Source organism: Oratosquilla oratoria, chromosome 38 (genome assembly GCF_046742065.1).
Source record: "Oratosquilla oratoria isolate Oo_2021 chromosome 38, ASM4674206v1, whole genome shotgun sequence".
Lineage (NCBI taxonomy): Eukaryota > Metazoa > Arthropoda > Malacostraca > Stomatopoda > Squillidae > Oratosquilla > Oratosquilla oratoria.
In genome coordinates, this window is record NC_134814.1 from 16,809,781 (window position 1) to 16,874,737 (window position 64,957).

At 41.2% G+C, this 64,957-nt stretch overlaps 1 protein-coding gene across 7 annotated transcripts; it reads right to left on the minus strand.

The window, feature by feature from the left end:
* Positions 1-8,896: 8,896 nt before the first annotated feature.
* Positions 8,897-59,645, minus strand: stas (Transmembrane protein stas). 7 transcript variants are annotated; one of them, XM_076176064.1, is made up of 9 exons: positions 59,493-59,645; positions 56,095-57,132; positions 35,193-35,346; positions 34,337-34,465; positions 34,002-34,051; positions 29,596-29,744; positions 19,037-19,175; positions 15,761-15,852; positions 8,897-10,458 (listed from the first exon to the last, which is right to left on the minus strand). In XM_076176064.1, the coding sequence occupies exons 2-9, from the start codon at positions 56,321-56,323 to the stop codon at positions 10,381-10,383; spliced, it is 1,020 nt and encodes a 339-aa protein (XP_076032179.1). In that variant the 5' UTR covers positions 56,324-57,132; positions 59,493-59,645; the 3' UTR covers positions 8,897-10,380. The 7 variants fall into 7 exon arrangements, with proteins under 7 accessions (XP_076032179.1, XP_076032185.1, XP_076032186.1 ...); XM_076176070.1 differs by lacking the exon at positions 56,095-57,132 and having other exon boundaries at positions 59,493-59,637; XM_076176071.1 differs by lacking the exons at positions 56,095-57,132; positions 59,493-59,645 and adding an exon at positions 38,525-38,647.
* Positions 59,646-64,957: the final 5,312 nt, after the last annotated feature.

Sequence of the window (64,957 nt, forward strand, 5' to 3'; positions counted from 1 at the left end):
TCCTAATCTCAGTGAGACACACCACAACACCCTTCAAATCATACAAAACAAAGCCCTAAAAACAATTACAGGCTGCACAAATACATCACCTACAGACCATTTACACCATGAAACAAAAGTCCTCAAAGTCAAGGACCACCACGACATGAGAGGCACACAAACACTTGCTGCAGCCACCACAAACACATCACACCCGCTACACTACATAGCAGAACACCCACACACACCAAGAAACATTAAAACTACACCCAAAGACCTTTATTACGCACAGATACTCTCTTCTCTTCCTCCACAACCACCAAATACCAGCCTCCGGAAACATATTCATAATCATATCACTCACCGCTCCATTAACACACTGAAAGACAACACACTGCTGCATGCCAGACCCCCTGATATCCACCCTTCTGAATCCTCTCTCCCACGAAAGGACAGAGTCCACTTGGCCAGACTGCGATGCGGTCACCACCCAGCACTTCTAAGCTACCAGAAGAGGCTGGACGACCGTGTTGTGAACAGCTGCCCAGGATGTAACACTTCACCCCATACCATACAACACATAATGGAAGACTGCATTATACACAATCATGCACGCAAACAACACAACATACACTCTATAAAGGATTTGTGGGAAAACCCAGTTTCGGCTGTGGCCTTCCTTGGGGAGACGGGACTGCTCGGACAGACAGTCTAGGGAACGACAACAACAACAACAACTGGCTCATCTCCCACTTTTCTCCATTTTCTTTAATCATCTCCAACCCCTGGCCCACTACCCTTGCATTCACCTCTCGCACCACCCCATCCATGTAAAGATTGAACAGCCAGGGCGACATAACACATCCCTGACGAAGCACCACCTTTACCTCAAACCATTCACTCTCTCCATTTCTAATCCTAACACAAGCTCTACTACTCTCGTAAAAACTCTTGACTGCTCTTAACAGTTATGAAAGTAATTAAAGAAAAAGAAAATTGGGTGAGAGATACAGTTGACAAAGGTAAGTGCATTGTGGTCCATGGTATCCAGGAAAAACATATGTATAGATACCAAAGAGAAAAGGAGAAGGAAATAGCTAAGGATTTTTTGAAAGAAATACAGGATGAAGGGCAAAATTTTGATAAATTGATGAAATCCACAGGATAGGCAAATATTCAAAAGAAAAACAACATAGACCTCTGAAAATAAAACTAAGAACTCAAATGATAGACATGGAGGTATTATCGAAAGCAGTAAAATTGGCAAACGGCTAGAAATTCAAACATATGGATACAAAAGAAAAAAGAGAAAGCTCTCAGAATTGAAGCCAATGATAGAAATGAGAAAAGAACAGAGACGGAAAAAAACGAGGTTTTTTGTAGAGTGCTGGACTCGAGACAAAAAATGGTATAAAAAAATGGAAACTTGAACAAAAAAATAAAAGATAAACTAAAAGTGGCATACACAAATATCAATGGCATGATCTCTGGAATCGATGAATTAAATTACTAGAAATAGAAAAACCTGACATTATGACAATTGTAGAGACAAAACTGAAAGGACCTCTATGAACAAGCATAGTGGGACAAGGTCTATACAACCACTGGGTGAAAAATAGAACAGACAAGCAGGGAGGAGGTGTCATGATATTGACCAGAAAGGGTCCAAATGTGACAAAGATTAATGAAGGCCAAGGCAATGTAGAATTAATTATGATCAAAATTGTAAAAAAGATGAAAAGCAGAAAATTTGTAGCAGTGTATGTACCACCAAAAACACAGGCTTGGTCGGATAGCAAACATTCTAAATTACTGGAAGACACAATGAATGCGCTAAACGAGTTACTGAAAGAGGGTGGAAACAGTAATCATGGGCAATTTTAATGCAAAGGATATAATCTGGGAAGAAATGGTAGTAAAAAGGAGAGAAGAACTTTGGAGCAACATTCTACTGGATATGACCATCGAATACACCCTAACACGAGTTCAAGAATAAACTGGATGTGGAGAGATACGAAAACAAGTCACAACGAGCATAGCTCCCGTCCCGTAAAATACAATGGATTAAGGGAAATACTAGATATAGAAACAATGAGGAACCATCGAAACTGGACTTAATATTAACTTCTGAACCAGATATTGTGAACAAAATGGAGTGTAAGACACCAATTGGAAAGAGTGACCATATACTAATTGAGTTTGAATTAAAAGAACTGAACAATATAGGTAGGAATGATAAACATAGAGAAGGAAGATTAATATACAACAAAACAGATTTTGAAAAACTAGGAAAAAAATTCAAAACACAAACTGGGATAAATTCTCCAAAGAGGAAACAAAGATGGAAGACAAATGGAACATATTCAAAGAAAAGTACAAGGAAGGAATTGACAAATATGTACCAAAAAAGAAACAAAAAGAGATTTATATAAAGTGTTGGTATAACAAAAGGTGAATGGAGAATGGTTGTATATGGAAAATGTTGTGATGCATGAGGTGGATTGGACGGGGGAATGGGGGTGAGGTAGTGTGTGTGAGCAAAAATTTTTTATGCAGCCCGAAGGGATTTCTCCCCGTCCTCTCCTTTATATGGGGGGACGGAGAGGGGGGGTCGCCGATTTAATGAAGCGGCCTTGCTGTGGATGTGCTGTGTCCTGCGACACTGCTTCTGACCCAGGGCAGTGGACAGGGTGCAGGGATGACCCGTCATCTAGGAGGTGCTAAGATGGGAGGGAGGGTGGAGGGGTGTGGAGTGTTTTTGGGGATGAAATGGGTGGGAATGTTTTTGTGCCTTGTCCTTTTTGGCTACCCCACCTGGTAAGGGGGAAAAAAGCCTTGGTATATGTATGTATGTATAACAAAAGGTGTAGTGAGGCTAAAGACAGAAGAGACGAAGCCTGGAAAAAATGGAAAAAAGATAAAAAAAAAAACATCCAAATGGCAAACGTATATAAATCTTAGGAACAAATATGTGAATATATGCAGAAAGGAAAAAATTATGAAAAAGAATTATAGACAAATGTAAGGGTCAACCTAAACTCTTACAGATATATAAATGAAAAACTAAAGGATAAACATGAAATAGTGAAATTGCGTGAAGAAAATAAAGAATATATAGGTGACAGAAATGGCGGAAGTTATGATCAGACATTTCAGGTCTGTTTTTACACTTATGAACTCACAATTTTGGGAAGATGGACAACAAGAAAGACCACCCAAAAGAAAGAAATGAAGGTAACTCAAAAAGAAATAAGAGACCAAGATGTCAGGAAATCGCAAATTGGATACTGAAAGAGTGTATAGACGAACTGACAGACAAATTATACAAGATAATAAACTTCTCATTCAAAGAGGGAAAGGTACCACAAGATTGGAAAGATGCAAACATAGTACAGTGAGCCCTCCTTATACGGTAATTCTTTATCCAGTAAATTCACATTTACGGTATTTGGTAATTACTACCCCCAATTCTATTTACGGTAAGAAAAATTCACAGATACGGTATCCGCTAGATATTTTGAAGAGGAAAGAGCAGGGAGAAGGTACGTCTGCCATATCCTAATATTACATGTTATAATGGGTTCGGTATACGGTAATTTCAATTTGTGGTAAGGTTTTCAGGAACGCATATTTACCGTATAACGAGGACTTACTGTACCAATATATAAAGGAGGAAATAGGGAAGATCCTACAAACTTCAGATCGGTAGCCCTTACAAGCACAGTAGCAAAAATATGCGGAAAATCATCAGAAACAAATGGACCAAATACTTGGAAGAAAATAAAATAGTAAACCCTAAACAATTTGGCTTTAGAAGTGGAAGATCGTGTACCACAAACCTGATTTGCTTTTACTCGAGATTAATTGAGATAATACAAGAAAGAGATGGCTGGGTAGATTGCACCTTCTTGGACTTGCAGAAGGCATTTGACAAAGTACCACATAAAAATTAATAAGAAAAATTGAAACAATAGGAGGAATATAAGGTAAACTGCTGGAATGGATGAAGGATTTCTTAATTGGGAGAAAAATTAGAGTGGTACTTGAAGACAAAAATTCGAAATGGGAAGATATGAAGAGTGGCGTCCCGCATTCCTTCAATGTTTGCCATATATATAAATGATATGGATGAGGGAGTAAATTGTTACATGAACTTCTTTGCTGAGGATGCCAAATTACTCAAGAGAGAACAGAAGAAGATTGCAGATCTCTACAAGAAGACCTAGACAAAATATGGGAATGGAGTCAGAGATGTGAGATTTAACTTCAGCATTAAGAAATGTAGCATAATGGGATTTGGAAAAAAGCAAAAATAGAGTATCGGGTCAATGTAAAATTGGAAACGAGGAAGTCGATTCAGAAAGGGACCTGGGAGTAATCATCTAAAGTGACTTGACACCTGATAAACATGTCAATAAATTATTTGGAGAGACTTCTAACTTATTAAGATCAATGAAAGTGGCCTTCGACTACATGGATGAGGAGATGGCTAAAAAAATAGTGATTACACTGATAAGACCTAAACTAGAATACGTTGCAACACTGTGGGCACCTAGCACAAAGAAGAACATGAGAAAATTAGAGAGAATCCAAAGAGCAGTGACAAAAATGGCACCTACACTGTCAAATCTGACATACGAACAAAGATTGGAGAAATTACATCTGTCAACACTGGAACAGAGAAGAGAAAGAGGTGATTTGTTGACCATTTACAGAATTATGAAAGGGATGGAAATTCTCAATAGAGACGACTTATTAAAGCGGGACAGAAGAGAAACAAGAGGACACGAAAAGAAACTAAAGGACAGTTACAGAAGAGACCTGAAAAAGAATAGCTTTGCATACAGAGTGATTGATGTCTGGAACAAACTAAACTGAGAAACAGTGAGTGCCAAAACTATACATGATTTTAAGGATAAACTGGATGCAGAGAGATACAAAAACGGGTCACTACAAGCATAGCTCTTGTCCTGTAAAATACAACTAGGTAAATACAATCTCCTCTTAGCATCCATTCTCAATTGTCTATATCTCATTACACTTTTTAATCCCCCAAGGCAGTTACTTGCTTCTCTCAATCTACGGTACATTCTACCTCCACTTCCAATCCTCCCTTTCCCACCACATTTGCACCCAAGTATCTAAAGCTATCCATTTCCTCCAGTCTGTGTCCCTTAATACTCCCAATTTGCTGCCATATTCTCCCCATGTACATCTCATCACCTTACTTTTACCCACATTTTTCTTCAACTTCCTTCTTTTGCACACCTTCCCAAACTTTGTCACTGACTTCTTGATCCTTCCTCTGATCCTGCTACGAGCACAATATCATCAGCAGACAACAGCTGACTTATCTCCCATTTTTCTCCTTTAATTTAGTCATCTCCAATCCCTGTCCCACTACCCTTGCATTTACCTCTCACACCACCCCATTCATGTATAAATTGAACTACCACTCTAATAAAAATTCTTGACTGCTCTTAACAGCTTTCATCCTATCCCATATATCAGCAATACCTCCCACAGTACCTTCCTGTATATCCTGTCATAAGCCTTTTCCAAATCCATAAAGGCCCAAAAAACATCCTTACCTTTTCCTAAAGCATTCTCACATATCAGCCTTAGCACAAAATCTGATCCACACAACCCCTACCTGTCCTAAACCCACATTATTCCTGCCCAATTACTCTCCCTGTTCCTCTCCTAATCCTCTCAATCAAAACTCTCCCATAAGCCTTCCCAATTACACTAAAAAAACTGATCCATTTGAAAATACTACACTTTCACTTGTTCCCCTTTTCCCATGTAAAGTGGAATTTTAGAGGCACTCTACCCTCTTTTAGACAAACATTAAATGATCTCAAAAGCCAGTCCAGCATCACTATACCTCCCCCCATTACACACTCCATATGACACCCACCTAACCTAGGTGCCTTACTTGCTCTCATCATTTTAATTACTGCTTTCACCTCATCTTTTATTTCTCCTCCATTTTCCTCATTTATCACTCATTTTCTGAGCACTTCCCACCACAACTACTTTGGATGTATATGTTCTTAGGGGAGAGAGTAGGGGGAATATCAGATAATTTTTTGGTGGAAGGTAAGTTGAGAGTGGAGGATAGATGGAGAAAAAGGAAAAGGACAGAAGGTAGAGAGGTGCTTAGACTAAACTCCTTAAATGAGAATGAAAAGGATTACAAGAAGCTGAGAGAAGAGTTGGAGGGAGTGAAGGATAGAGTAGAACCAAGAGTGGAGGAGGAATGGGATATTTCAAGGAGGGAGTCATAAGTTGTGCAAAGATAGTGTGTTGAACAGGGAGGATGGGAGTAATTAAAAGGAAGGGTAGTGAATGGTGAGATGATGAAGCAAAGAAGATTGTAGAAGAGAAGAAACAAGCATTCACAGATTGGTTGCAAAGTAGGACAAGAGAATCATATGAGAGGTACAAAGAAAAGAGGAAGTAAAGCATAAGATAAAGGAGAGCAGATGTGAAAGAAGGTACGAGTACAACAGAAAATTTTGAAAGTAATAAAAATATGTTTTAGAGGGTAGTTAAGAGACAAATGGGAGGTGAGTCAAGTAGAGAAGAAAAGATGAAAGGTGCAGATGTAGAGATGATAATGGAAGAGACAGCAGTAAGAGGAAGATGGGTAGAGTATTGTAGGGAGTTACTAAATGTGAAGGATAGGTAGGGAAAAAAATACAAAAACAAATAAAATGCCCACAGGAGAGTGTAGGACAACAAAGCAAGAAATTTTAAGTCAAGTGCAATTGCAGGGGCAGTGTTATATTGTTCCCTTTTTTTATGAAAGTGTATCATGGACTGCCATTTTCATTAGGTAAGTATAGATTACCCATGTATTTCTTGAATTTTTTCAACACATACATCAGAATAGCAATAATGTAAATAAAATAAACCCACAGAGGGCTCCTCAAGAAAGAACAAGGTCAAGATGCCAATTGGAAGTCCAGCACTAGTACAGAAATTTTGAAATTCCTTTATGAAAGTGAAATTGTAGGCAAATGTAAAAATATCAAGTGTTTTAGAGCCTCCCAGTGTAAGGAAAGAAAGGATAAGTTGTACTAGTTGAGATCTGTAGCTTACTGATCCTTTCCTACCCCATCCTGTAGTGGTGATAGTGGGTGGTATGAATTGTCATGTTCTCAGAAATGTCATAAAATGCAGCTGATTGGGATGGAGTGAGGGGACTAGGGAGGCATATGAGTCTAGAATGACTCCAACCAGAGGCATTAATTGTGCATGGATATGGTACAGATGAGAGTTAAAAAGAAGAGATTGGCATCTTGTTTGTGAAAAGAAAAATGGATGTGTTACCACCTAGTGAAACTAAGTTGAAAAGGAGGGGTGTCAGGAGTGGCAAGGAGGGTGAGTGTAGGGAATGGCACTGCTGTATTAAATGTGCATGGATGTGGTACAGATGAGAGTTAAAAAGAAGAAATTAGCATCATATTTGTGAGAAGAAAAATGGATGTGTTACCACCTAGTGAAACTAAGTTGAATTGGGGGGTTGTCAGGAGTAGCAAGGAGGGTGAGTGAGGGAAGGAATGGCACTGCTGGCAAGTGATGATTTAGTGTGGTGTGGAGGGAAGTGTCTTTAAGAAGATAATTTGGGAAAATATGAAATTAAGATGGTGTCCTGATAGTGAGAAAAGCAATCCTACTTAAAAGCTTTTCACTTTCTCCAGCCTTTCAAGTAAATGTGGGAAAATTGTCAAAAGAATGTGTATGGGGATGAACGCAAAACAAGACTATGAAGGGATGGGATAGACTTGGAATCTAAAAGAACCTAAATGTGTTTAAGATGAACTAGTTACAGTCTATTGTGGCCAGTTCAGATTCCAATTAGAAGGGAATGATTTTCCACTTGCCATGATTCAAAATAATGATTTTTTCGAAGAGCTTGCACAGGAAGTGTTATTGGGCAGTAGTTGTTTGAAGAGGTTTTGGCCTTAACTGGTTTAGGGATGGGGAAGATGATGGCTTCTCTCCAGGTGGTCAGGAGTGCCCATAATTTTGTTGAAAAGATTTAATGTAAAGGATGTCATAGTTGGGTGTAGGTGATGGTAATGTTATGGTGCTTATTATCTGGGCTTAGGGTAGTTTTCTTAGTTGGAGAGGGAGGTTTGGTATTCTAATCTGGTGAATGGATAGTTGGAGTCTTGGAGAGAGTGAGGTAGCCTAGTAATGTACTGTGATCTAAGGGTAGTCTTGTGGGATATTAATTTGGGTGTGGTTTGTCTGGCTGGATGGAAAGGAGTGTCTTTGCCATTGTTTGGGACTATATATTAACACTGATGGCTTAGTGGATTGAAGTGCATCATCTGGATGCAAGAAGTGGGTGGCAGTGAGTATACAAGGCATTGCATTATTTACCAAATTTACCTCATTGTAGTACACAGGAAAGGAGCAAACCTCATTAGGTCCTGTCTCCTATTCTCTAATTTTCTAACATTCCTAAATTCAGATTCATGTACAGTTCCAACTTATATATATCCTTGATTTCCAATTATCACATTTAGATTTGAACTTGTGTATTGTTTGAGCTTGGGTTATATCACCTAAGTTATTCCACATATCTGTATCTGTATTTATTCACAACCTTTTGACATGTGGTCTCTCTTTACTCCCATGACATCTTAAATCCCACCCATCTTTAATCAGGAGATCTGTCATTGCAACCTCCTTTAGTGACCTGAATACTGTAATCACATCACCTCTCTCTGATCTTTAAAAAGTTGGTAGATCCAGTACTTTTAGTCTTTCCTCATATGGTGTGTCAGCCAGGCTGGGTATCAGTAATCATGGCATGCAGTCCTAAATCCCTGAGCTTTAACAGAATAATATTTATACTAAAAACATGAACTTATCAAGGTTGGTTTTGAAATACACAGGAGAAATGGATTCATTTTATTGTCTAATAAAGTATTTCACATTAACAGCCAGTTCTCAGGCTAGAAAAGAAACAAGACTTTCAAGTCCTTGTTGGTAACTGACTGTGTTTGTATGGTCTTCTTGGACTAAACTTTATCATGAGGTCTGTTATATATAAATACAGGGGCCACAGACTGGAAGCCATGTTGCCAACACATGGCTCAGCTCAGTAAGTTCAAGTGTATTACAGATAGTTCTCTCTATTGTGAACCTCTAAAACTGAGAAATCTCCAACACCTTGAATAAAAATAAAAAGTTCCTAAACTACAAAATTCAAAATACAGTCATCATCTAATGAGCAGTTCACTGGTTCTGAACTACAGTCATGGCACAGAATGCCATGCCTTACAAATAACTAAACCAATGAGAAGAGTAAAATTTGGTTTGAACCTTAGCCTTAAGCCATCATTTCACTGCCAGCCCAAAAGTGCAGCTGTTCACCACATCTGTTATACCTTCTTCCACTACCTCTTAACAACCAGAAAGTTACGAGGCAACATTCACAAAATGGGCCAAGGTTCACAGGCTAGCTGCTGGGACAATGTGGAATATAAAATTTATCTGCAGCTTTGTCAGTGATGGGCCTGCCATTGCAACATGCCATAGAAATACACACATTAGACAATCTGACTGTACCAAAAGTACTTTATAATATTCTGGGCTTTTTTATACAAAGCATTTTCATTCTCAATACTGGACATTTCAAAATTTTAGTACCCCATTACAGAACTATCTGTAACTATGTGCTAAAAAGAATGTTATGAGGTATTTTGTACCAGTTTACTAATCTAACCAGTCCTTCAGCAGATATTTATCTGTTCAGAACACAAACTGCTGTGGTGTAAGTGGGTCTTCACATTAACTTGGCCACCCTTCCTTTGTAAGGGGGATGAAAGCCTTTGTACATTGATACACACTGTATTTGCCTAGTTACTTTAACATTCAATTATTTCATTACCATAGCAGGGGAATAGGACACTACCAATGTTCCCCTATGTGTTGTAAAAGGCAACTAAAGGGACTGAAACAAGGGACTAGGGGTTCCCCGATTTCATTTTTTTTTTGCCCATGCAGAGTAAAGGCATAAAAGTATATCTTTGTCACCTCCTTTTAAGAGGGACTAAAGCTTTTGTATAAAAAACATGTCTAACCTCCCTGAACTGCAAGCAGATTTCGTCAATATAATAATACAAACTTCTAAAATTAGACAACCCAGTGTGGCCGTTTTGGCTGCTGAAGACTCCACTGGTCTGATGCCTTGACAACAATGTGTCATTCAAATAAAATGAAGCATTATTACAACAAGAACAGATTTGGAAGGAAAATGACTTCATGGAATGATATTTTTCCCATTCATTCATGCTGTACACTTCCAGAACATCTGGAATTCTAGTTACACATAAATAACTTTTTCTCTGATACTAAACAAGACCTGCATCTAAAACCTTAGTCGAACTTCTCACGCAGCTGATTCTTGAGAATGATTGGAATGAGAGAAAGGACTGCTGCACCAGCCAAGAGAATCTGAAAGTAATGCCAGAATTACTACAAGTCATCATATTAGATTCAGTCTTAAACTAGAAAAAATGTGACTGTAACACCCCTAACATTGTCATGATTCACAATCATTATTCCATCATCAGACATAACCTATACATATACCAAAGGCTTTTTCCCCCTTACACAGGGGGTAGCCAAAAAGAAAATGGCATAGAAACCACTCCCACCCATTCCATTCCTATATATTCCACTCCCCTCCACCCTCCCTCCCTCTTATCTTGGCACCTCCTGGATGACGGGTCATCCCTGCATCCTGTCCACTGCCCTGGATCAGAGACAGTGTCGCAAGACACAGCACATCCACAGCAAGGCCACTTCATAAATTCGGTGACCCCCTCCTCTCCGTCCCCTCATGCAGATAAGGAGAAGACGAGGAGAAATCCCTTCGGGCTGCGTCAAATTTTTCTCATACATATTTCCTCTCCCCCCCATCCCCCACTCCCCCTCATGCATCACAGCATCATCTATACACAACCCCTCTCCATTCACCCCTATCTTCTGTCCTCTCCCGTCCTTCCTCCACAGACATTCCTCTCTTTTGTAATGCCCCTTTCACCCCATCCATCCATCTCATCCTAGGACGCCCCCTCATATTCACGCCTTCCACCTCTGCCTTCCACACTTCTTTTACTAATCTTTCTTCACTCATTCTTTCCATGTGTCCAAACCATCCTAATACTCTTTCATCAACCCTATCTCCCAGCTCCCTTTCCACCCCTGTTCTCCTTCTCACCTCCTCATTTCTCACTCTATCCAGCCTAGTAACCCCTATCATACTTCTCAGACATTTTATCTCAAACACATTCAAACTCCTTCTCTCTTCCTCTCTCATGTTCCATGTTTCTGCCCCGTACAATGCTGTTGGCACAATCACTCCTTCATATAACCTCCTCTTAGCATCCATTCCCAGATGTCTTTCTCATTACACTTTTCAATCCACCAAGGCATTTACTCGCTTCTCTCAATCTACATTCTACCTCCACCCCCACTCCTCCCTTTCCTGCCACATGCACACCCAAATATCTAAACTATCCACTTCCTCCAGTCTTTCACCCTTAATGCTCACTTCCACCCTGCTGTCACTCTCTCCCCTTGTACATCTCATCACCTTACTTTTACCCACATCTATCTTCAGCTTCCTTCTTTCACACACCTTCTCAAACTCTGTCACTAACTTACTCAATCCCTCCTCTGATCCTGCTACAAGTGCAGTGTCGTCAGCAAACAACAACTGGCTCACCTCCCACTTTTCTCCATTATCTTTAATCATCTCCAACCCATTACCCTTGCATTCACCTCTTGTACCACCCCATCCATGTAAAGATTGAACAACCAGGGCGATATAACACATCCCTGACGAAGTCCCACCTTTACCTCAAAACCATTCACTCTCTCCATTTCTAATCCTAACACAAGCTCTACTACTCTCGTAAAAACTCTTGACTGCTCTTAACAGCTTTCCTATCCCATATATCTGCAGTACCTCCCACAAAGCCTTCCTGTCTACCCTGTCATAAGCCTTTTCCAGATCCATAAAAGCCCAAAAAACATCCTTACCTTTTCCTATAGCTTTCTCACATATCTGTCTTACCACAAAAATCTGATTCTACACAACCCCTACCTGTCCTAAACCCACACTGTTCCTCACCAATTACTCCCTCTGTTCCTCTCAATCAAGACCCTCCCATAAGCCTTCCCAACTACACTCAACAAGCTGATCCCTCTGAAACTACTACACTCACACTTGTCCCCCTTTCCCTTGTAAAGCAGAACTATACAGGCAGTCCTCCGGCACTCTATCCTTTCTTAAACAAACATTAAATAACCTCACCAGCCAGTTCACCATAACTGTACCTCCTTTCTTCAGACATTCTGCATGGCATCCATCCAGACCAAGTGCCTTACCTGCTCTCATCATCTTAACAGCTGCTTTCACTTCATCCTTCCCTATTTCTCCTCCATTTTCCTCACACATCACTTTCATTTTCTTAGTGCTTCCCACTGCAACTACCTTTCCCTCCCTATCCTCCTTCACATTTAGCAACTCCCTAAAATACTCTGCCCACCTTCTTCTCACTGCCTTCTCTTCCATTATCATCTCTCCATCTGCACCTTTTACCTTTTCTTCTCTACTTGATTTGCCTCCTCTTTCTCTTTTAATTTCCTTCCAAAACATCTTTTTATTGCTTTCAAAATTTTCTGTCATACTCTTACCTCATTTCACATCTGCTCTCCTCTTTGCTTCCTTTATCTTATGCTTAACTTCCCTTCTCTTTACTTTGTACCTCTAATACAATTTCCTCATCCTAATTTGCAGCCAATCTATAAATGCCTGCTTCTTCTCTTCTACGCATTTCTTTGCTTCCTCATCCCACCACTCGCTACCCTTCCTTCTATTTCCTCCCGCCCTACTTGTTCCACACATCATCTTTGCACACCTTATGACTCCCTCCTTGAACCATCCCCATTCCTCCTCCACTCCTAGTTCTACTCTATCCTTTACTCTCTCCCACTCCTCTTTCAGCTTCTTATACTCACTCTCCTTTTTTTCCTCATTTAAGCCGTTCACTCTTAAGTACCTCCCTACCTTCTGCCCTTTTCCTCTTTCTCCACCTATTATCCACTCTCAATTTACCTTCCACCAGAAAATTATTTGATATTCCCCCACTCTCTCCCCTTAGAACATGTACATCCTTAACCCCTTCACTCCGGGCCAAAATCTTGCGGGCAGCATTAGCTGCTAGACGTGCAATGTTGCGTCATAATACTTGCATTATAAAAAATAAAGTAATCCCTATATTGCTCGTTCTCTTTCACCCGTGAATTTTGATAACCATAAAAAATATGATGAAGCCAGTTTACCGAGTATGGGGGTCACACAGGTACAATTACAATAAATATAATCAAGACACCGATATGGCAGCCTCGCGTACCCACTTGCTCCTCATGACGCCTACATAGGCGTCACCGTATGGAAGGGGTTAACTCTTCCTACCACTCCTAGTCACCACTATATAGTCCATTAACCTCTTCCATACGGTGCCGCCTACATAGGCGGCATGAGGAGCAAGTGGATACACGAGGCTGCCATATCGGTGTCTTGATTATATTTATTGTAGATGTCCCTGCATAACTGACATACTCTCTAAACTGGCTTCATCACATTTTCTATGGTTATAAAAATTCACGGGTGAAAGAGAGAATGATCGATATAAGCGGTGACTATTTTTATGGTGCGAGTATTATGACGCAACATCGTATGTCTAGCAGCTAATGCTGCCCGCGAGATTTTGGCCCGGAGTGAAGTGGTTAACGCTCTATCTGCCACCCTTCCACCCACCACCCTCTCCTATGTGTACTTATGCTTGACTTTCTTCCCAAACACTGTATTTGCTATTATCAACTCTCTTTCAAGACACACCACCATCATTTCTCCACTACGATTTTTACCTGGAACTCCATGCTTCCCAATCACTCCATCTATTGGTTCTTTTCCTACCGTAGCATAAAGGTCTCCAAAAACAACTACATTGACATTTCTCCCTAATCCCTCTATGCACTCATTTATATCTACCCAAAAAGCCTCCCTTTCCTCTACGCTCTTCTCAGTACCAGGTCCATACACACTTACAAAAACCCACATCTCCCTTCCCAGCTTCACCTTCATCCACATCAACCTTGATGAAACCTCCTTCCACTCCACTACCCACTTACTTATATATATATAATAGTGTGAACTTCTTTGATTCTTGGTAGTCAAGGGTAAGAACAGGATTTCTGAGTTGGGGGTGGCGGGTTGCACATTTTGTTAGAAGTAACTACCACTTCTATCCTTGTGGACAATAATTTTACTAGAGAGATGGTAGATGAAATTTAAGAGAAGTAACAGAATAGATGCACAATATAAATCAAATAATTAGATTAGCATTCTTGTGTCTTGCTGCACTGCTTCTGACCTGGGCAAGAGACAAAGATGACCCTTCATCCATACGGAACTAAGATAAGAGGGAATCAAGGGTGATGGACGGGAGTGGAATGGGTGGGAATGGGTGCATCCCTTGATTTAGCTACCTCCCATATAAGAAGGAAGAAGCCTTCAGTATATACAGTAGCCGCGAAATGTTTGGGCGCAAAATTATAGGCGCCCCAACTATCCCCTAAACTCAAAACATGCGAAAAATACAACTTTCCACCCAAACTTTTCGCTATTTTTCAATGCTAGCGTTTGTACCCGTATTTAGCCGAGACAATACACACTATTTGGCAACTCTGTTTAGGTGCACTCGATGTCACATGGAGTCACTTTCTAAACATCTCTCACGGAGAGTAGTCTTTTTTTTGCGGTGGTCTCTGTTTTTGTGCCTTGATATCTCCGTAATGGGAAGTGGTAAAGAGCTGGAAAGAGACACAGTTGTTACAATCATAACCCTCTATAAGGAGGGTTATAAGTGTAAAGATATTGCTACTGCAGTTAGAACCATAGAAGTACGATTTGATATCTTCCTGGGCGGACCAGAGCGATGCTTTTGAGTACAAATGATGTCACTTCCTTCGTCTCGGTCCACTTTTGCACTTGACGCACTTCTTTACCACTTCCCATTACGGAGATATCAAGGCACAAAAACAGAGACCACCGCAAAAAAAAAGACTACTCTCCGTGAGAGATGTTTAGAAAGTGACTCCATGTGACATCGAGTGCGCCTAAACAGAGTTGCCAAATAGTGTGTATTGTCTCGGCTAAATACGGGTACAAACGCTAGCATTGAAAAATAGCGAAAAGTTTGGGTGGAAAGTTGTATTTTTTGCATGTTTTGAGTTTAGGGGAAAGTTGGGGCGCCTATAATTTTGCGCCCAAACTTTTCGCGGCTACTGTAGATATAAATAGATAAATAGATAGCAATATTTTTCAAATGAAAACTGGTTTTCAATCATACAAGAATATTGTGTGACTCTGGTCCATAGGGATGTCAGTCCCTGAAATATTGATATTATAAAATTTATGGAGAGAAGAAGGCAGTGTGTAACAATTTATGATCCTCAGGGGACACAGTAGTGGTATTCTTGTCCCCCAGCCATGTGATGCTAAGTAAAAATGAAGAGGTGTGAATCAAGGGGTGGTAAAGGAGAGATTTAAAACAAGGAGTGAGAGGAATTAAAGTGATCAACATTCCTATTTATTGGAGATTAGTCTCCAATCATAATGGAGTGCTCCATGACTGGTACACGAGCCTCACTTAAGTCCATAAAGTACTTAGAGCCAACTTACAATGGAGGTGAAGGAGAAAGCATCTGTTGAGGAGGTCAGTTCATATAACGTTGTCCCAGCCTGTACTGCAAGGATACTTGGAGGTGCCACACCTTAAATAAAAAAGAAAAAAATTATGCAATAAGAAAAATGGAAGAGAAATACAAATAACCTTTCACACACACACACACACATATATATATATATATATATCTACCTATATACCAGAAGCTAAAATAAGAAGGAGTGAAAGGTGGTGATGACAATGGGTGTTTGCCTCTGACTTGGCTATTTTCCTTATAAAGCAGAAGAAGCCCTTGGTAGATTGATAGATATACCAAAAGGTTTTTTCCTCCTCACAAGGAAATTAATTAAATCTTAAATACATTGCAAGCAGTGATTCTGGACAACAGGAAAAAACTAATAACCATGTCCAATAGGGTGGCACTGAAAAAATTATTTTCGATTTTTCTTGCTGCCTTTCACCAAGTTGTTTGTATAGTTGAAAAAAATATTTCTTGCAAAATTTTGAGTGAAATCGGTTAATATTTAGAACTGCCCGCATCGATGTTGAAGTTTCGAGAATTGGTTATAAGGAAAGAAAAAGAGAAAACATCGGATAGAAAATTGAACTAACTGAAACGGTCAATTTCTCTTCAAAAACAGAACAAATACAGAACAAAAAACAGAAGAAAGTCTCATCATTGATCAATCAGCACTTCACTTGGAGGGATTTTCCTTCCGATGTTGCTCAACTACTTGAAGGATGAACTGATGCTGAGACTCATCTCTGGTCAACTGCAAAATTGAAATCCTGCATCAAAGCGACACCTCTCTCGCACGATCATTGATGACTCCAAGAGCTTTGGCACGTCGTTGACCAAGAAGGTATTGCGTATCATTTTTCCAGTCTTCCACCGGGAGTTCCAGGAACTTTCGACCACATCCAAGTCGATCGAGAAGAAGGGAACTCGCAGGCGTTGCAAAGTCTGAGAGCCTCTTGGACGTTGCTCCAGAAGGGTTCAACTTGATTCGTTTAGGGGGTTGCTTTCCTCCTTCCGCACCAACTTCCTTCATGGCTTTCGCAAGTTCTTCAAGAACCGTCTCTGGCGTTTCAAAATCAAAGAGAGCCAGGCCCACAAGGTGCTCGCTGAGGTACCAAAGGTGCCTTCCAAAGGTTCCAACAACGGCTTTTGAAAGCCCTTTGTCAACATCCTCATACTTCACGAGAGACTGGTAAAATCGAAGGTCTCTTGCTGGAGCTGCCGTAGTCTCTACAGCCGAGTACCATGCTGGCACATACAGAAACAGCACGAAGTTGATGGATCTTTTTAGTCCTTTTCTTTCTGAACTAGTGAGCTGGAACTGGTCCCTCAGAACCCAAATCTTCATTCCGTAGATCAGCGTCGCCATCCATCTGGCTCGGTGTAACGCTCCAGGGCGACGAAGATGTACCCCTCGAGGAGGCAAGCCTCCCAAAGTGATGATAGAGAGTTCCAGCAGTTCCTTGTAGTCATCACGCGCGTTTGACTTTTGGTGAGATATCGACCAAAGAGCTCCAGAAAATTACTTTCGCTTTTCGAGAAGAGGGGCAACAATCTCCTCGTCGAGAAGAGGGCGAACGTCTTCTGATGTCGTTGCCAGGAACATCCATTGGTTCTTGAATCTTGAGAATAGAACTATCTCAGGTCCCGTCGACGGTCCCATACATTCTGTGAAGGCTTTCATTGCAACGAGTTCATGCATGTGATGTCGGCACGCAAGATTGAGAAGCTGTCGTCCAAGCGCTTGCTCTAGAAGGATGCACGTTCCCTCCAATGATCCCCGTGTTCCGAAGCCGTGGTATCGAAGCCGAGCCCAATTACACGGTCTTCAAGGCCCCAGTCCTGTAAAGCTTCCATCACAGCGTCAGCCTGGGCTTTTCCGGTTCCAGACGGGAGCATAGGTACACCAAGAAGCTTGTCCACTCCATCTCCCGAGAGACCAAGATGGCTAAGCGATCCACAACTCCGCCAGTGACATGTGGAACGATTTTTCCGTCCCAGTGGACAATCAGTGGAGTGTCTGGAGAGAAGTTCTTTTTTATCTCTTCTGCCAACAAAGCTCGATGGGACCTTCGGGATCGACGGATAGACTCTCGATTCAGTGCGAGTGTTGCTTTATCATGTCCCAGAACTGGAGACAGTTGCTTCTACCAGATGAACAGCACCCCGATTGCTTGTTTTTCGATGTGGCAGTTCTTAATATGCACCGATTAAGCTGAAAATTTACGTAACTTATTTTCGTATGAATAACCTATGATCCCACAAAGGGCCGTATGAAAATTCCAACTTTTAAAAATTACCCCCCATGTTCAGTGCCACCCTAATGTCCAAGTGATTCATAGAAACCACCCTTGATTACACCTCCACAGCATGGTTCCCAACAATGAGCAAGACAAACAAACAATTTACAAACTTCACAGAGGTAAGCACTAGGAGTAATCAGGACACGCCAAAACCTACTGGACACCTACATCTATCTATATACCAAGGGCTTCTTCCAACTTATACAGGAGGTAGCCAAGTCAAAGGCATGCACCAACTTCCACACATTCTACTCCCATCCACCACCCTTACGTCCGTCTTATCTTAGCTCCTCATGGATGAAAAGTCATCCATGTCTTCTGCCCACTGCCTGGGTCGGAAGCAATGCAGCAAGACACACAAACTGCCTCAAATGGAACCATCACACAGAAAACACCAAAAGCCACATCTTACACTGCCCCACCCTAGCTATATGCCAACAATATAGTATTTTTCTTTTCCTCCAGTGACTGAAGTGCCAATACTTTGGCTACTGCCAGTTTCTTAGGAGCCATGAGAGGTCTGAGGCAACAAATTGATTACCATTATAAGAATCTGCAATTACTCTTGACTATTTCCCCAAATTTCTACTCAACTTTATCTTCTTGCTACCATGTTCATTTCTTTCAAAATTCAATCCATGTATATAGGAAACAACCAGGGTAATATCATACACCTACATCAACCCAACATCTACATGTGCACAACACAAATAGCTCCACTGATTAGTATCATGCTTTTATCTGTATGAATAAGGAAAAAAATTCCTACAGCTAATTAAAGCTATTTGGCACTGGAATAAATATGTTATGCACACTGAAAGTGTGAATAACATATTCCTACCAGCTGAAAACAATTGTGGCAATAGTCTAAACAAAAATACAAGGCCATTCGTGCATTCTAGTTTGAGACATACAATTAAGCACCTTTGTCTCTTAACTTTTAAACTCACCTAAAAATGTTCCAAGCCAAAAAGGAGTTAATGGTACATTAATGATGGGGCTTGTTATATTAATGAACCAGTTGGGGAGAAATGGAGTAATTCGAAGGAATATAATGTAGAATAACAAGTTGTCCCGATGCTTCTCCACCTATGAGAAAAGAATAAAATTAATACTCTTGATAGAGTTAAAAATAAATTATAATATACATCTTTAACTTTTCCTTGCAGGAGATCTACAAACCCCAGATAACTAGCAATAGCTTCCAAATTAGACCACATATCACTCAAAGAAGAAACATTGCGCTGCTGTCTGGATGAGCTGTTCAGTGTCTTATGTGTGGTGATAGCTATCTGGGATAATGTGAGCCTGAGGTCAGGCTAAGCCTGTGTTGGTACTGCTCCAGTGCTGGATAATGACCCAAACACAGTTGTGCTAATGTGATTCTTGCCTGTTGAGGGAATGATATCTTAGTATGGTTAATGACTTGGGAGTGATTGCTTTGTAATCTGGGTGTATTTATATTTTTGTGTGGGTATGTTCTTGACTTATCATCCAGGAGGAGGCAAGATAAGAGGGAAAGACAGGGGTGGATGAGAGTGGAGTATGTGGGGATGGAATGGGTTGGGAGTGGATTTTATGCCTTTGTTTTTTGGCTACCTCCCTTGTAAGGGGGAAATTTGGTAAATGTATGTATGTATGTTCTCAGGTACTGGCAGGAGGTTGTTTTAGGTAAAGATTTAACAAAATTATTCTTCTTGCTAAACCCAGGTTAATGTAAACTACATTGTCATTGTGGCAGTTATTGTTTCTGTCCCAGAAAACTCCTCTGTGTGTTCACTTTTTTTTTATTTTTAAATGTCCAAATATCAAACTTAATGGTATGTTACATTGATTGGCCTTCCACCCACATTAGCATCACTCAGAAAACAACACATGGAGACCATGGTCGAAGCAAGATGTGCCAGAATGAACGCTCTGAACCCGCTATTAAGCAACTCATGAATGAACGAATTTGAAAGCAAGCCTAGTTGTTTACAAAGATATGGTGAAGGGAGAAGTGAATTAATTGTGACCAGAATGTAAACTTCTTTGTATCTCCATTTTTATCTATTTTTTTTTTTTGTTCTTTTTTATATAAAAAAAAAAGGAAAGAAGCAAAGAAACTACAAAAGACAAAGAACCAGCAAAAAGATACTTGGAAGAAAGCAGAATAGAGACTCCACTTGGTGTCATTTGAAAGAAGATGTGGCTTTCTCAAACCAAGGGAGTGCCAAAGGTCTGAAAGTTTTTTTTTCAGGGTTTGAAGGGGAAGGAAATATTATGCATAGAGGGTTAGAAATGGATAGAGAGCCTAGGTACAGAAATATAATGAGAAATAGACATAAATGACATGTTGGATGAATTAATAGAGGTCAAAAGTGAGTATAAAATAATGTACAAAGAAGTAGCTCTGCTAAGGAAAGCCAATGAGGAGAATAATAGGGAGATAGATGACTTAAGAAAGGAATTGAATAAATTAAAGGGAGAAAATGAAAGGTTAAGTGAAGATATAAATAGGAAAGAGGCATTAAAAAAGGAGATAAAAGATCAAATGCAGGCAGTGACTGAAAAGGTGGAAGAAAAAATCAAAGAAAATGACTTACAGGAAATAAAGAAACGGTGGAAAATAGAACAGGAATGTCAAAAAGTATCCTCTAAAGAAATAGTGGAGCAACAGGTCAAGAAGAATCCCTAGTTAATGGTGATCCAAGTGATTAAAGAGAAAGGCAACTTAGGGACACGGTGGATAAAAAAAAAAGATGTATTGTTATCTATGGCATTAAAAAGAAGCATAATGTTCCTAGATATCAGAAGGAAAAGGTGGAGAAAGAGATTGCTAAGGAAATTCTGAAAGAATTACAAGCGGAAGAACAGGGTTTAGATAGGGAAAACGAGGAGACATAGAATGGGTAGATACTTTAAAGAAAAACAATACAGGCCACTGAAAGTAAAGCTTAGAACACAAACAATTGCAGAAGTACTATCCAGAACAATGAAATTAACAAATAGTGAACAATACAAAAATATATGGATAAAAAAAGAAATGAGAGAGGAAGAAAAAGAAAGAGAAAAAGAACTTAGAAATGAAGCAAATGAAAAAAGCAAAAAAGGAACTGAAACTGACAAGAATTATTTTTTTGAGAGTGGTAGACCTGAGGCTGAGAAAATGGTATACAAGGAAAAAGGAAACAAAGCAGGCAGAAAAAGATGAGGAGAAAGGAAATTACATACATACATATACCAAAAACTTTTTCCCCCTACACAGGGGGTAGCCAAAAAGAAAAAGGTATAGAAATCACTCCCACCCATTTCATTTCCCATATATTCCACTCCCCTCCACCCTCCCTCCCATCTTGGCACCTCCCGGATGACGGGTCATCCCTGCATCCTGTCCACTGCCCTGGGTCAGAAGCAGTGTCGCAAGACACAGCACATCCACAGCAAGGCCGCTTCATAAGTTCAGCGACCCCCCCCCCTCCGTCCCCTCATGCAGAAAAGGAGAAGACGGGGAGAAATCCCTTCGGGCTGCGTCAAATTTTTTTTTCATACATACTTCCTCACCCCCGAACCCCCACCCACTCCCCCTCATGCAACACAGCAGCATCTATACACAACCCTTCTCCATTCACCCCTATCTTCTGTCCTCTCCCGTCCTTCCTCCACAGACATTCCTCTCTTTTTTAAAGCCCCTTTCACCCCATCCATCCATCTCATACTAGGACGCCCCCTCATATTCACTCCTTCCACCTCTGCCTTCCACTCATTCTTTCCATGTGTCCAAACCATCCTAATACTCTTTCATCAACCCTATCTCCCAGCTCCCTTTCCACCCCTGTTCTCCTCCTCACCTCCTCATTTCTCACTCTATCCAGCCTAGTAACCCCTATCATACTTCTCAGACATTTCATCTCAAACACATTCAAACTCCTTCTCTCTTCCTCTCTCATGTTCCATGTTTCTGCCGTGTACATTACTGTTGGCACAATCACTCCTTCATATAACCTCCTCTTAGCATCCATTCCCAGATCTCTATTTCTCATTACACTTTTTAATCCACCAAGGCATTTACTCGCTTCTCTCAATCTACATTCTACCTCCACCCCCAATCCTCCATTTCCTGTCACATTCGCACCCAAATATCTAAAACTATCCACTTCCTCCAGTTTCTCACCCTTAATGCTCACTTCCAACCTACTGTCACTCTCTCCCCTTGTACATCTTCTCATCACCTTACTTTTGCCCACATTTATCTTCAGCTTCCTTCTTTCACACACCTTCTCAAACTCTGTCACTAACTTCCTCAATCCCTCCTCTGATCCTGCTACAAGCGCAGTGTCGTCAGCAAACAACAGCTGGCTGTCGTAAGCCTTTTCCAGATCCATAAAAGCCCAAAAAACATCCTTACCTTTTCCTATAGCTTTCTCACATATCTGCCTTACCACAAAAATCTGATCTACACATCCCCTACCTGTCCTAAAACCACACTGTTCCTCACCAATTACTCCCTCTGTTCCTCTCCTAATCCTCTCAATCAAGACCCTCCCATAAGCCTTCCCAACTACACTCAACAAGCTGATCCCTCTGTAACTACTACACTCACACTTGTCCCCCTTTCCTTTATAAAGCGGAACTATACAGGCACTCCTCCAGTCCTCCGGCACTCTACCCTCTTTTAGATAAACCCACACTGTTCCTCACCAATTACTCCCTCTGTTCCTCTCCTAATCCTCTCAATCAAGACCCTCCCATAAGCCTTCCCAACTACACTCAACAAGCTGATCCCTCTGTAACTACTACACTCACACTTGTCCCCCTTTCCTTTATAAAGCGGAACTATACAGGCACTCCTCCAGTCCTCCGGCACTCTACCCTCCCTTAAATAAATATTAAATAACCTCACTAGCCAGTCCACAATAACTGTACCTCCTTTCTTCAGGAAATTAAAAATAGCTTATACCAATATAAATGGAATAACTTCAGGAATGAATGAATTAAATGATTATCTGGCCTTAGAAAAACCAGACATAATGGGAATAGTGGAAACTAAATTAAAGTATACTCTACCACCCAACACTGTGGGACATTAATTTCGACTAATAAAGATTTAAATGTAACAAAAATAACTGAAGGAGAAAATAATGTAGAATCAATTATGATACAAGTTGAAAGCAAATATATGAAGAGTAGAAAATTTGTAGTGGTGAATGTGGCCCCCATAGTACAGTCCTGGACAGAAAGTGATCATTCCAAAATATTAGAAAATACAAAATACAAACTAATATACTGAGGGACAGAGGAAATATACTTTAGGGTCTATATGGGGTGCCCCTACGGACCAGAGCCACAGATCATTTTGTCTATGATAGAGGAAAACTCTTCATAGAGAAATGATGACACTTTTATAGAACGACTGTCCCTCCATTATGCTGTCCTCCAACCCCTTGCTGCTGTCCTGTACCATTTCTCTGAGTATTCATTTTCTGCTGTGGGGGAAGTCCCTGTGGTGGGGGAAAAGAATACTGCCACCAATTATTTCCACTTGGATCGTAAGAGGTGAGAAGAAAGGGACAAGGAGTGGGACTAGGCATACTTCTCCTTGTAGCCCCACAGGGGACATTCCTAAAAGAAAAAGTAAAGGCATAAGAGGGTCTGGGAGTTTTCGGACCAGCACCATAAGGTTTGGGTCTTTTAATGTATGTGGATGTGGTACAGATGAGAGTAAAAGGGAAGAGATAGGTAGTATGTTTGTGAGAAGAAAGATGGATGTGTTGGCTTTGAGTGAAACTAAGCTGAAAGGGAAGGGTGAGTGTAAGTTTGGGAGTGTAAGTGGGAGGTTATCAGGAGTGAAGAGAGGGCGAGGGAGGGAAGGGGTGGCTATTCTAGTAAGTGAAGAGATAGGTAAACGTGTAGTGGAGTGGAAGGAGGTTTCCTCAAGGATAATGTGGATGAAGGTGAAACTGGAAAAGGAGATGTGGGTCTTTGTAAGTGCATATGGGCCTGGCAGTGAGAAGAGTGTAGAAGAAAGGGAGGCCTTTTGGATAGATTTAAATGAGTGCATAGAGGATTTAGGGAGAAATGTCAATGTAATAGTATTGGGAGACCTTAATGCTAGGGTAGGAAATGATCCAATTGATGGAGTGGTTGGGAAATGTGGAGTTCCAGGAAAGAATCGTAGTGGAGAGTTGATGGTGGAAATGTGTCTAGAAAGAGAGTTGATGATAGCAAATACAGTGTTTAGGAAAAAAGTCAAGCATAAGTACACATGGGAGAGGGTGGTGGATGGAATGGTGGTAGATAGAATATTGATGGACTATGTAGTGGTAAATAGGATTATGATAGGAAGAGTTAAGGATGTATATGTGCTAAGGGGAGAGGGTGGGGTAATATCAGATGATTTTTTGGTGGAAGGTAAGTTGACAGTGGAGGATAGATGGAGGAAGAGGAAAGGGACAAAAGGTAGGGAGGTGCTTATAGTGAATTCTTTACATGAAAAGGAGAAGGAGTACAAGAAGAAGCTGAGAGAGGAGTGGGAGGGAGTGAAGGATAGAGTAGAGCTAGGTGTGGAGGAGGAATGGGGATGGTTCAAGGAGGGAGTCTTAAAGTGTGCAAGGATGGTGTGTGGAACAAGAAGGACAGGAGGAAATAGAAGGAAGGGTAGTGAATGGTGGGAGTAGGAAACAAAGATGGTTGTAGAAGAGAAGAAGCGAGCTTTCACAGATTGGTTACAAAATAGGATGAGGGAGTCATATGAGAGGTACAAAGAAAAGAAAAGAGAAGTAAAGAAAAAGGTAAAGGAGGCAAAGAGGAGAGCAGATGTGAAGTGGGGTAAGAGTATGACAGAAAATTTTGAAAGTAATAAAAATATGTTTTGGAAAGAAATTAAGAGAGGAAGAGGAGGCGAATCAAGTAGAGAAGAAAAGGTAAAAGGTGCAGATGGAGAGATGATAATGGAAGAGAAGGCAGTAAGGGGAAGATGGGCAGAATATTTTAGGGAGTTGCTAAATGTGAAGGAGGATAGGGAGGGAAAGATAGCTGCAGTGGGAAATGCTAAGAAAATGACCGTGATGAGTGAGGAGAATGGAGGAGAAATAAGGAAGGATGAAGTGAAGGCAGTTGTTAAGATGATGAAAGCAGGTAAAGCACCTGGTCTGGATGGATGCCATGCAGAATGTCTAAAAAAAGGAGGTACAGTGATGGTGGACTGGCTGGTGAGGTTATTTAATGTTTGCTGGAGAGAGGGTAGAGTGCCGGAGGACTGGAGGAGTGCCTGTATAGTTCCACTTTACAAGGGAAAAGGGGACAAGTGTGAATGTAGTAGTTTCAGAGGGATTAGCCTGTTAAGTGTAGTTGGGAAGGCTTATGGGAGGATCTTGATTGAGAGGATTAGGAGAGGAACAGAGGGAGTAATTGGTGAGGAACAGTGTGGATTTAGGACGGGTAGAGGTTGTGTAGATCAGATCTTTGTGGTAAGACAAATATGTGAGAAAGCTATAGGAAAGGGGAAGGATGTTTTTTAGGCTTTTATGGATCTGGAAAAGGCTTAAGATAGGGTAGACAGAAAGGCACTGTGGGAGGTTATGCAGATATATGGGATAGGAGGAAAGCTTCTAGGAGCTGTCAAGAGTTTTTATGAGAGTAGTAGAGCTTGTGTCAGGATTAGAAATGGAGAGAGTGAGTGGTTAGAGGTAAAGGTGGGACTTCGTCAAGGATGCGTTATGTCACCCTGGCTGTTCAACTTATACATGGATGGGGTAGTGCAAGAGGTAAATGCAAAGATAGTGGGTCAGGGATTGGAGATGGTTAAGAAAATAGAGAAAAGTGGGAGGTGACCCAGCTGTTGTTTGCTGACGACACTGCGCTTGTGGCAGGATTGGAGGAGGGACTGAGGAAGTTGGTGACAGAGTTTGGGAGAGTATGTGATAGAAGAAAGCTAAAGATAAATGTGGGTAAAAGTAAGGTGATGAGATGTACAAGGGGTGAAAGTGGCAGTAGACTGGAAGTGAGCATTAAGGGAGAGCGACTGGAGGAAGTGGATAGTTTTAGATACTTGGGTACAAATGTGGCAGGAAAAGGTGGAGTGAAGGTGGAGGTAGAATGTAGATTGAGAGAAGCGAGTAAATGCCTTGGTGGATTGAAGAGTGCAATGAGGAATAGACATTTGGGAATGGATGCTAAGAGGAGACTGTATGAAGGAGTGATTGTGCCAACAGCACTGTATGGGGCAGAAACATGGAACATAAGAGAGGAAGAGAGAAGGAGTTTGAATGTGTTTGAGATGAGGTGTCTGAGAAGTATGATGGGGGTTACTAGGCTGGATAGAGTGAGAAATGAGGAGGTGAGGAGAAAAACGGAGGTGGAAAGGGAGTTGGGAGATAGGGTTGATGAAAGAGTATTAGGATGGTTTGGACACATGGAAAGAATGAGTGAAGAAAGACTAGTAAAAGAGGTATGGAAGGCAGATGTGGAGGGAGTAAACATGAGGGGACGTCCTAGGATGAGGTGGATGGATGGGGTGAAGGGGGCTTTGGGGAAGAGGGAAATGTCTGTTGAGGAAGGACGGGAGAGGACAGAAGACAGGGGTGAATGGAGAATGGTTGTATATGGATGATGTTGTGATTGCATGAGGTGGGTGAGGTAGTATGTGTGAGCAAATTTTGACACAGCCGAAGGGATTTCTCCCCGTCTTCTCCTTTTATGCATGGGGGGACGGAGAGGGGGGGTCGCCGATTTAATGAAGCGGCCTTGCTGTGGATGTGCTGTGTCTTGCGACACTGCTTCTGACCCAGGGCAGTGGACAAGGTGCAGGGATGACCTGTCATCCAGGAGGTGCTAAGATAAGAGGGAGGGTGGAGGGGTGTGGAGTGTATTCAGGGATGGAATGGGTGGGAATGATTTTATGCCTTTTCCTTTTTGGCTACCTCCCTAGTAAGGGGGAAAAAGCCTTGGTATATGTATGTATGTATGGGTGACTTTAATTCAAAGGAATTATGTTGGGAGGAAATGACAGTGAAGGGTGGAGAGGAACTCTGGGGCAACATCCTGCTTGATATGACCATCGAAAACACAATGACACAGTGGATAAGCGAAAATACCAGATACAGAGGTAGTGAAGAACCATCAAGGTTAGATTTAATATAATAGAGCCTGAAATGGTCAACAAAATTTATTTCAAAACTCCGATAGGAAAGAGTAACCATGTACTAATAGAATTTGAGTTGAAGGAGCAAATGGATCAAAGTAGAAATGAAAAACATAGAATAGGAAGACTAATGTACAACAAAACAAATTTTGAGAAACTCAAAAAATTCTTTCGCAACATGAAATGGGAAAAATTCCTAATTGAAGAAACAGGGATGGAAGAGAAATGGAATATACTAATAGAAATTTATAATGAGGGAGTGAATAAATGCGTACCACAACAAAAAAGGAAAGAACATATATAAAAAGCTGGTATAACAAAAAATGTAGTGAGGCTAAGGATAAGAGACAAAGCTTGGAAGAAATGGAAAAAAAAGACAAGAAAACAATCAAATGGCTAATGTACATCAAACTAAGAAATGATTATGTAAAAATAGGCAGAGATGAAAAGAGAAACTATGAAAAAAATAATAGAAAAATGCAAGAACCCAAACTATTTTACAGGTATATAAATGGCAAACTGAAGAATAAACAAGAAATAGAAAAACTGCACCAGGATAAATATGAATATACAGAAGAACTGGAAATGGCTGAAATTATGAACAACCACTTCAAATCAGTATTCACAATAGAAAATGCACCTAACTGTGAGGAAATAGAGAGATATCCCCCTCAATGAAAGAAATATATGTAACACAGAGGGAAATCAGCGACCAAATCAAAACCCTTGAGGTCAGAAAATCACATGGTCCAGACAGAATTGCAAATTGGATACTCAAAGAATGCATGGAGGAATTAACAGATAAAATATACAATATAATTAAATTCTCACTTCAAGAAGGAAAGGTGCCACAGGACTGGAAGAATGCAAATATTGTACCAATTTATAAGGGAGGAAACAAGGAAGATCCAACAAATTACAGACCGGTCTCCTTGACAAGCACAGTAGCAAAAATTTGTGAAAAGGTAATCAAAAAATAGATGGGTCAAACATTTGGAAGAAAAAACTATACTGAATCCAAATCAATTTGGATTCAGACAAGGAAGATCATGTACAATAAACTTGATCTGCTTTTACTCGAGATTAATATATATAATACAAGAGAGAGATGGGTGGGCAGACTGTGCCTTTCTGGACCTACAAAAGGCATTTGATAAGGTACCAGACAAGAAGCTATCAAAGAAAATAGAGTCAATAGGTGGCATCAGAGGAAAATTATTGGAATGGATGAAAGACTTCCTGACTGGGAGGAAAATAAGAGTAGTAATTAGAGATAATTCTCAAATTGGGAAGAAATGATAAGTGGTGTCCCGCAGGGGTCAGTACTGGCCCCGATCATGTTTGCCATATACATAAATGACATGGATGAAGGAGTAGAGTGTTATATGAATTTCGTTGCAGACAATGCAAAAATACTAAAGAAAGTAAGAATGGAGGAGGATTGCAACTCATTACAACAAGACTTGGACAAGATCTGGAAATGGACTCAAAAATGGGAAGTGAAATTCAATATCAAGAAATGTAATAAAATGGAATTTGGAAAAAGTATAAACAGAATATCAAGAGATTATTATTGGCAAAGAAGAGGTAAAAAAAAAAAAGTAAACTCGGAAAAAGACCTTGGAGTGATGATCAGCAAAGACCTGACACTGGACAAACATTAATAAAATATGTCAGAAAAACCTACAATTTATTGAGGTCAATAAAAGTGGCATTTGTCTATTTGGACGAGGAAATAATAAAAAAAAATTTAATTACACTAATATCAAAACTTGAGTACACAGCAACACTGCGGATGCCCAGTACCAAAAAGAATATAAAAAATTAGAAAGAATACAAAGAGCAATGACAAAACTGGCACCAGCTCTTTCCAAGATGACATATGAACAAAGACTGTCCAAATTGGAATTACCAACTCTGGAACAAAGAAAGGAAAGAGGAGACCTACTATCTATAGAATTATGAGAAGAATGGAAATCTTAGATAAGAATGATTTATTGAAATGGGACAATGGAAAAACCAGAGGACAAAAAAAAATAAATAAATAAAATAAATAAATAAATAAAATAAATTCACACACAGAGTGATAGATACCTGGAACAAATTAGGCAAAGAAACAGTGTGTGTGTGCAAACACTATTCAAGATTTTAAGAAGAAACTTGATGCTGAGAGATACAAAGATGGGTCACCACGAACATAGTTCCCTTCCCGTATAATACAACAAAGTAAATACATCTTCCCTGAGTGATCAAAGGGCCAATCTGGTGGCTTTTCGCAGTCACCTGGGAGCCATGAGTTTTCAATAAGAGGTACCGGGGGAAATATAGCAATTGATTGCTATGTTTGTTTTTACCTATACTGTCTTTCATACAATCAAATAGACTTACTTTTCCCTGCCAGCTCTTGACTTTTTCAGGCAAGTATTTGATGACTAGTGGGCGACCTGCAAGGTACGACAGCAGGTAGCAAAAGGATGCTCCAGTGGCAGAGCAGAAGCATATAAGCAGCAAAGCCACTTCTGACCTTAGTAAAAACCCTGTAAGAAGGTTAAGTTAGTTAAAAGCAGTCTACTCATAACCAAATTGTTAACATGCCAAGAACTATTGCCAACTTTGAATTTTTTATAATGGATAGCAACAGTTCTGTTAAGCTGTGCAAGACTTCCATTCCTCTGAGTTAAAGACTATCTCAACTGACTCATTGCAAAGTGCTGTTTTATTTAAGCATTTTATTCTGGCTAGTGTCAGAGATTTTACTAAGCCACAAGAAACCTCTACAGGACATATTTCAACAATCACAACCTGAGTTGAGCAAGCAATATTTGGTTACCATTCAAAAACATTTCAAAATTCAGATTAAGAACTGATAGTCATATATGAATCTGGTCAAGAAATGGAGGATGAGACAGATGCACAAGGACTGACAAGTGTTACAGTATTTATGATCAACACACTAAAAAAATTATAAGCTACATAAAAGCAATTGGGCCAGACATTTCAGGATGAGTGCTTTATTTTGTTGGGAAAAATTAATAGATTTAATGCTTGATGCATCAACAGCCACTTACAGAGAAAACAGGAATTTTAATATTCATATAGGCAGAGTGCCTCAACAGCTGAACAAATTAGTTTGTCAAATATTGGAAAAATACAAGGAATTCTCCTGTCTGAACAGGTTAGATCATGACAAATTTAAGTCACAATGACCAAAAACTTGATCAAATCCTCCAAAATTCACTGTTCGTAGCCACAAGAAGAATGTCCTCCCTAAATAAACTGTTTAGATTGACATCAACTTACATACATATACCAAAGGCTTTTTTTTTCCCCTTACATGGGAGGTAGCCAAAAGAAAAAGGCATAGAAACCACTCCCATCCATTCCATCCCCTCCACCCTCTTCCCTTTCTCTTATCTTGGCACCTCCTGGATGACGGGTCACCCATGCATCTTGTCCACTGCCCTGGGTCAGAAGCAGTGTTGCAAGACACAGCACATCCACAGCAAGGCTGCTTCATTAAGTTGGCAATTCCCCCTCTCCGTCCCCTCATGCAAAAAATGAGAAGACGGGGAGAAATCCCTTCGGGCAGCGTCAATTTATTTCTCATACATACTCCCTCACCCCCCATCCTCCACCCACTCCCCCACATGCATTGCAGCATCATCCATACACAACCCTTCTCCATTCACCCCTATCTTCTGTCCTCTCCCGTCCTTCCTCAACAGACATTCCTCTCTTTCCCAATGCCCCTTTTACCCCATCCATCCATCTCATCCTAGGATGCCCCTCATGTTCACTCCTTCCACCTCTGCCTTCCACACCTATTTTACTAATCTTTCTTCACTTATTCTTTCCATGTGTCCAAACCATCCCAATACTCTTTCATCAACCCAATCTCCCAACTCCCATTCCAACTCTGTTCTCCTCCTCACCTCCTCATTTCTCACTCTATCCAGCCTAGTAACCCCTATCATACTTCTCAGGCATTTCATCTCAAACACATTCAAACTCCTTCTCTCTTCTTCTCTTATGTTCCATGTTTCTGCCCCATACAGTGCTGTCGGCACAATCACTCCTTCATACAATCTCCTCTTAGCATCCATTCCCAAATGTCTATTTCTCATTACACTATCTAATCCCCCAAAGAATTCACTTGCTTCACTCAATCTACATTCTACCTACACCCCCAACTCCTCCCTTTCCTGCCACATTCACACCCAAGTACCTAAAATTATCCACTTTCTCCAGTCTCTCTCCCTTAATACTCACTTCCACCCTGCTGCCACTCTCTCCCCTTGTACATTTCATCACCTTACTTTTACCCACATTTATCTTCAACTTCCTTCTTTCACACACCTTCCTAAACTCTGTCACTAACTTCCTAAATCCCTCCTATGATCCTGCTACTAGTGTAGTATCGTCAGCAAACAACAGCTGGCTTATTTCCCACTTTTCTCCATTTTCTTTAACCAACCCCAATCCCTGACCCACTACCCTTGCATTCACCTCTCGCACCACCCCATCCATGTATAGATTGAACAGCCAGGGCGACATAACACATCCCTGACGAAATCCAACCTTTACCTCAAACCATTCACTCTCTCCATTTCTAATCCTAACACAAGCTCTACTATTCTCATAAAAATTCTTGACTGCTCTTAACAGCTTTCCTCCTATCCCATATATCTGCAATACCTCCCACAGTGCCTTCCTGTCTACCCTGTGATAAGCCAAGAATATATCAAAAGTCATATAATCTTTTTTTAACATGGTGAAAATGCACTTGATTACTTTGTACTGTTAGCTTGTGGTTGGCTGACCACATCATGTCATGAAGAGCATCATTGCATAGTACATACATGTAAAATAGCCTATGAAGAAGATGGGCATGTCAAAGCATATGAAAGCTATGAAAAGAGTGGGTCTTCAGCCCTTTTGTTCTGCTCTATTATGTTGCCTGGTTTTAAAAATAGGCACCTCCACTATCCATCTTGTAGGACCACCACAAGTAAGTATCCATTCCCTGGTTCACTATAGACTCAAAATAACCCCAACCAGATCTACAGCCACACTTTTTACCAATTGGACAGCAGAACACAAATATATATCATGCCTCTATATCAACAACACTCATACCATACACACATACACCCAAGATTCTTGGTGTAACATATGATACATCCATGTCATTCAAACAACACATCATAAACATAAGGACTAAATGCACACCTAATGTCCTTAAATCAATTGCAGGAACAACATTTGGACAAAATAAAGAAACTAATAGACAGTATACAATGCACACACTCAGTGATGATTTATGTGAGGCCAATGTGGTCCTCTATCTCACTAAGACACACCACTACACCATTCAGACCATAAAAAACAAAGCCCTAAGGACAATTACAGGTTGCAGAAATACATCACTTACAGACCATTTACACAATGAAATGAAAGTCCTCAAAGTCAAGGATCACCTTGATATCAGAGGCACACAAACAGTTGCTGCAGCCTCCACAACACAGCACACCCATACACTACATACCAGAAAACCCACACATGCCAAGAAACATCAAAATGACACCCAAATACTTACATCACACACAAATAATCTCTACCTCCACAACTACCAGACACCAACCTCCAGAAGCATATCCATAATCATATCACTCACTGCTCCATCAACAAATTAAAAGACAATATAATGCTACATGCCAGACCCTCTGATATCCATCCCTCTGAATCCTCTCCCCCAGAAGGACATAGTCCACCTGGCCACACTGTGATGTATCCATCATACAGAAGAGGTTGGATGACAGTATTGCAGGCAACTGTCCAGGATGTAACATTTCACCCCATACTATACAACACATTATGAAAGGCTGCATTGTACCCATTCATGCATGCCAGCAACACAATATACACTCTATACAATATTTGTGGGTAAACCTCATTCCAGCCATGGCATTCCTCAGGAAGATGGGACTGCTTGGCCAGGCAGTCTAGGGAATGACAACAACAAGTACTGTACCCATAATTGGTCCCTGCAGTCAATATTCTCTAGGGAAATGACTATACTGTAGTTGTAAATATATCTTAAACTGGAATTTGGAAACGGGGAAATATCTGTTGGGGAAGGATGGGAGAAGACAGAAAATAGGGGTGAATGGAGAATGGTTGTGTATGGATTGTGCTGTGATGCATGGAAAGGAGGGGGTGGGGGATAGGGAGGTGAGGGAGTATGTGTGAATAATAAATAAACGCAGCCTGAAGGGATTTCTCTCCATCTTCTCTTTTTCTGCATGAGGGGATGGAGAGGGGGGGATCACCAATTAAATGAAGTGGCCTTGCTGTAGATGTGCTGTGCATCTTCTCTTTTTCTGTATAAGGGGATGGAGAGGGGGTGTTGCCGATTAAATGAAACGGCCTTGCTGTGTCTTGCTGCACTGCTTCTGACACAGGGCTTGGGCAATATGCAGGGATGACCCATCATCCAGGAGCAAAGATAAGATGGAGGGGGATGAATGGGAGTGAAATATGTGGGGATGGATTGGGTGAAAGTGGATTTTATATACACACACACACACACACCTTTTTTTTTTTTTGCCACCTCCCTTGCAAGGGGAAAAAGGCCTTTGGTATATGTATGTATATATGTCTCCCATTCAATGTTGTTTATCTAGATATCCTTTGTTTGGGCAACTGCAAAGGTTATAGGGTGAAAAAATCTAGTTTCATATGAGAAGACAAAAAAAAAAAAATAATAATAATAATAATATTAATACAAGACTCACCTGATAAAATAGATAGGAAGATAGAGCCTGGAATAGCAAATGTTTGTAAGCTGTAGCATGTTAAGGAAAACATGAAGTCTTTGAAATAAAAATACCTCCACAAAACAGAACATCATTCCACCCATATGTTTCACATTTTCCAATCCCCAAAACACTTATAAAAACTTTAAACCCTCCTTCTTGCACTATCTTGTATATGTAACAAAACTAAAATATTCTCCATAAAAATTTGAATAATCAGTTACATGAATTTATTAATTTCAGTGTCCACTGAACCTCAATTTAATACTTTTCTTAATGTCACTCATTGAGGAGCAATAGAAATAAAAGGATACAAAATATAAGTAACAAACACTCCTGACAAGACCTCCAGGTAATATTTGTCTTTATATCTTGATAATACACGCCCAAGATTCTTGGCATCTTCTATTTCTGATGGAAGTTTGATGTGTTGATATTCCTCCCTGCAAATAATCCAATACCTCAATTACTTATACTAATAGATTGTTTGCTAACTCTTTATCATGGCTGCAGACAACCAGTTGTACCAATATCAGCAGTTCCAAACCCAGCTTATGTTATATATATGAAAAACTAATATTGAGCATTAGAAGTAGAAGTTTGGTCCTAAAATAAGGTAATATAACAACAATTCATTCCTCCTTATTAGGAACAGGGCTGAATCAACCCACACACTCATTTCATACACAATTAATGCCCTTCCCTTTTCAACACCCCCATAGACAAAGTCACCCCTATCTCCTGCCACACTGTATCAAGGGAAATGTAGTGAGGCATAGCACTTCCACAACAGGGCCCAACACCTGGAGCTGGTATTCTCCTGCCACTTATAAAATAGTCCCCTCCTTATCCACTCAAAATAATTCCCAAACATAAGAACATCCCTTCAGGTAAGTATACTTTTTATCCATTCACAAATTCCCTCCATTCTTTATCTTTTGCATTCTCTCTTCCCTGCTTGCTAGACATTACCTGTGCATCCAAGACACCTTTCACTCCATCCACCAACCTTATTCTCGTCTTGCTCCCATGTTCACACCATCCACTTTTGCTTTCTATGCTCTTTTTGTTAGTTTTCTTCATTCCACATTTCTCACTCTATCCATCCTTACAACTTACAACACCTATCATTTCAAACAGTTTTGGTACTGCAAAAGTGGCGTGACTTACGGCTCCATGTGTGGAAAACTGGTATACACAAATACCATGGCAGAAATAGATACAAGGAATATGATCATGAGTGTTGCCAATGCTTGTCGAGTATCCATCTCCCCACCACTCCCACTCTCTGTCTTCTGAGCTTTTACGTCTACTTCAGGCATCTCTGAAAAACAAACCAAGAAAACTTAATGACAAGAACTTCTCTTGTGAATGAATGAAACAAGTAAACAAACCCATAATATATGGAGGTGTCTTCCAATATGGAAAAGGTAACTGACATTTGCTACATCCCCTTAGCTACCTAGTAAGGAAGGAGTTGATCAAATACACTATACCACCTTTCACTTCCTAAGGTGAAAGAAATGACCTGGCAGCAGGCAGAGGGAAAAGAAAGGTATCACCCACTACAGGAAGGCTTAACCTCTTCAATACGAGTCAAATTCTTGTAGGCAGCATCAGCAGCCTGATGTACAATGATGCATCACAATACTCGCATTACATAATATAAAGTTACAGCTGTATTAATCATTCTCTTTCACTCTGAATATTAATAACCACAGAAAATAAGATTAAGCCAGTTCACAGAATATGGGGGTCACTCAGCTATAACTACAAAATAACTATAATCAAGATGCTAATGCCGGCATCCTCACATACCCACTCGCCCCTCATGACACCTACGTAGGTGTCATTGTACGGAAGGGGTTAATCAAGGTAGGCAATTTCTGTCACTAAAGTGCCACAGAAATTAATTTAACTAAAGGAATTAAGAGGGGCTATAACTTCTAGTATTGATAAGGCAGCATGGAGATGAATATAAAGAAAAGTAGCGAGTTATTAGAATAACCTAGTGGCAGGAAGAAAAAAGAAAGAAAAAAAAACTTACAGAAAGAGCTATTCATGACAAGCTATAAAAGTTTGCTACTGACAAAGTAATATAGAGATGAAAACAGTATCCTAATAGCAGCCACAGGGAAAGTCAATAGGTGAGGACATTATGATTATATATATATATATATATATATATATATATATATATAAACTATCTTGAGACTATTACTCACTGGATTGAAATCAGTGCCTCTGGGTACTTTGTTCGGGTAACTGCTAAACAATTTTACCCAGCTTCAGCACTGGGAGGAATGATAAAATCCAAAGGAGTAATGCCTAGAGCTGTGGTTCCCAATCTTTTCTGGCTTTAGGCACCCTTGCCAAGCCTTTCAGAAGTCTTCGGCACCCTTATTAGAAAATCTAAATTCTAGTTTGTCAGTATTTTGTTGATTCAACATTAATGTAACAAAATTCTGTCCCTGGATAATATGAAAATACTCATCTTTACACTGGGGCTGCTTTAATGAAGAAAAATAGATGACAGGGAGAGTCACTAATCAAAATTATTTTTGCCCTGAATTTTGGCAGCACCCTTAGTTCATCTCACGGCACTCTTTGGTGCCGCGGCACACCGGTTGGGAACCATTGGCCTAGAGACATCATGATCTACTGCAAAAGGTATAGCAACATACTCATTTTGCAATTTTATGCACAATTCTATTGCCAATTTTCTGTTCCACACAGAAAGGAGGTCTCCAATTTTATGTAATCATTCAAGTAAACAAGTTCTGAAATACTTAGCTTCCAGAGTAAATCCTGAGTAGATAATGTGGGATCAGTTAGGTAATGGGGTTTGGCAGCTAGGTTAGGTAACAGGTCTCACAGCAAGACCATGAATAAGGTCCTGGTTAGATTGGTATACATTACACCAGACATTCTCAGTTATGCCTCAATGGTTTCTCTCATGTATACTGAAAGCCATCACCTCAAAAATGCATATACTAATAAATGAATGAAACAATATCACTGAGGGGAAAATAAAACTAATTTGGAGTTAGACCTAGAGATATCATGGCCAAATTCAAAACTATTTAGAATCACTTGGTTTGACACATTATCAATACAGTATAAAGCTCCCAAAGATAAAAACTAGGCATTCAATCTTTTCAGTATTCTTAGGTACTCCAATAAAGTGCACTGACATTATTATCATTTGTTCAATTAAAAAAAAAAAGAGAGAGAGAATGTCTTGGAATTCAAGAGTGCCTGCTGAAGTTATGGGATATCTGCTGTCTATATAATCAAGATTTATGACCACTTACTCTGTTCTATGAATATACACATGTTCCTATTGTGCAAGGTCATTCATAACATGCAATTTGATGGGCACTTATAGTTATACTGAATAAATTGTTCAAGATTATGCATTAAAATTTTTCTTTTTCTTTGCAAGCACCATGAATATTTAAAGCTCTGTCATCTGACATTTGGTCCCTAACTCATGAGGTAGGTTAGCCAAAGGTCTAGGAAAGACCTTAGTAAGGGGTTTTAGGTAAACTGGGTTAGGCTGCGTAACACAAATATTTTTCCTACAACATGAGATTCAGGGTGGAAGAGAGTGGCAGCAAAATTATTCCTGCATAAAAATACTTTAGCTCATTTAATCACATGATAGCCCACTATTATCCTATATACATCTGGTTTTATCCACAAAGCAAGATATCAACCTAAGGTAAATCTGTTTTCACCCACAAAATTCAAGGTTTCTTCAGTAAAAATTAACATTATTTATTCATACCCTAGGACCCCAAAAAATTCTCTCAGCTGGTGTGAAATCCAAAATATGAAATACACTGCATATAATGTAAATGTATACATATATGGGGGGGTAACAACAAATTTGATTCAGCCTTGTAATAACCCATCTTGCTTTATTTTCGAAGATAAATGTTTTAGTATACAAAAGAATAAGTTAGTTCTCCAACTAATTACTTAAATAAGATGATTTGACCGGATTCTGATCCTCTTCCGACTGTTCTGAAAGCTGTCAGAAAACTTCTCTAAAATCAGTATACTTGTAATACTACATTACTTATATTTTGCCCGTTCCATTTTACTGTCAGATACACCTTACATAATCCGAAGATTATGACTATGATAACATAGCTAGCAGTACCTTGAAAACTAAATTATGCAATGACCTATCAACCAACAATCAATGATTGCGTCAGCAGAATCCATTCATTTAAATTATAAACACCATACTTTGACAAGACCTTTACTTAACGGGGTGTCATTTCCTTATGGATAAATAGATATGTTTAAAATAGTAATGAGCAGACATACCCAATAGGAAGGAACGTTGATTTATATATAAGTTTACGGCACCCCTTCCGATTGTATGGGCGGGAGAATTTTCTAGCCAATTATTCCTTCCTCATTCCTCAGTATTTACACAGGTTTGAAGTAACAAAACAAACTTATGTCCTACAAATTGGCTGAATCATTACCTAGTATTTTTCTCTACTACATTTTTTCTTGTGACACTTGTTGAATGTAACCATATAAATTCTGACAGAATATTGTACATACGAATCCTACATTGATTTGTGTAGCAGAATTTGTGTATGCCCTCTGTAATTTACAAAATATTTTGTGTGCGAGATTATTCCCTACATTGGCGATGAAAAGCACATATTATAATCGCAAGCAGTATGAATATTCTCTGTAATTTTCGCATGATAAAATGAAGAATTATAAACTGGTTGAATTACATTTCATACAAAATTGTCCAGGATGGTAGCATATAAAACAAAACAGAAAAATGAAAGATGTGTTGCCAGACAACCGGATGAAATCGTGACGTACAGTAGATAGCACTGATGGCGGTAAGTTTCACGTCTGTCGCTTATCGTCATGATTGTGATCATGAAGGGGACCTCCCAAGATCATGTATAGAGATAACATCTGCAGGACACAAAGTTCAAGGTAACTAATGTAGAGGCAGGCAAACGGCCTATTACAATAATTTAAATCTAATTACAAATAAATTTAAAGTTGGTCAGAAATTTCAAAAAGTGTCGTGAGGCGTTTAAAACTTTATGTGGGTCACCTCACATACCCGTGGTTAGACCTTCACGTGTAAAATGCCTGAGGTTTCATCTCTGAAGACAAAGCGACATCGTCATTTTTGGAAATGGGTGACAGACAAAAAGAAAATGTCCAAGAGTCTTTTGAGTAAAAACAAGAAATTGGAGTATAAATTACGAGCCGAACACGCTTTAAAATTTCCAAATCTATACAAAAAAACAAACAATTTATCGGTGCTTGAATCGATTAAACAATTTTATCATAAAGTGTTAACGTTTAGGGCTTTTTTGAGAGAAGATAAAGATTTCGTGTATAACGATGAAAAATTTGATCAGTTGAAATTATTTGACGGAGAAGTGTCAGAAGAAACTTTAGAATGGTTTAAAAAGCACTATTTCGCCGGTTATAAAAATTTCACGAAAAACGGTGGAAAATCTGACCATAGATATGATCAAATGTATTACTTTCAGAGGGCTTTTCATGATCATCAGCGAAAAAGACGTAACAATAAGTACGCCATTAAAAAGGTGAGAGAGGAAGCACTAAGAGTGAAAAAAATAACAAGCTTCAGAAAATTGAAAATGAGGTGAAGCGATTACAGGAGGCTAAACGAATAAAGGAAAATGTAAAGGTCGAAGAGAAACAGAGGCAGATAGAAGAACGTTTAAAGAAAAGAGAAATAAAACAAAGAAAAAGAGGAGAGAGTTAAGGCGCCGAACGCAAACTTATGCGTCAGGAAAAAATAGAAAAAGCCAAAGCATTATCAAAATTTAAAAAGAAATTTGCTAGCGGAGAAGAAAATCTTTCAGAGGAAGACATCAAGTTACTGGGAGAATTACGGGAAGAGTGTACAGATCGTCACAAGAAGAAGCAGCTTTTTATGGATTCGCGTCAAAGACTTGATATCAAGTATATTGGGGCTCTTCATGAAAACGACAAAGAAGGGGGTTTCTTTACACTCCATCGGTCCAATTGGTGACTTCAAATGCAAAATTTGTCAAGCTCTGTTATGGAAAAAAGAAAAGAAATCTACATGTAACGCTGGGCAGACTTCTTTGAGGTTACCCTCAGAAATTAAGGAAAGGGATTTTAAAGCTTTGAATGAAGGTTCGTTTCCTTTCTCGAAACGTTTTTTTGCACCACATGATTGGATTCAACACGCTATTCTCTTTTACGTCATTTACAACCTCAGGAAATCTTCAAAATTTGGCAGAAAAGTTAATTTGCTACAAGATCCAAGGAAAAATATACCATAAAATTGGCTCCCTAAAACCTCATTTTTTTGTCGATGAACGACAAAAAAATAACAGCAGACGATAAAAAACCATTTTGGAAAGCGAGTGATGGATTTTAAGATTTGTATTTCTATTATGGAAAAGACTAGCAAGTAAAACTGCGTAGTCAAAAATTGTACACCTATGGAAGTAGTGAAAAAGAAGAAACAGCAAAACGACGAGTAAGAGAAGAAAAAGAAGTATCTGCAAATGAGACAATAGTGTCTCAGATTTACAATTATACGGTAGTCAACAATGCGTGTCTTCCGGGTATGTTAAAAGAAATAGAGTCTGCAAAGTTACTCATTGAAGCTCGTCAAAAAATATGGAAACGTTCCTGACATGTCTATAACTTTGAAGACGGCTGAAGGAATCAATACACGAGAACATAAAGGCGTGTGCCATCTTCCCCCTTCTTCTTCGCAAGTTGGGGGGGATCGTTAATTTTGGTCCTGACAAGGATCCGCTGACGATAACAATCAGCTCTCCAAAGGACAATTCATCATTTCCTTTGAAAATTGTTAACCATAATATTTCTTTGTTGCGGCTCGTGCCGCTTAAATTGTTTTTATCGGCTTAAGAAACCTGCACAGCGAAGCTATAGCGATAATCCCATACCACACTCCTGGTCATATGGCCACTTCCCGAAGGTTGAGTGTGGTTGGAATTTTCCGCCAGAATCATCAGAAATTTAAAATTCCCGGCTCTGTGCAGGCATGCGCATTGTCGACCCCACCTCCCCCTCCCTACCCCTCCCTTCTCAGCCGGCTCGCCTGAGTCGTCAATTCAATGAAAAATGAAGGCTTCGCCTGTGGGAGGAGGGAGGGACCCTAAATCTGTGCAGGTTTCTTAAGCCGATAAAAACAATTTAAGCGGCACGAGCCGCGACAGAGAAATATTATCGGCTGAAAGAAACCTGCACAGTGAAGCTATGCATGAGACGAGGACAGGTGGGAGGAGAGGTGAAGCCTGATTCAAACCGTTATTACGTGTGTCTTTCCTATGGGAGACTTATTCATTTTATAACTCAGTAGAGGGGAGAAAAGAAACGTCAAGTACCCACACCGAAGAATGTGACATGCACAACATTGCACTGTTCACACAATGCGCAAATTATACGAAAATCGTATCCTGTTCAGCGGTTCCTGGGCCCCTCCCCACTCCTCGGTCGCCCTTTGCCCCCTCCACCCCCTTTTTTTTATGAGATGAGAGGGGTGGAGCCGTTTCCATGGCGACACATGGGACAGGGGCGACCGAGTGGTAGAGACACCGTGTCCCCAAGGAAGTCGTCGATGTCCAGCCCCTAGGTCCCGCACCCGCTCCACAGAGTGGGTGCGGAGAAACGCCAGCGATGCCACGAAGTCCCTGATGCTGTGGGCGTGCGGGGCATGGCCCGGGTCGGCTCTCTCCAAAATGCGGCAAAGCAGGTGCGCCCGGGACCTCGGGGTTAGGGGAATCCTAAATTTCGAGTTGTAGAAGAGATGATCCTCAGAAATCTCTTCCGTGTGCTCCACGTAGTCTTCGAACGCACGGACCGGGCGCAGCGGTTGTGGGCGTCCTCCCTCCAGGAAAGATTGTATTCTGAGAGGGCCAATCATGTCCGCTCGGCCGTTCCTGGCCAGGAATGTTGGTGATGGAGAGAGGGTTAGGGCCGAGCTGTCCTCCAGTTTGGAGTAGGACGGGTGGCGGGTGATTGCCGCCAGCTGTGAAGCCCTGTAGTCCGTAGTCAAGGCGAGCAGAAAGACGACACGTTGAGGGAAGTGTTCTTCCTCCATAATGGCCCTTTCGAACGCCAGGTACTGCAGAAGACGATGCAAGGAACAGGCCAGGACCGGTTGATGTCTCGGTTCTCTCGAGGCGCTGATCCCCTTCATTAGGAGGGTTCGCGCCCTCTGTGGCACTCGGATGTTCATGCCAAAGCGTAGCGGATCAGTGAGGGCTGTATAGTGAGGCAAGATAGTCGCCGGTGCCCTGTTGGTGGAGTCAGCCAGCCAAGTCAGGAAGTCCAGAACCGTGCTGGCGGAGATGGTCACCATCGCGTGTCTCCGAAGGCAGTTCCGGAATCTCCGTCAGCAGGACCCACACTGCCGCACTGAGGACGGAAGGTGAGCTCTGAGCATCTTGTCTGCTGCCTCTGTAGAGAAGAGTTGGCTGAGAGCTCCCCGTAGAAACTCCAAGTATCAAGTTGGAGTGACGCTTGGAGAGGCGCGGTAAGGCTGTTGGCTAGGCAGGCTGACCCCAGTAGAAGGGGAGAAGGGCCCCATCTCATTAGCTCCCCGAACCATGGCTGGGTTGGGCAGTAGGGAGCTATCAGGAGGACCTGACCCTTGAAGGACCTGATGGTCTGCATCACCTTCAGGAGGAAAATGAATACGTACTTCCAGCTGTTCTAGTTCTCCGTGAAGGAGTCTGGGCCTCCTGTGCGTGTCCTTTGGATGCAGGTGAGGAAGAGGGGGAGCTGGGTCGTGTTTGGGGAGGCAAACAGGTCCACCTCTGGAGTGCCGTAGCGGAGGGAGAGCGACTCGGAGACTTGTGGGCGTAGTTGCCACACCACGGAGGTCTCCTGAAACCTGGATAGAGCGTCCGCCCAGTCGTTCTCCCGGCCCGGAACATACTTCGCCGAGAGTGATATGGCCTTGCGTACCTTGCCTCTGCACGCACTGTACTGCCGTCACATTGTCTATGTCCAAGCGGACGCTCATGCAGGAGAATTCGGGGTGTCGCTCGAGTCATTCTTTCACCACTATCAGCTCCCGAAAGGTTGATGTGTAGTAACCTTCTATCTTCCGACCATCCCCGTACAAGCTTGATGTGTCCAGCTGGACTGGAAGCCCCACCCCATGTCCGAGGCGTCCGCCGCTCCTGCCATTCAAGGTGGGGGGCGGGGACTATGGGACCGACCGGCGTAGGGCCCCCGACCGAAGCCAGGGACGCAACAAGCTGTGGAGTGCTGAGGGTACCGGCCCGGGCAGGTCGTGCGGGAGGAGCAGTATGCTCCTGTCGACCTCCCGTACCAGCCGTCGGCGCCCCAAGCGGCTCAGTGGAAGGGCCGGGGTCGCGAATTTGAGGCAACCCCCCCACACACACACACCGAAGGCGGGAGAACGTGTGAGAGAAGCACGCTCTCTTGGCGCAGTGGAGCAACCGAAGAGCGCCGACTGTGTCCCACTCAATCCCGAGCCAATAAAGTCTCTGTGTGGAAGCGAGGGCAGACCCGTCCCAGTCCACCCTGAACTCCGCGTCCTCCAACATTCTCAGAGCCACCGAGATGTCGGCCGATGCATCCTCCCCGGTGGGCAAATGCATCAACTAGCCGTCTAGGTACATGAGTGTGGAGACGCTTGCTTCCGTGCAGCGTACGCCTACCACTCTCACTAGTTTCGTGAAGATCCTCGGGGTACAATGATATGGTAAAGAGAATCAAATTAGTAGGGCAAGGTGGATTCCGATCCCCGGAGGGTGTAGTGAAGTCACAAAATCGATTGTAGAACGTATAACAACATACATGCGAGGCCGAGGTCGTTTCCGAGCGACCTCGTCCGTGGGCGTTAGTCAAGAGGCTTCGTCCTGGGTGAAGACGTTCCCTGAGCGTCTCCCGCTAAGACGGGCCTGGACCCTCGGTATGTATCCAACTCACCCCAAGTCTTCCCGCGGGAAGTCCTCGAAGCCCGTGGCGAGCGTCCTCATCCAATAGTGTGCTATGGCAGTTTGTGACGTCTCATCACCCACAAGCTGACTTCCATATGTTTAATACCTAGTGACATCATGTGATTATACTGTGACGTCACCGGATTTAATCATGGCGTCATAGGATCGCCTCGTGACGTCACAGGGACACAAACTGACGTCATAGGACTACATCGTGACGTCATTTTATCACATAATGACGTCATCTTATCACACCGTGACATCACTTTATCGCATATTGACGTTACCTGATCACATCGTGAACTATTATAACATCGTGGCATCATGTAATCATATCGTGACGACACCAACAAAATGACGTCACAGGACCCCCATCGTGACGTCATATGTTTTCATTGTAATTCCACTGGACCATACAGTAATGTTACAGAATTAGTGATGTCACATGGTCACATCGTGATGCCACAGGGTTACATCACGACGTCACAGGGTCATATTGTGATGTCACAGCATCACGTGACGTCACAGGATCACATCACAGCGTCATGGGATCACATCGTGATGTCACAAACACATCGTGACATCCAAGAATCATATAGTGACTTCAAAGGATCACTGACGTCACAGGATCACATTGTGATATAGCGAGGTGTTATTTCCTGGGTGTCTGGGCAGCCTAGTAGGGCGGAGTCCAGATCGAGACGTCAAATGATGTCATTCAGGTGATGAGAGGACCCCGTGCTGAAGAGCATTTCCAACAGGCGAGACCCCATCTTTGTTTAATAAAATCCTCGCCGCTACACAAGGGGGATGTATGTAAGGTCATACCATGAGAAGGGGCGGATCTCGTAAGAGTCCGTCGTGGTAGGAGGATAAGGTAAAGATGAACGGAGGTGGTCCTCCACCCCGTCCCCCAACCCGACGGTCGTCTGATTGGGGGGGGGGGGGTCTCATGAGAGGGGCCTTTCAGTCCTATACCCGCCGCCGGCGCGGAGGGGCGGAGGGAAGGACCTGCTCTGGAGGGGGGGGGGATGCTCTGGTCTGCGCGGCCTGAAAGGCCGGATAGCGAGATCGGGCAGAGTCGAGGACGGGGCCTATCAGGGACGGAGGGAGGGTGGTGCCGTGACCGGGATGTGGAGGGTGTGGACGAGCTGAGCGTCCTAGGCCTCTTGGGAGATATAGAACCCTCTCTCGAGCGGGCCTTCCTGTTGGGTCTACGTGAGCGGCTCCGGGAGGAAGGTGGGCTCACGGACCCGCCCGAAAAGGCAAGCCGAAAGGTGCTAGAGGGCCACGGCGGTCGGGGGCACGGGGGCCGCCGACCCCCAGGGGCGCCACCCTCCACACCACCCGACACGTCCCCCGTCCCCCAAGAGTCCCCGGGCCACCCACCCACGGACGACCCGAAGACGTCGGACGACGGAAGAGGTCAAAGTCCACACCTAGGGTCTGACGAAGCAAGCCGTGAGGCGTTAGAGGACCATTGATGGTCGGAGGTATGGGGCTGCCGAGAGGCCTAATGACCCTCGGGGGCGCCACCCTCCGTATCATAAGACACGTCCCCCTGTCCTCCGAGAGGCCCGGGTTCTTACCACGGACGACCCGAAGACGTATGGGGAACGGATAACGAGTGGAAAAGGTCAAAGTCTACGCCTAGGGCCTGACGATGCAAGCCGTGAGGCGTTAGAGGACCATTGATGGTCGGAGGTATGGGGCTGCCGAGAGGCCTGATGACCCTCGGGGGCGCCACCCTCCGTATCATAAGACACGTCCCCCTGTCCTCCGAGAGGACCCGGGTTGTTTACCAGGGACGACTCGGAGACGGGGACGGATTGCGAGCGTATAAGGTCAAAGTCTACGCCTAGGGCCTGACGATGCAAGCCGTGAGGCGTTAGAGGACCATTGATGGTCGGAGGTATGGGGCTGCCGAGAGGCCTGATGACCCTCGGGGGCGCCACCCTCCGTACCATAAGACACGTCCCCCTGTTCTCCGAGAGGACCCGGGTTGTATACCAGGGACGACTTGGAGACGGGGACGGATTGCGAGCGTATAAGGTCAAAGTCTACGCCTAGGGCCTGACGATGCAAGCCGTGAGGCGTTAGAGGACCATTGATCGTAGGAGGTATGGGGCCGCCGAGAGGCCAGACGACCCCCGGGGGCGCCCCCCTCCGCACCACCAGACTCGCAGCAATGGGCACAAACCGGACCAAATAGATTTAAGAAGGCAACAACTGGTTCACTGATAGGGTGGTCGAAGAATGGGACAAACCGGCAACCATGCAGAAAGCGCTGAAACTATCAGTTGATTAACAAGCATGAAACAGACTCGCCGGCAAAAAAACAAAGGTGGCAGCGGGTATACCGCTCAGTCTGTTTCCGCGCTAGAAGTGACGACTCAGGCGAGCCGGCTAAGAAGGGAGGGGGATGTGGGATCGACAATGCGCATGCCTGCACAGAGCCGGGAATTTTAAATTTCTGATGATTCTGGCGGAAAATTCCAACCACACTCAACCTTCGGGGCCATATGACCAGGAGTGTGGTATGGGATTATCGCTATAGCTTCGCTGTGCAGGTTTCTTTCAGCCGATAAAGAAAAGTTACAGCAAGATGTTACAGAAAAAGTTAAACTTTTAAACGACAAACAGAGACATTGTTATGATGTTGTAATGTCTCGAATTCAGACTGGAAGTATATTCGACAATAGTGGAATTTTCTTGAATGCTTCAGGAGGCATGTATTCTGTTCGCTCTCAGGGAAAAATAGTTTTGCCTGTCGCCTCTTCGGGCATCGCTGCTACAGTTTTACACGGAGGACGAACAGCTCATAACATGTTTAATTCCTCTGATGGAATATAATGAAATCCGTTCCTGTGGCATCAAGAAAAAATCTGAGCTCGCAAAGTTATTAAAAATAACGTCTCTAATAGTTTGGGATGAAGTAGTCATGGCAAACAAAAACACGCTAACTGCTCTCGATAATACTCTCAGAGACGTCCTAGAGAATGACAAATTCATGGGAGGTATAGTTTTTGTTTGTGCGGGAGTTTCCGTCAAATTCTTCCTGTCATACGAGGTGGAGGAAAAAACGAGGAACTCGAACACTGTATCAAGTCAAGTTATTTATGGAAAATTCTAACAAAATTAGAATTGACAGAAAACGTTAGATTGAAAACCAATTATTTCAGAAATAAATCTTTTGCAAAAAAATTATTAAAACTAGGAACAGGAGAATCTGGACCTGTATACTTTCTCGAATTTTTTTGAATAAGTGTCAAAACCCGCGAAGAATTGGTTAACAAAGTTTACGACAATATAGAAAATAATCATTTGAACGCCTCATATTTCGAAACGAGCTATTATTTCTCCCACCAATGATGACGTCGATAGTATAAATTCAATGATATATGAGAAATCAGAAGAAGAAGAGGTTGTGTATAATAGTGTTGATACAGCTACCGAAAATTATACAGATATTCAGACATCAGTTTTCAACGCATTGACAAGTCCATCTCTTCCTCTTCATCAATTGAAAGTGAAGATAGGAAGTGTTTTGATGATTATTCGAAATATTTGTCCACCCAAGTTATGTAACGGTTCCAGAATAATTGTCACAAACTTGAAAAAGAACGTTATCGTTGGCAAAATTTTAGGTGGTAGTTATGGAGGAGAACAAGTTTTGATTCCAAAGATAACGTTGGAAGCACAAGATACGCCAGTTCCTTTTAAGCGTAAACAATTCCCCGTCAAACTCAGCTACGCCATGACAATCAACAAGTCCCAGGGACAAACGTTTGAACGCTGTGGACTTCTCTTGGATTCTGTTTAATGTTTTGAGCATGGGCAACTTTACGTCGCGTGCTCGCGAGTCACCAACTGGAATTCACTCATTGTTTATACCGGTTGGGAGAAGGTAAATGATGAATATAAATTGAGACCAGCAATCAACCGCGTATATAAGGAACTTTTTAGTGGCAGTTTGACAGTGTAGACGAAAACTTACCTCAAGTGACTTCTGAAAGTGAAGCTTCACTTTTCGCTCAAGAGGAGCCAGAGCTCGAGAAAGTAGAAATACCCATGGAGTTTTACAAGCTTTCAGAAGAAGACACTATCAAGATGATTCTGCCAGATTATGATAATGATAACAGTCATGAGTTTAACGAATCTGTCGACAACACTGTTTTAGAAGCTTTTGACAAAAAGTTGGAAAAAATGGAGAAACTTGAAGACGTCATCAACGCAGTTAAAAAATGTAGCAGCGATGAAGAGGGAGTCACCACCTTCTTCTCCTCCGAAGAAAAAATGTAGATGATTAACTTTATAGTTTTTTTTATTGAAAACCTTTGTTAAAAAACGGGGCGGAGCCCCTGGGCGCGCAGCGCCGCAGGCCAAGCCCCCAGGCGTAGCCTGACTTGCGAAGCCAGGGGCTTGTGTTCTAACAAAGGGGAATAGGGCAGATCTTTCACAGCTGGCAAAATTAGTTCAACAAGTTTGATAAAAGGAAAGAGACTGTCCCAATGAGCACAGTTTCAGTTTAGTGTGTTGGGGATATATGAATACAAAGTAATATGGACCCCACAAATTAAATGAAATTAGATCAATAATTTGTACCAGTTCTTTCGCATGCAACCACTAAGGCCATACAAAGAAATGGGACCTTTCGCAGTGAGCGATTTGATACCAAACACCGCCAGATTTTGTAATTCTTGTCGGAAAATAAATACTTTTTTGGGCAAGTTTTATAAGCTTACAGAGGTGTATCGTTGTCCATTATTGTGTCTGAAATTTAAGTCAATTTCATGATTGCAAACGACATATAGCATTGTTTGAGCCTCTATGATTACAGATGATATTCGTAAAACAGCCTATAATTGTATCAAGCCAAGCAATTTGTCATTTTCTACCGACTTCAATGGACGTATACTGACATATACTTTCATTTGAATGCACCAAGCAATAGGCAAATCCATGTAATGTATCGAAAATATAATTTTGCATCAAAGACTTATTTTTTTCTGTACGATTAACATTTGTCTTCCTCTTACTTTTTCTTGAATCTGACGTGCAGTCTGCCACAGCACACGTAAAATTAGTCATATTTGTTTGAAAATGGCTCGCAGCAGATGTAAGAGGCTATTCTTTACACAAACGTCGTTCACTTCGTACGTCCGCCACCACTGTTATCTTTTATCTCACTGATTATCTTCATATACAGGACGTGACAGTGATATTCATTATTTTTCAACACTCTCAGATAAAATGCACAAACCGAAATAAACATCTTCTTATTTTTACTGCTCATACTTAGTTCAGTAAAAATAATTACCTATTTTTAGTTTTACCTTATAATTAAATTAACAAAGCCTTATCACACACCAGTAAGTAAAAATCATAACATTAAGAGTCATGTTTTTAATTTTAAATACATTTATGGAGCAATTTATCTCGTATCTTTTTTTTTTAAATATTGGTTTCCAAATTAGGTAAGTCACCCCTTTGCCTCGTGAAATCCGAGACAATTGAAAATTCTAGCGCTAATAGGAATCTACGAGCCTGACTGCGAAAGGTCCCATTAAGATGAAATGTATTAAGAACTTGAAGAAATACACAAATTCACAACAATTTGATTAGTACGAACATTGTATTTCTAATGGAATATAAAAAAGAGGAAAAAAATTAGCAAATGGCAAATTTATATAAACTATAGAAATGAGTATGTTAATATGAGAAGAGAGGAGAAAAGGAACCATGAAAAGGATATTATAGATAAATGCAAAGATCAACCCAAACTATTCCATCGATATGTGAATGGTAAACTTAAAAACAAACAGGAAATGGTGAAACTACGCCAAGGAAATATAGAATACACAGAAGAATTAGAAATGGCCGAAGTCATGAACAATCACTTTAAATCTGTCTTCACCAGAGAGAAAATACAAAATTGGGACGAAGATAATAACAAGCAATCTCCCCACATGAGTGAGTTTACATACACATACATACATATACCAAGACTTTTTCCCCCTTACAAGGGAGGTAGCCAAAAAGGGAAAGGCATAAAAACACTCCCACCCATTTCATCCCTAAATACACTCCACACCCCTCCCTCTCATCTGAGCTTGTTTACAACACAAAAAGAAATATCAGAACACCTATCAAAATTTGACGTCAGAAAATCACATGGCCCGGACGGTATTGCAAATTGGATTCTAAAGGAATGCAAGGAAGAACTAACGGACAAAATACACAACATAATAAATAGCTCACTCAAAGAAGAAAAGATACCTAAAGACTGGAAAAATGCAAACATTGTACCAATATATAAAGGAGGAAACAAGGAAGAACCCACCAACTATAGGCCAGTATCACTAACAAGCACTATAGCCAAAATTTGTGAGAAAATCATCAAGAATAGATGGGTAAAACATCTGGAAGACAACAACATAATAAACCCAAGACAATTTGGGTTCAGACAAGGAAGATTATGCACCACAAACTTAATAGGCTTCTACTCAAGACTAATAGACATAGTGCAAACAAGAAATGGATGGGCTGATTTTGCCTTCCAAGACTTGCAAAAAGCTTTTGACAAAGTACCACACAGAATATTACTAAAAAAAAAAAAAAAAAAAAAAAAACTGGAACACATAGGAGGAATACAAGGGAACCTACTAAAATGGATGGAGGACTTCCTGACTGGTAGAAAGATGAGAGTAGTGCTCAGAGAAAAGTATTCAGATTGGAAAGAGGTAATCGGTGGAGTACCGCAAGGATCTGTATTGGCACCAATAATGTTTGCTATTTATGTGAATGGCATGGACGAGGATGTGAAATGTTACATGAGCTTCTTTGCAGACGACGCCAAACTGTTAAGGAAAGTAGAAACTGATAAGGACTGTGAAGCACTGCAGGAAGACCTGAATAAGGTATGGAACTGGAGTCAGAAATGGGAATTGGACTCTAATACTAAGAAGTGTAGCATAATGGAGTTTGGAAAAAGCAAAAACAGAATACAAGGAAATATACAATTGGCACCAAAGGAGGTAAGGAAGGCAGGATCCGAAAAAGATTTGAGGGTAATTATCACAAACGACTTGTCCTATGATAAACAGATTGACAAAGTTGTCGGGGAGGCTTACAACTTGCTAAGATCAATAAAAGTGGCATTTGCATACTTGGACGAAGACATGATAAAATAAATATTGGTTACATTGATAAGGCCTAGACTAGAGTATGCGGCGACATTGTGGTCACCCAGTACCAAAAAGAATATAAAGAAAATAGAAAGAATCCAGAGAGCAGCAACAAAAATGGCACCTGCACTTGCAAACCTATCACATGAGGAAAGACTGGCTAAACTGGAGTTACCGACGCTGGAGCAAAGAAGAGAGAGAGGTGACCTACTGACCATCTACAGAATCATGAAAGGCACAGAGATACTCGATAGAGAGGACTTACTATACTGGGACAAGAGAAACACAAGAGGACATGGAAAGAAAATAAAAAAAAACATAGCTACAGAAGAGAACTGAAGAAAAACAGTTTTCCACATAGAGTAGAGGACACTTGGAACTAACTGGATAATGAAATAGTATGCGCAAAAACCATTAATGAATTTAAAAGCAAACTAGACACTGCGAGATACAAAGGCGAGACCCCACGACCATAGCTCCCCTTCCCGCAAAATACAACTAGGTAAATACACACACACGCACACACACACACACACACACACACACACACGCACGCACACACACACACACACACACATATGTATATATATATATATATATAAATATATATATATATATTTATATATACACATATATGACTCATTGACCCGCTGTCGGAGAATGAGATGAGATGGACAGAAAATCTGTATATTTCGACCACTATTTGTTGTCCTCTTCATCATTCTGCTGAAGAGGACCACAGATAGTGGTCGAAATATACAGATTTTCTGCCCATCTTATCTCATTCTCAGACAGTGGGTTAATTAGTCTTATTTTACAAATGTGCTACTACATTAAGCCTTTCAAATATATATATATGATTTACGTTTCATAATTGTTAGACAAGGCGTCAAGTGAAATAACAAATTTGCCTTCCTTCCCACCCCAACCCCCACCATGCAATTTCTTGTGATCCCCCCCTTTGGACCATTGTTGTGCAGCATTGTGCTGTGCCCGGAGGTCCATCTCCATTCGAAAAGGAATACTGATCAAATATTGACATCTCTCATTCTTTCCTTTTTACGACTTCATTCGGTGTAACGTCGCAAACTCCCACACCCTATCAGGAGGCTAGGACGGTGCCCTTTACAGAGGACTTTGTAGCGTGGAATTGAATGAACCATGTCCTTGGTCCAACTCGCTGGCGGCAGAGTTCGAACTGCCGTCACCTCGACCTCCGCCACAAGTAGCGACGCTCTAACCCACTCGGCCAGCGAGCATCCAAATATTAACAGAAATACTCCCTGAAAATATCCGTAAGGAGCATCACTGAAACAGCTAACCGTGATCTTCTACACCCATTAGTTGGGGTCGTTTTAGCTGAATAAAATCTACGGATCGATGGGAGTATGGGCCGACCGAATTTGGTGTGTGTGTGTGGGGGGGGGGTTGTGGAAACAACAGAATTCGGTGTGCACATGGACACAATGCGCAACCAGGATACCAAACCCAGAAAACTTATTAGAATTTTAAAGCATCCCTCCATAGCCAATAGATATATAAGTTTCTTTCAACTTATATATAAACCAATAATGTTTACTATAATATCACCTACTCTGCGCGCTGCTAGAATAATTAAAATCGCAGAACATTACACCACAAATATATATATATATACATACATACATATACCAAGGCTTTTTTCCCCTTACCAGGGGGTTAGCCAAAAAGGACAAGGCCCAAAAACATTCCCACCCATTTCATCCCCGAAAACACTCCACACCCCTCCACCCTCCCTCCCATCTTAGCACCTCCTAGATGACGGGTCATCCCTGCACCCTGTCCACTGCCCTGGGTCAGAAGCAGTGACGCAGGACACAGCACATCCACAGCAAGGCCGCTTCATTAAATCGGCGACCCCCCCTCTCCGTCCCCCCATATAAAGGAGAGGACGGGGAGAAATCCCTTCGGGCTGCGTCAAAATTTTTGCTCACACACACTACCTCACCCTCATTCCCCCGTCCAATCCACCTCATGCATCACAACATCATCCATATACAACCATTCTCCATTCACCCCTGTCTTCTGTCCTCTCCCGTCCTTCCTCAACCGACATTCCCCTCTTCCCCAAAGCCCCCTTCACCCCATCCATCCACCTCATCCTAGGACGTCCCCTCATGTTCACTCCCTCCACATCTCCCTTCCATACCTCCTTTACTAGTCTTTCTTCACTCATTCTTTCCATGTGTCCAAACCATCCTAATACTCTTTCATCCACCCTATCTCCCAGCTCCCTTTCCACCCCTGTTCTCCTCCTCACTTCCTCATTTCTCACTCTATCTAGCCTAGTAACCCCCATCATACTTCTCAGACACTTCATCTCAAACACATTCAAGTTCCTTCTCTCTTCCTCTCTCATGTTCCATGTTTCTGCTCCATATAGTGCTGTTGGCACAATCACTCCTTCATACAGTCTCCTCTTAGCATCCATTCCCAGATTCCTATTCCTCATTACACTTTTTAAACCACCAAGGCATTTACTCTCTTCTCTCAATCTACATTCTACCTCCACCTTCACTCCACCTTTTCCTGCCACATTTGCACCCAAATATCTAAAACTATCCACTTCCTCCAGTTGCTCTCCCTTAATGCTTATTTCCAGATTACTGCCACTTTCACCTCTTGTACATCTCATCACCTTATTTTTACCCACATTTATCTTCAGCTTTCTTCTATCACACACTCTCCCAAACTCTGTGTATATATATATATATATATATATATATATATATATATATATATATATATATATATATATATATACAATAGTCCAATTTATTAAAGAATATTTCAAAGTTAATGTCGATCACAGCAATAACAACAATTTGGCATGCGCGATGTCACTCAACTGCTCGTGTTCATCGAATTCCCACGGGATCGGCTGATAAGGCGGATACTGGCCACCCCGTGGTCGTTCATCTACGAGCAGATAAGCTGTCTGACAATTACCCATCGTCCCTTAGCCCACTTCCATACCTGATGACTTTCTTCCAAAAAGCCCAGATGGATGGATCCAGTCAGGCGGTCTTATGCAGCACCGTGGCGACCACCCTTCCACCCCACTCGATTGAATTTTATTTTATTTATCTTTTATTTATTTCTCCATTTGTTTTATTTATTTGGTTTAGTTTGTTTATCTATTCTATTTATTTTTATTTTATTTATTCATTCGTTTATTTTATTTATCTATTTTGACATAAATCATCCCCCATACACCCAAGAAATAATGAAAATAAAATGATGATTCGGTTTAGCGTCGCGAAACTCATCGCCTCTCAGGAGGCTATAAGACAGTGCCCCTAACACAAGAGGAATCTGTAGCATGGCATTTAACGAACCATGCCCTTGGCCCAACTCACCGGTAGCAGCGTTCGAACCGCCGTCACCTCGACTTCCGCCGCAAGTAGCGACGCTCTAACCCGCTCGGCCAACGTGCATCCAAAATGAAATTAAAATGAAATATTAAAAATAAATCAGAGATCAAATTAGACCTATAAAACTTTTAGTGCTCCCTGGCAAATGGAGGTTTTAGGAAATAATCTGGCGACCACTGACAACTACAATTTTAGCGACGACAACCCCCCCCCCGCCACTTGACCTTTTGGTGTCTACATTTGACTTTATGGTTTATTATGGCTGTCGCCGGGTGATTTCATTCAGCTGAGGGCCAGAGCCTATAGACCTCAAGTTCTTAAACCTCATCTCTGTTAACCCTGACTAATATCGGGCTGCCGGCGGGCGATATTATTCGTTACGTGACGTCACGTCTCCCCTGGAACCCAGTTACGTAACACCACGTGCACATGATCCCTCACGGCCCCAAGTGCTTCTACGAATACCATGCCGTTACTGTCTCCTTATAAGCAAAGGCATGTGTGTGTGTGTAGGGTTATAGCTCTCACCCGGGAGGGTCATGATTGTCGATCACGAGTCCAGCATGTGGTCCGAGATCCAGTCACTGCCTTATGATTAATAATACAGATCATCAAACCCGCTCATGGATTGCTGTTTCGTCCGGTGTAAAATTTATTATTGTTAGCGTTGGGGCGTTGGCAAGATTCACAATTCAAGAAGACCTGGAGAGTGTTTATCTTCACAAACTGGTATTTGGGAGTGTTGGCTGAAGTTAACAAGTTTTACACAACCTTGATTAATTAATCGTCACAGCAGGGGCGATCTATATTTACAAGCTCCTTTCGGGGGTTGCTAATCTTTACAAGATGATATATGGAGTAGTTTATCTTGACATGGGTGTTCTGGGGCTGCTGGTGATCTTGACAACGTCCTAGCGTTGTTTACCATTTATAAATCGTTATCTTTATCATTATTGATACTGTATTTTCGATATGACTTATCAGATAATGTCGATGTTGATACGTTAATATTTTTATCATAACGTCAATTGTTATTTTATGAATATTATTATTATTACCATTATTGCTATTACTTTTATTATTATCTTTAATTATGATAACGTTGAGAATTGGTGCCACGCAGAAGAAACCTCTCACGACAGCACCTATTGCGATATAGCGGTAGCCCTAACCAGCAAAGCTTTATGCTCTCCCGCACTTTCAATACACTGCCGTGATGGATGGGATTATAACTGAGGTTTGAAACCAATCGAACGTGTATTAAGGAACTGGCACCATGAATATCCCAGCATCTCGGTGACCTTGACCTATTCCTTGACCCAATTATCCCAAAATTGGAATGAGGTCATTCAGGGGCCCTTGCCGACCGGTCGTGAATTTCGTATTGCTTCTCTGCTAAACGACACTCAGTACAACGAAACTGGAATGGATTGGGATGTGATTGAAAGTACTGCTCTATTCTGCTTACCTGGATTGGGAATGAGAATCACGCAGTACGTGTCCTTCCGTTCCCGCGTCGCCGTTTCTGTCGCTGCCGGCGCTATCGTCGATGTCGTCGTACTCATTGCTGTGGCGGTGTTTTGGTAGTCCGTAGGCCAGAGTCCAGGTCTCTTATCGGCCTTGTTTACGAGAGAGTTTTGCTCGACGTCACAGTTCATTAATAGTATTAATGCACTTTGCTTGTTTATAGTATACATTTGCGTCTTTGTACTCACTTCTTAATCTACTTATTAGTTTGTTTATTGATTTTTCACCTATTTATTAAATTATTTATTTGCGTCGCCACAGTTCATTTATAGCATTTATCAACTTAACTGTTTTTACAACACATGTCTTTTATATTCAGTTCGTTATATATCTATTGATTTATTCGTTGGTGTTTACTTATCGATATAGTCATTGTTGTACAAATTTCTTAATTTATCTGTTTATTTACTTCTTGGGGTCACGAGAATTTAGGTTCGTTTGTAACCAGTTCTGTATTCAAGATAACGTTTTTAGTTATTCTTTGGCTTACTCATTTAGTCGTTTATTTTCGGGTCGCTCGATTTTCAGCACATCTTGCCATTGCGAGTATCACTTGGTCGAAGTAGCAGGCGGTCCTCCTGATGGCGGAAGAGAGCCCTTCTTCTCGTGGGTGCTCCGTAACAGCCCACAAGTACGAGTACATGAATGCAAGAGACCCGTGTATCCACGGTATGTTGCCACTCTTGCAGTGACGTCACCCGGAGGAAGCTGAGGTCACCTCAGGTCAGAGGTCAGCAGCGGTCGTTACTCAGAGTAGATGCCCCTACCTAACCTCTACGCTGTGGCCAGAATTCGAACACGCACCCGAAATCCCCACGTGGTGGTCAGACGTGTGCACTACCATTGAGTCATGGCGGTTTGGGAGCCTCTCGGGTTGCAGCTTGGCGCCTCCTGGCGTAAGCTCGCTTTTATTGAAGAACAATCCCGTTGAGTTTCTTCGTTTCATTTGTCACGTTTCCTCTATTTTTCTCTTTCGTTTCTGAACAAGAAACATTAAATTAGTTTTGTTTCTTCCAAGACCCCCCACCAAATTAATTTTTATGACGATATATATATATATATATAATGTGTGTGTGTAAATGTAGCTTTAATAGTTATGAGCTAAATCCTCCTCACCACCGCCGAGATGGTACAACCAAGCCATTTTATTTGCCTGAGAGAAGCCCCTCCCGATGCAGGTACGAGCTATTAACAGTGGCAGAGCAAATTTCATACACGATAAGCGGTCAACTACTTTAACATTGTGTGCGTGTGTGTAAACGTAGCCTAAATCGATGTAGCCTAAAACCCTTTCATCACACGCCAGAGAATACCAGACTGTTTCCCAAACAAATATCCCAAGGTGAGCTGTTTAGAGTGATTCACTCCCTGAGAGCTCTTGTATCTGACAGGCGACATAAATGTCTCTTGGAGATTGGGATGTTGCATTGAAAGTAGATTTGGTCAACATTTTTTACGAACGTTTCACAGTATTTCACCGACAATTAGGCAGCTTCCTCACATATTATTTTATTCTATCATCGTTATATATATATATATATATATATATATATATATATATATATATATATATATATATTGTGTGTGTGTGTGTCCGTTTTACTTTTTATTTTATGGGTCTTTTTCTTAGTGTCACATTCGGCGCAATATTATCTTCAAGGATAGGAACAATGCAACTGATTCCATGCAACTAGTTGCATTGGTGTGCGAGTTGCCTTTTCTCCCAAGAAGATTTCTTGAGAGGCGTTCTGGTGGCAGAGGTTCTTGACCTCCTCCTCCTCCTCCTGGCGCTCGAAGGCGACAAGTCATCCAGCGATCGTCGACAACTGTACCAGGGGGCGAAGGTCCCACTGACGCAGTGGTCCTCAAGTTGGGGTCCATGGTCACCCTTGAGGGTCCACCGAGTTTCAAAAGCGGGACCACAAAGCAAGATTTTAATCGGTATTGAGTGGAATAGTAACCATGTAATGAGCGCTGAGACAATTGGTTGTTTTAAGAAAGGGTTAGATAACTTTATGGATAAAGATGACAGGTGGGAAGGGACATGGAACTACCTAGTGTAGGCCTTATGGCCTTTTGCAATTCCCAAAGAACAGAATCTCATAAGGGCGGAGAACACGAGAAAGGGGGTCGAGAAAATCTGATTTCCCTCGGATACTTCTTTTTCATTTTCAAATTGCTTTAACAAGGGTCATACAGGCAAGGCCATGATGTCGTAATGGGTTCAAATTGGACAAATTTAGGTTTAAGAAGTAAATGAGCAAGAAATGGTTTACCAACAATGTGTAACAAATGGCATAGACTTCGAGTAACCATGCAGTAAGCACTGAAACAATTTGTTTTAAAAGAAGACATCAGTGATGAAGACTGATGGTGTGGGGGGACCTTTGTTCAGCAGTTGACTCGAAATGGTTGCTTAAGTGATAATGATTGGATACTGAAGACCACGCGGGAAGCGAGAGGGACAGGCAGAGTTAAACAAACTCAACGTCCTCTGACGTCATCCTGCATGGGCCTATGACGTCAAACAATGACGTATGTAGTGAGCAGTGCTATCTTCAAAATGACGGACACTTCTCCCCTACAAAAATAACCAACAGGGAATTTTTTCTACCATACAGCAGAAATTGTAAATCCCGAAATTAAATACATCTAAAGTGAAAATTTATGTGTATAGCCCACGGTAAACGTAGGGCCCATACTTGTCACACATAATAGATTGTAAAAGACCAAATGTTTAGATTGATAGGTACACGGATAAACAAGAGATAAATTAATGTGTAGATAATGATTGTTGTCTCCATATACTCACACAGACCCGCAATGCCAAAGACTGGTAGCGATCATGGAACCCTCCCAGATATCTATCTGGTAAGATTTTTTTTAGAAGAGTGGGGGAGTACAGTTGCCGGGTTTCGACTCTCCATGTGTGAAATGGAGGAAAAACAATCATGAAACCGAATGTCAGCCCCTCAGGGCTGCACTTCCGTATGCGACGGGTTCTGAAGACAGGTAACAGGGAGACGGTTCTCTCTGTCGTCTGTCCCGCACTGGGAATAATACGCCGAGGGACGCGTCGCTTCACTCACATTCCTTCGACAATCCCCATTGTATCTCCGAACAAGCTCCCATGCAGACACCCTTTGCACTCCAAAGAATTCTGGGCAGGATCGGCCGACTTGCCCCTGCCCCGAGTTCCTCCGTAGGTACCCCCGTAGGTACCCCCGTGGTCTCCCCAGGAGACCGCGCGGTCAGTGAGATCACCACCAGACAGTTAGCGCGCCCTATGCCCATCGAGCCAAAGGCGACCATGACGAATTACATAAACAGGTTAATTACCATAATCGACTGGGTCACACTAAATCGCACAAAAAATAATACACTTGTAGGTCTCTGTACACCGATAGTTTTTCTTCACGCGAAAGATTGTTACGCAAGCGCGCTGTCAGAGGAGCGGACGCGAGCGTCGCAACAACTGGAGGCGAAGTAACGTTCAGACGGTCGCACTGTGGCAGGAAGTGGCGGACTCAAGGCTGCCACTTGCCAACCGACAGAGGCGAAAAAAGGACTCCAAATTGTAGAAAAGGACATTGGTAGTTATGGTGGATAAAAAGGGACATTAATAATCACAAAGAATGGTTGAAAAAGAGACATTTATGGAAGGAAATGTTGTTTGTCAAAAGAAGATATTAAAAAAAAATGATACTACTAAAAAGGACAAAAATGTTTGTGTTTACCAAGGGCAATTTATACCCCATAAAAAATTCTGGTGGTCATTTGGAAGTAGACACCCACATCATAAATAAAATTCAATCACATTCCAATAAAAAAAAAAGCGAACTCCCCGATTACACTGCTACGCAGCGAGGCGCAATTCTTCAAGAACAGGGTCCAACAGCCATTTTGCAATACGGCGACCTCCTCTCATCCTCATCCACTTAGATAATGAAGCGGATGAGAAGACCTTTCTTTAGGGCTGCGTCATCCCTTCGTCCATCCGCAACTTGCATCCATTCATTTCTACCCTGTGTATTCCCTCTTCCTAACTCGACAGACATATCCCGTTCATTTGGAGGACCCTGACTATGAAAAGATCCTTCGTTTGTCAATTTTGCTCATGCGTTGGTATGGTATAACGATGTATAACGGTCAGTGATACCTTTTCATTGGATTTATTTATGTTCTGAGTAGAATAAAGTTTGCGTTAGAATGAAAGAAAAATGACAACAATAGAATCATAGAATGTCCTAAAATATACGTTGGTGTAATGTTTATGTCAAGGAAAAGGCGACATTATACAGTGTCTTAACCTCATTATGGAGATAGTGATCTATCGCCTCTGGTTTATTATCTAATCTTTGCCAAGGTCGGTCAGACGTGCATGCCATTGTCAACGGTCCAGGTCTCTTCCAACACAATTTTTTGACAACCACAAGATTTGCCGTAAATTGTAGAACTCCCATATTTTCCCCTTTTTAATAAATCATTACATTATTAGCTATACCAGCACTGTCCATTTCCCGTTCAATTGTTTGTTTATCTGCCCAACTATCAAAGAAAATGAAAGTTTGTGTATCAAAGAAAATTGTAGCTTTAACATATTTAATTTGACCTTGTTTTCTGTTTTCTTATTTATCTTGTATGTATTTTTTCTTATTTATATTATATTTTACAAAATTACATGCTATTTACAACAATGATTAACAGATATTAATTATATTAATTCCAGGCCCAGTGGAAGCTATAGATAAAAATTAACTCATCGGGAGGGGGGGGTGTCAGACAACACACCAGCAATCTATCTACTATGGAGAAAATCACTGAATAATAGGACCATACCAACAAAACTGAAAGACTAATCACCCTCATATTTGAATGTGGATCACAAAGCCTCCCAGCTAACTACTGACTAGTTTGTCTCGCCTCACACGTCACAAAGATGTTCAGGAGGGTAATTAGGAAGAACTTTGTGAACTTTATAGAGAGGACGGGGCAGCATTATAGACAAAGGGAGCGGCAGATGTACCTTGATGTAGTCTACGTAGACTTCGCTCAAGTATTTGACAAGGGGTGCTGCTATACAAAGTGAAAAATATGGACATCACTGGAGAGCTATGACTATGGCTCCACGTATTCCTACGTGACAGAAAGCACAAAATAAAAAGTAGATGGAGCCTAGTAAAAGAATAATAATTTGTAATTAGTGGAGTACCACAGGGCTCCGTGCTTGGCCCCACTGCTCTTCCTGGTCATAAGTGACACAGCCCAAGACGTGAGAACATCCAAAGTGCCCTCGTTTGCGAATAATGCCAGGATCTCTCGAGAAATTACAGCCAGAGAGGATTCAGAAAAAAATATGGAGGCAGTATGCAAGTGGTCAAGTGAAAACAATATATTTTCAACAACATACAACTTGAACTGATAAGATATGGGCCAAATGAAAATATAAAAAAGACCAGTATCCAGTGAGTGCAGAGGAAATAAAAACAAAGTAAACACTGAGAGACCTGGAGGTGTGGAAGAGTGATGACTATAGCTTCAAAGTACACATAACCCACACCATGGAAGTGAGTTTTTGTATGTGTGATATAAAAATAATAAAGCATAAAAAGTCTGAGGTTTTGTAGTTTTTTTTATTAAGGTTGTGCTTCTGTCGTGTTAGCTTATGTCGTGCGAACTTCTGTTGTGTTAGCTTATGTCTTGCGAGCTTCTGTCATGTTAGGTTATGTCGTGGGAGCTTCTGTCGTGTTAGCTTATGTCGTGCGAGCTAATGTCGTGTTAACTTATGTCATGCGAGCTTCTCTCGTGTTAGCTTATGTCGTGCGAGCTTCTGTCGTGTTACCTTCTGTCATGCGAGCTTCTGTCGTGTTAGCTTATGTCGTGCGAGCTTCTGTCGTGTTAGCTTATGTCGTGCGAGCTTTTGTCTTGTGAACTTATGTCATGTGAGTTTTTGTCTTGCGAACCAATATCATTGGACCTATTGTCGTATGAGCTTGTGATGTTTGACCTTTTATATTGTGAGAATTTGTCATACAAGCGTTTGTCTTGTCCGTGCTCCGAGCTGTTCCAAAGGATTACAAAGGCGGAGCATGCCGACAGGAGACCTTTTGGTCCATACCTAGGTCGGATGCGAAAAAAATCATAATAATAAAATTATGAATAAAAACTATAACAATGTGAATAACAAATAAAATACATAAATAAATGCATAGGTATAGTTAAATAATAAACAGGTAGATAGTAAATAATAATAAATTGACATATAAGCGTTTGTCTTGTCCGTGTTCCGAGTTGTTCCAAAGGATTACAAAGGCGGAGCATGCCGACAGGAGACCTTTTGGTCCATATCTAGGTCGGATACGAACAAATCATAATAATAAAATAATGAATAAAAACTATAACAATGTAAATAACAAATAAAATACATAAATAAATGCATAGGTATAGTTAAGTAATAAACAGGTAGATAGTAAATGATAATAAATTGACATATAACTAATAATAAATTGACATATAACTAATAATAAATTGACATATAACTAATAATATATTGACATATAACTAATAATAAATTGACATATAACTAATAATAAATTGACATATAACTAATAATAAATTGACATATAACTAATAATAAATGAAAATCAGACAGACAAATGATAACAAAACAAAAACAAATAATATAAAGTAAATTATAATAATTACAGCATCTTGCTTAGGTGTTTATCTAAATGATTCTTAAAGCTTCGAACTGAACTACTTTGCACTACCTGTGCAGGAAGTTTATTCCATTCATTAGCTACACGGTTGGCAAAGTTGTTTCTACCCACTTCCAAACTGAATCTATTTCCGGATAGTTTGAGACCATTGTTTCTTGTCGGATTCTCATTCAATGTGAAAATTTTGTCACTTTTGATGTTGTCAATTCCCTTTAAAATCTTAAAGACCTGTATCAAGTCACCTCTGAGTCTACGCTTTTTTAGGGAAAACAGATTCATATGTTTTAGTCGATTTTCGTATGATTTATTTTTGATATTTGGAATCAGTTTTGTGGCTCGCCGTTGTACTTGTTCCAGTCTGTCAATGTCTTTAATGAGATTCGGTGACCATACGGAAACAGCATATTCCAAATGTGGACGAACTAACGATTTATAGAGCTTGTTTCCGTATATGCCCAGACCTCATGGATCTTAAAACGGACAATTCAGGGATAAAACTGCATTGTTGCCCTAGTCTTGTGTGTATCCAAGAATTCCAAATGTTCACGCGTTTCCTTCACGTATCAAAACGACTGGTTGGGGCGAGTTGGCGCTCCGTGTGGTGTCTGCCTGGGGCTTCGGGTGATTTCGGCCTAAAGTGATTTCGGCCCAGGGTTTTTCTGGGCCGAAATCGCCGGTGATATATAATCATTTTAATAATATATTTTCTTTTAGTAACAAATAGATAATAATAGCAGTCTTCCAAATGTTGCTATCATTATTTATCATTGAAAGAAAATGTATTATTATTTTTTTAATTACTTATACATCATTTAAAGTAACAATATTTTTTGCACATACTGTGTGAAAATTAAATAAAATTTATGAAGCAAATTATCTAAATTGAAATTATACAACTTTCATGTGTGGACTAAATGGTGTTATTGTTGCACAAAAAGTTGCCTAACATTGATAACATATTATAACAACGAGTCTAGGGTTGGGTTGTTCAAAAACTAATTCTGGCGTTAGTTTATCTTGATGTTAAATGTCATGGTTAACGCTCTGTGTTCCCATGATGTATAATGTCAAGATAGATTTGAAGCCAAGATAGTGGAAAATTTTGTTTTGAACAACCCAGCCCAGAAGTTCAACATCATTAGTGAGCATGTAGGAGGGGAGCGCATCGAATATAGGATGTTTCGGCCACAGACGTTTCGGCCAGAACTCTTCAGGGTAGGACGTTTCGGCCAGTCCTCCAAATGTTGCTATTATTATTTACTTATTATTGAAAGAAAATAAATTATTTAAAAAATACTTATCATTTCAAGTAACAATTGTTTTTGCACATACTGTGTGATAACGAAATGAAATTTATGAAACAAATGATCTAAATTGAAATTATATAGTGCACCAAGCCTTCAAGCTTAAAAGGTTATTTTCGCTTGGCCGAAATCACCTAATCCCCCTGCCTGGCTACCTGTCCATTAAACGAAAGAGTCCCTACGTTTCGCTACTCACGATTAACTTTGTCATCTGATCTGCTGCACAAAAACTTGTTAATACCTGATCCTTTAATGATAATACATACATACATATACCAAGGCTTTTTTCCCCTTACTAGGGAGGTAGCCAAAAAGGAAAAGGCATAAAATCATTCCCACCCATTCCATCCCTGAATACACTCCACACCCCTCCACCCTCCCTCTTATCTTAGCACCTCCTGGATGACGGGTCATCCCACTGCCCTGGGTCAGAAGCAGTGTCGCAAGACACAGCACATCCACAGCAAGGCCGCTTCATGATAATGCTAAGAGAAAAAGGTTACACAAAATATTCTTCTTACTACTTTATATAAAGCTGAATTCCTTTTGTTTTAACTCTTGGATGTTTACATTGTGATCTAATGTCAAGTGACCAAATGTCTTTAAACAAAATGTGAATCCAAATCCTAAGTCAGCGAGCTTAATGCAAACACGACACCTCCCCCTCTATCCATATCCCACACACCGTATTTTTCCTTTCCTCCCGACCTAATGAAAGTTCCTCATCTTTGGTAAAAATAACCTGAGAATAAAGATAACAAAATCAGTCGACTTTTTTTTT

Coding starts and splice junctions, on each gene's coding strand:
- stas (XM_076176064.1), bottom strand. CDS start 56,323: ATGTATACTATAAACAAGCAAAGTGCATTAATACTATTAATGAACTGT. Junction 35,347..56,094: donor GATTCTCATTCCCAATCCAG/GTAAGCAGAATA, acceptor TTTGTTTTTCAG/AGATGCCTGAAGTAGACGTA. Junction 34,052..34,336: donor GTGTTTGTTACTTATATTTT/GTATCCTTTTAT, acceptor AACATGCTACAG/CTTACAAACATTTGCTATTC.